Genomic DNA, 72,089 nt, shown 5'->3' with positions numbered 1-72,089 from the left:
TGGGCACCTTGCACCAGTCCAAACAACCCCTTAGAGGTGAAAGGTTAAAGACAACCTTATTTGAAAGCTATCCTAGTGGTAGCTATGGAGAGCAGCCTTCAGGCTACGTCTTGAAGGTATGTAAAGCAGATTGTTTTTTCAGTCTATAATCTCTTGAATGACCAAATGAAAGGAGAACCACACCAAGTATATATATATATAACATATATGTATTTATTCTAAACACACCCTACTAGTCTCTTTATGATGCTAGAGGTCAAAGCACATACGTTACACTTAATATATCACAGTAAATTAGCACAATATACATTGAGCCCTAGGGGTGTACCAACCATATATTAAGAAAGTGGTATAAGAACCACGACTTGACTAGACACAAGGCCAAGAGCCTGTGGAATCGCTGGGGCCACAAGGACCCACCCAAGGTAGTGACACAGGGGACCCACTGGGGATGCGTGCAGTGTGAGAACACAGCCGCGAATAGCTGTTAGCTTCCATGGGGAAAGTCGCGGTTGGAAATTTAAAGATTAGGGACACTTCAGGGAGGACTTTGAGCAAACCCCTTTAGACTTAAAGGGTTCTCGGGCCAACACCCACAGGAGCACCAGAGTAGTCGTGTTACCTCACCCAGGGAAGCCGGGTGCATAGGTGTCATTTGGTGTTGGGAATTGTCGTTGATTTCAAAGTGCTCCTGCTGTCGAAGTGGAAAGTGTCCAGGATGATCAAAGCCTGGATCGCAGATGAGAAGGACCTGAAAGCAAAGGGGGCAGAGTCTGGGTCACTAGCCAGTGAGCAGGGGCACAATAGACGAAAGCCCACCGACGTCATGAGATTTCAGGTTGAAGAGGTGTAGCTTGACTCGGCAGCCACGAGGACCAGGAGGAGTCGTTGACAACCAGGATATGGAATCTAGCTGTGCCACAAAGGATGTCGAGTGCTGCTGTATCGGTGTATCGGTGTATCGGTGCCCGCATTGGACCCAACAAGCCTTGGCAACAGCAACCCATGCTGAAAGAGAAAATAGGCTTTGGTACAGACCAGCAAGGTCTGGGGGACTCACCACGTGGTGGAGAGTCAGGGCAAGTCTGAAGCAACCAGGAAAACTCAAGGAAAGTCAAAGTTGCCTTCTCAGGGACCCACCAGTCAATGGACCAGAGATCGCAAAGGTACCTCAAGCAAAAACACAAAGGGCCGGCTCACGGAACACTCCTGGAGTGTAGTCCCTCAATCTTCGGAAGTAAAGGTGATGGGGTCTAGGCTACAAGTAACCCAATGCACAGGCTCAAGGGACGTCGAGAAGCTGATTCACTTGCAAATGTGCACAGTGTCCAGGGGTTCCAGTTCCACAATACTCACAAGTGCTGCGGGTCTCAGATTTGCTGGGGACTCAGGTCATCCTCTGAGAAGTCTGGAAATCCACCTCCGGGGCTGCAATTACTTTGGAGTCTGTCGGGAGCTTCAGAGATGCAGACCGGTCAGATGCGTATTTGGTGCCTGCCAAGCAGGGGAGTAACCCCTTTACTCCAACGGAGATTCTTCAGTCATCTAGTTGTGTAGTTCCAGGATTTCTGTAGCAGAGTTTCATCCAGGTGTAATCTAAAATCCTGTAGTCAGGGGTTCCTTTCTTATACCCAAGAAAGGGGTTGGACGAACTCTGGGGACCCACCTATGGGACGGTTTGGAAAGAGGGGTGGCTACACTAATTTCCTTTGTCCAGTTTCATACCAGAGCAGGGGCTAGTAGCACCTGCAACGGGTTTGAAGAGGGATATGCACAGGCACACCAAATATGCCCCAGTGCAGACTTCAAAGGCCTCTTGGAGTGCTCCCACCCAGCCCCAATTCACAAAGGCCTGTCTGGGAGGTGGTTACACCTCCCTGTGACAGGAAACCTATTGTCCAGGCATCCTCTGATGGAGGTTCGTCCAGCAGCAGGAGGCCAGACTCGTGTCTGTGGCTGCAGCATCCATTTTGTGATGCCAGGGCTTATTTATAGTGGTACCGGGTATACCGGTGTGTACATGCCTCTCCCTCTAGAAGGGTGGAATCACACCAAACGCGACATGTTTCCATGCAGCCATTCCAAAGTTAGCATTTACCACAAGGTTATAATGCACATAAAAGTATATGGTCTGGCTGCACCAAAGAACAGCCCATAAGAATAGGTTCTGAATGCTGCAGAGGGGCCCTGCTCATGCATGGGCACCCTCTCACACAAAACCCAGCACCCTGCCTTAAGGATTGATAAGGCCTGCCATTGTGGTTTATATGTATAGTGATTTAAGGTAGATATAGGTGACCTATATCTCAGTAAGGGGTGCATGCACCACCCTGCCCAGGCTGTAGTAGCAGTCTTGTGGTGTCATTTTGGAGGACTTCCCGGGGGTGGCACAATACATGCTGCAGCCCCTGATAGGCCTCTTGGGTACCTATGCCCTTGGTACCTAAGGCACCATGTCCTAGGGACTCTTAAGGGTACCCCAGTAACCAAACTGGAGTGTACCTAATATACATGTAATCAATGTAGCTAAGCTGGGGTCCTGGATTGCAGGCCCCCAGCCCGACTCAAGTCAAAAACCAGTAAAACATCAGCAAAAAGTGTGGGTAACCATAAGAAGCAGAAGTTACTCTCTTACACACCCCCCCCCCCAAACGCAGGGACATTAAACTAACCTTGACCAGTTGAGTCTTCATGTTCAAAGTGGAAATATCTGGAGAGTCATCTGCATTGGCATAGTTACTCCCATGTCTATGTTCCAATGTATAGTCCATCCCCTGTAGTGAAATGGATCACCTCAAAAGTTTGGGGTTTTCACCCTTCATTTGTTTTAGCCATAAGATGAGCTTATGGTCAGTCTAAACAGTGAAGTGAGTGCCAAACAACTATGGGCTCAGCTTCTTCAGAGCCCAAACCACAGCAAAGGCCTTCCTCTCAGTAGCTGACCAACATGCTTCTACTAATAAAAGCTACTGGCTGGTCCTGACCTTCATCATTCAATTGTGATAACAAAGCTCCTACCCCCAACTCAGATGCATCTGTTTAGAAAATTCATTATTTGGAGTGGTTAGGGCTTTGCAGAATGGGAGCAGTGCACATGGCCTGCTTCAGGTCATCAAATGCCTTTTGACAGCTAACTGTCCACTGAACTTTCTGAAGTTCTCTTGGAAGCTAAGTCATTCAGGGGTGTCACAATGGATCCATACCCCTTAAAAAGTCTTCTGTAGTACCCAGTCAGGCTCAAGAAAGCTCTGACCTGAATCTGGGTAGTTGGAGCAACCTAGTCCATGATGGTCTGGATTTTGCTCTGCAATGGCTGAACCTGGCCTCCTCCCACAACCTGACTCAGCCCTATCTGGACCTTAGTAGCCTTGATAGTTAGGCCTGCTTTCTGCAGGGCCTCCAAAATATTTTTCAGGTGGACTAGGTGATCCTCCCAGGTGGAGCTAAAGACAGCAATATCATCTAGATATGCTGCACTATAGTCTTACAGACATGTTAGGACTTGATTCACCAACCTTTGAAAAGGGGCAGGTGCATTCCTCAAACCAAAGGGCATCACCACAGACTGGTCGTGCACACTAGGAGTAGAAAATGCTATCTTAGGCTTTGCATCATCAGCTAGTGTGATCTACCAGTAGCCAGCTGTCCAATCAAATGTGCTCAGAAACTTGGCTGAGGCAAAAGTATCTATAGGCTCATCTGCTCTGGGTATTCATTGGGCATCAGTCCTAGTGACTGCATTGAGACCCCTGTAGTCTTCACAAAACCTCATCTCTCTCTTACCACCCTGGGTGTGAGGTTTAGGCACCAAGGCTACTGGACTAGCCCAAGGGTTATCTGAGGGTTCAATAACTTCCAAATCCAACATCTTCTGGACTTCAGTCCTGATACAGTCCGTGACAAGATTAGGTTGCCTGTAAATCTTATTTTTAACAGGCAGTTTGTCCCCAGTGTCCACTTTATGAGTGCACCAGGTAGTCTGACTTGGAGTCAGAGAGAACATATGTCTGAACTGATTGAGCACCTGTCTGCAATCATTTGCTGCTGTGCAGTGAGGCTGCCTGCCAAGACCACACCATTCACTGACACATCCTCGGGGTTCTGTGAGAGCGGGTCAGGGAGTGGATCCTTCTCCTCCTGTCTCTCATCAGTAGCAATGAGAAAGCCCATGTCTGCCCTGTCAACATATGGTTTCAGTCTGTTGACATGGAGCATCCTGTGGGGGCTCCTGGGAGTTCCAAGGTTGACCAAATAGGTAACCTCTCCCTTCTGTTCAACAATTGTTGCCACTCCACTTGTCCTGGAGGGCAGCTGGGGCCACAGGCTCCAACACCCACACCTTCTATCCTGGCTGGGAAACAGTCAGCACAGCCTTTTGGTCATGCCAGACCTTTTGCGATTCCTGGTGAGCCTCAAGATTTTTAGTTGCTTTTTTCATATCCTCTGCCATCCTGGAGCGGAGACGAAGTACATAGTCGACTATGTCCTGTTTAGGGGGTTTGAGAGGTAACTCCCATCCCTCCTTCACCAGACACAATGGACCACTAACAGGATGTCCAAACAAAATTTCAAAAGGACTGTAACCAACCCCCTTTTGGGGAACCTCCCTGTAGGCAAATAAAAAGCAGGGTAAAAGGATGTCCCATCTGCGCCTCAGCTTTTCTGAGAGACCTTTAATCATACCCTTCAAGGCTTTGTTGAATCTTTGAACTAAACCATTGCATTGTGGGTGATAGGGTGTGGTGAATTTGTAATTCATTCCACACTCCTTCCACATTGCAGTCAAGTAACTAGACATGAAGTTGGTACCTCTGTCTGATACTACCTCCTTAGGAAAACTCACCCTTGAGAACACTCCCAAGAGGGCCCTTGCCTCCACAGGAGCTGTGGTGGTCCTAAGTGGAATATCTTCTGGGTACCTAGTGTCAAGGTCCACCACCACCAGAATAAATCTGTGCCCAGAGGCAGTCTGAAGATCCATGGAACCAACTATATCAATCCCCACTCTTTCAAAGGGAACCCCCACCACAGGTAGTGGTATCAGGGGGGCCTTTGTTGCACCACCTGCCTTACCACCGGCTTGACAGGTGACACGGGAGCAGAAAAAACTCCCTGGTGTCTTTTGACATGTGGGTCCAATGAAAGTGAGGGACAATCCTGTCCTAAGTCTTGTTTTGGCCCAGTTGACCTGCTAAGGGAATATCATGGGCTAGGGTTCAAAGGAAGCCCCTAAACTTAAGAGGTATGACCAACCTCCTGGCTGCACCAGGCTTGGGGTCTCTACTCTCTGAGTATAGGAGTCCGTCATCCCAATAGATACTATGGGTACCGCTAAAATTCCCAGCAGCCTCAGCAGCAGCTTGCTGTCTGAGTGGTTCAAGAGAGGGACAGCTCAGCTGCTCCTGGCTCAGATCTGCCCTGGAAGGGCCCTCAACCTGATCAGGCACAAGCTCATCTGGGACAGTTCCTTCTTCAGGACTAAGATCATCTCCCTCAAGAGACTGATGTGTATTCTGAGTCAGGGGGGAGGCACTGCCTTAACCCTACTGATCCTCTTCTTTGAAGGCACCTGGTCCATTCTTCCAGAATCCAGGGCCTGTTCAGCTTTAGACATTTTGGCCTGTGACCTTGTCACAGCAAATACATGTGCAGGTATTCCTAACAGTTCTGCATGGGTTCTGAGCTCCACTTCAGCCCAAGCTGAAGTCTCTAAATCATTGCCAAGCAAGCATTCAACAGGGAGGTCTGCAATTACCACAACCTTTGTGAGGCCAGTTACCCCTCCCCAGGAGAAATTAACAACTGCCAGTGCAGGGTCTGTCCTGACATTGCTAGCATTGGTCACTTCACTTGGTACATTTTGCGAAGTATCATATGCTAAGGAGCCACAAGGTTTTGTGTCACCATTGTGTCACTTGCCCCTGTGTCCCTGGATGCCAAAGTCTCCTTTCCATTAATCAAAGGCTTCTGTCTGTATTTGCCCTGATTACTGGGACTGACAAAGGAGGACATATCTATGTCTCCATCACTGATCAGTACAGCCTGAGTTGGAACTATGACTAGGCCAGAGTCCATCTCAGAACCCAGGGTTTACCCTACGACACCCTTATTCTGAGTACCACCACTTGGAGCTGATCGAGGGGGAAGAGTTGCCTTAGGGGCAATGGTGGCTGGAGTTGAGTCTTTGGACATATTACAATCACTAGTCTAATGGGTTTTCTGCTTACAGATTTTACACCGTGGTTTATTTTGGCCTTTTCCTTTGCTTGATTGGGACTCCCCACCAGATTTTTGGGGACCTTGAGAAGACTTCTGGTCTTTATCCTATTCCCCATCCCTTGTCAGAGTTCTTTGAATCTTGCTTCTTTGGGTCACCACCTTGGTACTGAACCTTCTGCGTCACCCTGGTTCTGAACCATTTATCTGCCTTCTTTCCCAATTCTTGGTGAAAGGTCAGATTAGAGTCCACCAGGTCATGAAACTACTGCCGCACAAGCTTTTCCGTTGAGGGTGTTCTAATGTGGAGCAGGTGCTTTCTTTGCAGTTGGTTGGAAAAAAAGGTACTGTGCACTTCATGTCTGCTGTGCAGTACAGTTTTTATGCTCCAAGTTCCTTTTCTGCTGCTCCTGCCTTTAATCTCTTCTGCCCGGTCCCAGAGGATCACATTATCCAGCCTGCCTCACGCTTGGGGGACACAGCTGGAGCCGATTTCGGCAACGCTACTAGACCTAGCGCAGACTCCCGCAGCACGGGTTCCTTTTCTGTGGCTCCTGCCTTTGATCTCTTCTGACCGGTCCGAGAGGACCACGTTATCCAACCTGCCTCATACTTGAGGAACACAGCTGAAGCCAATTTCGGCAGCGCTACAAGAACCAGCGTAGACTCCGGCAACGCGGGACACTTGCGCAGACGGTGCCCAGACCAAGCCTGGACCAAGGGCAGGCCCGTCTGTGCCAGTCAGAGCCCGGAGGAGGCGGGACTGGGCCCCCCCTAACAACGACTCCTGTATTTGTGTGCTGATATTCAGGTATGGCCCTCTGACTTAACCTTCTTGCCTCCACGTTTTGTGTGCAGTGTAACTGGTAGTTATTATTGTGGCAGAGTGGCTATTTTACGGTACAAAAGGGGGTGGTGATGGACAGAGCATCTGAACCAAACAAACACTCACACCCAGTCAAAAGATCTGGGTTTAATCCATCACCGTTCTTTAGCCCACTCTGCCACCCCAGTTCAGACATGGCCATATGCAAATCAGTCTGACCCTGTGCCTCATGGGAACAGTCCAGCCCGACCTGCCAAGCCATGCCTTCCCTGGACCGGAAACAAGCTTCCTAGGACCGGTTTCTGGCATTTCAGCCGTCCTCAGCCAGGCTTGCTTGAATCCCATGGCAAAGTGAGCAAGGGACTCACGTCATAGCATTCCCTGCCAACTTATGGCGAGCAAAGCGGTACAAAAGGGGGTGGTGATGGAAGGAGCATCTGAACCAATCAAACACTCACACCCAGTCAATAGATCTGGGTTTAATCCATCACCATTCTTTAGCCCACTCTGCCACCCCAGTTCAGACATGGCAATATGCAAATCAGTCTGACCCTGTGCCTCATGGGAACAGTCCAGCCTGAACTGCCAAGCCATGCCTTCCCTGGACCGGAAACAAGCTTCCTAGGACCGGTTTCAGGCATTTCAGCCATCTTCAGCCAGACTTGCTTGAATCCAGTGGCAAAGTGAGCAAGGGACTCAAGTCTGAGCATACCCTGCCAAGTTATGGCGAACAAAGTGGTACAAAAGGGGGTGGTGATGGACAGAGCATCTGAACCAATCAAACACTCACACCCAGTCAAAAGATCTGGGTTTAATCCATCACCATTCTTTAGCCCACACTGCCATCCCAGTTCAGACATGGCCATATGCAAATCAGACTGACCCTGTGCCTCATGGGAACAGTCCAGCCCGAACTACCAAGCCATGCCTTCCCTGGACCGGAAACAAACTTACTAGGACCGGTTTCTGGCATTTCAGCTGTCTTCAGCCAGGCTTGCTTGAATCCAGTGGCAAAGTGAGCAAGGGACTCACGTCTGAGCATACCCTGCCAACTTATGGCAAACAAAGCGGTACAAAAGGGGGTGGTGATGGACGGAGCATCTGAACCAATCAAACACTCACACCCAGTCAAAAGATCTGGGTTTAATCCATCACCGTTCTTTAGCCCACTCTGCCACCCCAGTTCAGACATGGCCATATGCAAATCAGTCTGACCTTGTGCCTCATGGGAACAGTCCAGCCCGAACTGCCAAGCCATGCCTTCCCTGGACCGGAAACAAGCTTCCTAGGACCGGTTTCTGGCATTTCAGCCGTCTTCAGCCAGGCTTGCTTGAATCCAGTGGCAAAGTGAGCATGGGACTCACGTCTGAGCATACCCTGCCAACTTATGGCAAACAAAGCGGTACCAAAGGGGGTGGTGATGGACGGAGCATCTGAACCAATCAAACACTTACACCCAGTCAAAAGATCTGGGTTTAATCCATCACCGTTCTTTAGCCCACTCTGCCACCCCAGTTCAGACATGGCCATATGCATATCAGTCTGACCCTGTGCCTCAGGGTAACAGTCCAGCCCGAACTGCCAAGCCATGCCTTCCCAGGAATGAAAACAAGCTTCCTAGAGTGACTTTCGAGAAAAACATATTCTAGACTGTGAAACATGGAAAGAACAAATATTATTGTATCTACGCTTCATAGACGATATTTTCAGCATATGGAGAGGCACAAAAGACACATTAACAACTCAAATAACTCAATTGAATACTATCGATGAGAGGATTCGGTTTACCTTTGAAATTTAGTAACGAATCCTCAACTTTTTGGATGTAGAGATCACTAAAAAATCGACAGGCTTCAAAACAAATCTTTACAGAAAACCAATGGGCAGAAATAAAACCTTAATGTCTGAAAGTTTTCATCCTCAACCACTAAAACAGCACTTGCCATATTTCCAACTATTAAGGGTCAAAAGGATCATCTTGGACCCCATCAAACAGACAGAACAATCTGAGCACATGATATCACGCTTCAAACTACAAGGATATCCAGAGAATCTTCTGACACAAGCGATCAACTGAACAGGTAACAAAACAAGAGGTGAACTCTTAACAACACAGCCCAAAACTAAGGAAGAGAGGATAACCTGTGTGAGTAAGTATTCCAACATGAGTCAACAATATAAGAAAACAATCAAAAAACATTGGATCTTTGATCTAGAGCCTCTGTTCGCATACACCAGAGCCAAAAACATAGGAGAAAGGATAAGGCATCCAACCAGAAGCATTGACACAAAACAATGCAGCAGTACTACTCCCTGTTGGAACTGTAACAACTGTCACAATATAATTAGAGGAGGCTTTATCACCCACCCAATGAAAGGATACAAAATCCATCTACGAGTTAATGCCACGTGTGACACAACTAATACCATTTATATGCTCAAATGTCCATGTGGGAAAGCGTACATAGGCCAATCCGAACGTAAACTGAAAACCAGGCTAAATGAACACAAAAGCAACATAAGAACGCAAGCCATGAAATCTACAGTAACATTTCACTTCATAGAGGCTCAACATCACATTAGCCAATTAAAAGCTTGTGTGCTAGAAATAGTAGAAAGGACTGAAGGGGTTGACAACAGGAATACCTTACTGAAGAGAGAGAATTATTGGATTTATCATCGGATACTTTAATGCCTAATGGTTTGAACGAAAGGGTAGAATTCCAATGCTATTTGTAATCTGAAGTACCCTGTGATATAGACACATTTACCTCATTACTCACTTCCTGAATAGGAAGCACCTATCGGACTGCCGGCAGCCGTACATGAATTAATGTGGACATTTAAATTAACATAATCCTTGGTTATTGGTTTTGTTTAGTTTCTTATGTTATATTGGTTTAACGTTAGTGCTTTACGAGCGCTTTATCATAAACATCGCTATTTAGTTATAATGGTACTATGGCTGGGAGAATGGGGAAGGATACTGTTATCTTTATTTACCCGACACTAAGCATTTTTTTCTCATCTTTATTGACTAACTAGCAGAGAGTCACACTAACACTCACAGCAGGTATAATTGTCAGCACGTAATGACGCATGTTCACGTTTTAAATTAGCAACTGACACGGGAATCAACATACACAGTCAGCGAAGGAGATAACCTCCCCGCTCTCGGGATTGTGATCGGGAAATTAATCTGCTTTAGGAGCACAGTCTAATGCATGGCCTCCTTTACGTAAATTGTTCACCAGCTATTGAGTGTGAATAGGTGATATCTTTGTTTTTTGGTCAGATGCACATTAACATCACAGGCGGCCATATTCTAACTGACGAATATCACATTTGGAGCACAGAGTTAATTCAGTCCACACAAAGAGAGTACAGTTCAATTTTTTCAGTGAGCATGTACAACACAAGACTAACATTTTCTTTCACCCCATTTAATCATGTGGTGGGGGTTAATATTTGGCGGTTTAGCCCTGCTATATTGTGAATACATCATGTTAGATTTACTCTTCAGATTTTCCCCTGATGAAGGCTCTCGCCGAAATGCATTGGGAGGAAGCAACATTATGAATGCCTGATGTGAATACAATGCATTATGGGAAATGAAGTTTTACTCATATATGAAGAAACAAGTGTGAATAAAACACGTTGAATGAGTTACACAAAAATATTGGAAGAGTGAAGAAGCATTTTTTATCAAAAACGTGGCTGTATACACAGCACCCCGCACCTGTGCCCAGGGACACACCCCAAGTTTTCTTGGGATTGCTACTCAATTGCATATCATTTACACTCCCGAGCAGGGAGTCATTCCCCGGAGCATGGTTCACTGTTTGATAGAGGGAAAAACACAAGCTGTGCACGATCCATATTGAATCTTGACATGTACCATATACACACAGACCACGGACGCTTCACCATTAATGTGCCCCTGCCCGTTGGAGGATAAAACTTCTGCCATTGTTGCTGTCATGACTGCCCTGGACACTGTCTTTGAACGGATTAAGGAATCCATAGATAAAAACGTTGCTCTATTGGACAGTCGTCTAGAGCATCTGAATGATGTATTGACTAACTTGTCTGGACAATTAGAGTCGTATTCCTCCCCTTTTAATTCCCAGGTGCTGAGGGAGGGTCGAATCTCTGGTAATGTTTCTGACGGGAAACAACCTTTACAACGCAACTTTTACAACGCACTACCATTACAACAAAACTTTTACAACGCAACATCCATTACATCACATGCCATTACAACGCAACCATTACAACGAATGACAATACAACGCATACCACTACAACGCATGTCATTACAACGCATACCATTACAACGCATAACATTACAACGCATAGTACCCTTACACTATCCAACACTTACCCTACTGTTGCACCCCCTGGAGTTAGAATAGTAGTTTTTACCCCTACACTATCCATCACTTACCCTACTGTTACACCCCCCTGGAGTTAGAATAGCTATTTTTACCCCTACACTATCCAACACTTACCCTACTGTTGCACCCTCCTGGAGATAGAATAGTAATTTTACCCCTACACTATCCAATACTTACCATACATGCAATGTAATGTTATGCGTTGTAATGGTATGCGTTGTAAAGGTAGTATGCGTTGTAATGGAATGCGTTGTAAAGTTAGTTTTTAAAAATTTGTTGTAATGGCATGCGTTGTAATGGAATGCGTTGTAATGGATGTTGCGTTGTAAAAAATGCGTTGTAAAGGTATGCATTGTAAAAGTATGCGTTGTAACGTCATACATTCGTTTCTGACCTCCAAAACGCAGCCCTGGTTCCACTAGAGAAATTGTTGGCCTTGACATCGGCTTCAGTCGGCCATCTCTGTGCTGGCTTTGAGAGCGGAGCACTGCATCTTGGCGGGAGATTTTAACTTCCACATGGATGAGGGTCTGGACCCGGATGTGATCAAGTTGATGGAGATTACGGCTCCCCTTGGCCTTGCTCCGTATCTTTTTGGGCCAACGCATGTAAGGGGTCATACCTTAGATCAGGTTTTCTCCACGTCCCCCATCGAGGTCATGTCACTTCTGCCGGTGCTTTGGTCGGACCATAGCCTGGCGAAATTTTTTGTACTAGGTACCAGTAAGCCATCTAGTACTGCTCCTAGACAGCGGGAGCGAGCTTCCAGGGCCCTTCATCGGGTGACTCCAGCAATGCTGGCTCAGGCATCCTGTGATCATCCCTGCCCTCGTTCGGGTGACCTGGAGAGGAATGTAGAGGCCTTGCAGGTGTGGCTCACGGATAGGCTGAACGATCTGGCCCCCGTGATGGCTCCCCGAGCAACATCGAAACGGGTTTCTGCCCCCTGGTTCACCGAAGCACTGTCGGCTTCTCGTAGGCAGTGCAAGGTGGCGGAAAGAGCCTGGCGCTCCCAGTATGATCCAGCGGCCAGGCTTGCCTATAGGATCGCGGTTAAGGCCTACCATCGTGACATCCTTCTGGAGAAAAAGGGCTATTACGCTAGAAGGATAGAGGCGGCCTCTAACTCCTGCAAGGAGATTTTTACAATTGTTAGGGAATTCACAACCGCACAAACTAATTCAACTCGGGCCGCTCCACCGGACTCTTGGGTCTCGGCATCGCTGAGTTTTTTCACCACCAAGATCAAACTGATCCAGGACTCTTTTCCCCTGAGGGTATTTGAAGCTCCTCGGAGCTCTGAAGATGGGTCAGGTTCGCGGCCTTTTGTGGGCCCAGTCTTGGCGGCTTTTCCTCCTCTTTTGATTTCTTCATCGTTGGCATTGATGGCTAACCTTAAGTCGGGGTCGCCTCTTGACCCATGTCCGGCCAAATTCCTTGCAAAAATGGCCGATGTTATAAACCCACTGGCGAATCCGTTCCTGAATCTTTCCTTGAGCGGGGGGTGGTTCCGCAGGCTTGGAAACAGGCGATGGTCATTCCCCTTCTCAAGAAGCCTGGTCTTGACCCGGAGGCTTTGGCCAATTATAGGCCAATCTCTCTCCTTCCGGCGCTGGCGAAGGTTCTCGAGAAGCATGTTCATATTGTGCTTTCCAATTTCCTGGAATCTTACAGTCTCCTGCACCCTACTCAATCTGGCTTCCGCCCCAATTTAAGCACCGAGACGGCGCTCTTGGAGGTGTCTGAGGCTATTAAAGAGGTGCGGGATTCGGGAGGCAAAGCCATGCTTGTCATGCTGGACCTGTCGGCGGCCTTTGATACCGTCCCCCATGAGGGTCTCCTCATCAGACTCCATGAGATCGGTCTGAGGGGGACGGTGTTCAGCTGGTTTAGATAATTTTTGGCCGGTCGCCGACAAACGGTCTGGGCCCCACCCAGCTCTGCCGTGATGCCGCCTTTGGGAGTCGGAGTTCCGCAGGGTTCTGTGTTGAGCCCAACGCTTTCAACATCTTTATGACCCCTCTTGCGGCACTGGCGGAGTCCTATGGGGCCCAGATCGTATCCTATGCTGACGATACTCAGCTCCTTTTTACGTGTAGGAAAGGAGAAGAGTTTGATGGAGAGAGTATCCGTGAGTGCCTTGGGGCTGTTTTCGAGTGGTTGCAGCTGAACAGCCTCAAATGCAACTCAGATAAATCTGAGGTACTCTTCTTCGGCTGTCCTCACGATCCAGACTGGCAGGAATGGTGGCCGGTTAACATGTTTCCTCCAGCACATTCGTCTCAGTTGGCTAAGAATCTGGGAATTAAGATGGATAATGGTCTGGCGTTAAGGTCTCAGATTCTTGGTCTTTCGGGAACTTGTTTTGGCCTGCTTAGGATGCTGCGTAAGTTCTTCCCTTTACTATCAGTAGATCACAGGAAGTTGACGGTGCAGGCCTTAATCGGCTCAAGATTGGACTATTCCAACGTCCTGTATCTTGGCCTGCCGGACTACCTTCTGCAACGGCTCCAGGTGGTCCAGAACTCGGCTGCGCAGGCCATTTTTGGCCTTCATAGGCGCGCCAGAGTTTCGGGTCTCCTGCAGTCGCTCCACTGGCTGCCTATCCGGAAACGGATAGTGTTTAAGGCTTTGACCTTGGCCCATAAGGCTCTCCATGCCTCGGGGGCAAAATATCTCCAGAAGAGGCTGATCTTTTACCATCCGACCCGATCTTTGAGGTCTGAATCCCTGTTTCTGGCGGTGGTCCCTCGAGTAAAAAAGGCTCGCATTGGGGGCCGCTCTTTTGGGATGTTGGCACCACAGATGTGGAACACGCTCCCTTTGTTACTTCGCAGCACTTCTAATCTGCTGATTTTTAGGAAGGGCCTTAAAACCTGGCTTTTTGCACAGTAGTTTGCCTCTGCTCCTGTCTCTCCTTGCTTCAATGTGTTGTGTTACTCTGTGATGGTTGTATTAAAAGCGCCGGGACACTCCATGGAGTAGCCGTGTGCTATAAAAGACAAAAATTAACATAACAACATAACATAACATCTGTTATCGAGGACCTGCTGAGTAAAGTACAGGGTGTAGGCTCAAATAACCCACTGCATAACAGCCCAGTGAGCACACTGAATGACGGCAGGTTAGCCAAACCCTTTTCGGTAGACATTTCACAACCAGTCCCAGAGGCAAGTTTTGGCGTCAAGAGCCCTCCTAATTTAAATCATAATAAAGTGCCACCCAATAGTGCCCCAAACAGTACCTAGTGATGCTCAAAAGATGCCTAATTCATGCGCTACTTTTAGGGAAAGCGACTGGGCAAATGGAGAGGAGGTGACCCTAAACCTACCACCAGAAGCTACATCTTATACAATAATACTGGCGAACGTACCACAACTCACTTCTCAGTCAACAGAGTCTTGGGAGACCTTACGTGATAAGGCCCTTTTGTTGGCTCGGATCCAAATTCGGCTTAACTGATGTCCTATTTAGGGAATTTAAAATGGCAAGGAGAGTAGGATGGGTGGGGAAAAGAGATGAGAGGATCCCTGGCGATTGCATTGTCCTCACATTTAGAACACCATACCTAATACAAGAAATTTTGCGCCGACAGGGTCCCAATCATGTGATTACTCATGGTATAAATGTATTTCCTTTGGGTTATTTTTATCCTCCTACAAACAATACCCTTTATGTGAGACAGCAGACCCCGGCCTCCCCAAGAATCATTCCCAACCCAGCTTACCCTCTTTAACAGATTTGAGGTGCTTTCCTCCCTGGAGGAAAATTACTGACTTAGCAATAGTAGAAGTAATGTGGCTCAAAGCTAAACTACGGGAAAATCCCTGCCATGTATAACCCTCATGGCTAATGTCGAGCAAGTCGTCCTTGATGTTAGTGATATTTCTAATCACTATAATACTCAGAATGGAACATTTCAATCTACCATAGACATTACTCATAGGGAACCATCAAATAGCCCCGATGGCCCTTTTGCCGCCCCTTCCCCAGCATCTCAGGCTGGGTCTAGAACTAAAGAACTGGAAATCTTGTTTGGAATGTGGCAGGTCTTAAAGCCAAACTGACTAACCCTGCTTGGCTGGAATTTATCTACAAATTTGATATTATATGTACTCAAGAAACCTGGACTGACACCATACTACATAATAATGGTTATAAAACATTCTTCAGCCCAGCAGTTTCTTCGAGTCAGGGGAGGAAGGGTGGCCTTTTTACTTATGTGTCCAATAGGTTGAATGTACGCAAGATAGATTTTGCAGAGTCCACAATCTTTTATCAGGTGCTTAAATTTAATATGGTCAATGTTCATTATTTAGTTTTAATAAACTTTTATGATAATATACCCACTGTGGATAATGAACTAATTTTAACACACCTGCAGAGAGTTCTGGACAGGATTCAAATGGGCACCAGTAAGAACTACTGCATAATCTGGGGGGAGGGACTTTAATTGTGGACCCTGCCCACACACTGTAGGAGATGTCTGTGGTATAGAATTAGATGACGTTAATGATTCATCCCACTTTCTACATTCTGCTCCTGGTGACCTATTTAACCTGTTAAAATATACTATGGATCTGGGATTTGCCAACAATGTGTGTTCATTCCCAACTCCTTTTATCAGTACTTTTAATGGACATGGCCTGTTCTCAGTTATAGACCACATATTAGTATCAAATAGTTACGCTGACAGAATACACTCTTTTAAAGTACATCCTCTTGCTATTAATGACCACTACCCCATTAGCATTCTTCTAGACCTACCTGCTAAGGTGCTATCTAGTAAAATACTTGCAACCTACCCAGAGGAAGATATTATTATTAATAGGCAAAATGCCTATACAGTCAAATGTATGTAGCCATTCTCTACATGTCAGCTTTCGAAGATAACACCATCCTTAACAACTTCAATCCGTTCAGAGACCAGCTCGGTCTCTGGATGAGATACATTGACGACATCGTGCTGATCTGGAACGGGGATGCGAATCAATTGACTGCTTTCTACTCATGGCTCAATCAGCAATCTCCTCATCTGAAATTCGCGATCCAGTCTGACAACCACACTGTGAATTTCCTAGACATTACCATCTATGAAAAGTCAGGAATTCTGCTTACAACACTTTATCGTAAGGAGGCAGAAAGGAATTCATTGTTGCAATACAACAGTCATCACCCCCAAGCCTTACGTGATAACCTGCCGTTTGGTCAGTTCCTACGTATCCGTAGGAACTGTTCCAACAAAGAACATTATTTCGCTGAATCAGACGACTTGTCTAATCGACTTCAACAACGTGGCTATCCCAGACGACTCGTCAAAAAGGCAAGGAAACGTGCCTGGTTCTATCCCCGAGAGCACCTATTAACTCCAAAAGATAGAGTAGATCAACAACAAGACAGAATTGTATGTGTGACCACTTTCTCCACGAAAAGCAACAAAATAAAGCGCATTGTGAACCAACACTGGGGAGTGGTTTCAGATGATGTCAACCAAAAGAATACACCCTTACACGCCTTCAAGAAAGCAAAAAGTGTAAAAGACTACGTGGTACGTTCTCTCCTACCAACTCCAGAGGACCCAACCATAACCTTCTTATGGAATCTTCCACCGGTCATTGGCCATTTTAGATGTGGACAGTGTAAGGCCTGCAATACCACAATACAAACCAAGGAATTCGAACACAGCCGTCGGAAAGTCCTGCTCAAGTCTCACAGTAACTGCAACACCTCCAATATAATATATGCGATAACATGTCCATGCAATCTGATTTATATTGGACAAACACAACAGAAGGTGAAGGTGCGGATTCTGCAACATATGAGCCGCATCCGATGCGAAGTACAGGGCGCACCACTCGTTGATCACTTTAAAGTAAGTGCACATCCCCCTGATAGCCTCAAGTGGATTGTGCTAGAGAAAGCCTGTTTGGGACCTCGTAGAGGTGACATCTGCAGTATTCTAAATACTAGCAAACTGAAATGGATGCTAATTTTTGATTCAATTCAAAATGGCTTAAATGAGCATGACACTTCTTTTTCCCAATTAGCTACTCTACCCTAACTCAGTCATCTGGACCTTTAAGTGGTTAATAAGTCTGAGGTCTATTTGATTGTACTATATGATGTTAGAATATGGCTTTTACCATCATCAGTCTGGCATACCGTACTAATATAAAAAAATTAAAAAAAAGTTCAAATCTACATACTGGTGAGCTTGTTTCCAATACCCTTATGTTGCAATAGCTTGCCACTGCTTCCTGCGCGTAAATAATGACATCTCGCCTGTCCGTTCTGTTTCACTAGACGCCCCGGCAACAGCCAGTCCTTGGTACACAACGTGATTGCTTAATCTCTCTGTAAGTTATCAATCTCTCTTATATATGATAATTCACGGTTTATTACCTGTATTCCCAACAAAAATTAAGACCAGTTGTAATGACGCCATGTTCCTTCCTCCGTTTTTAGACTTGCGGGCCGCACAGCATCTACACACCATGTAAGTGCTATTTCAGTTAACACTTCATTTAATGGTGTAACTTAATGCCATTCCTTATTCCTTAGTATTTAATACTTTCTCATCTCTAGGATTTGAAGTTTAAACATCTCCTGATGTATCTCATCCTGTCTCCTATCAATCTGACGACGAGCAACAATTCATCTGGTATGCTTTGTCATGAAGAGTGTGCTTTTAAGTAGTATAAACTGTGAATCATTCCAAAATTGAAACTGATTTTAATTAATTATCGATATATGTTAAATAGGTTGCCTGCCCCCATCCCGTCCTGATGAAGACCCCGCAGCAAGGGTTCAACTAAATCCTGCGAAATTTAGAGGGTCGAAACGTCGACAACTGTCTCTTGTTCTTCAGCTTCACCCCATGATTGATACACATTGTTGTTTTTGTGAAGCATGAAATTAATCAAATGATGCACTGAACCTATGGTCCTGTTTGGTTTATATCTAAATTGACATATAATTGCGGCTACGCCATTTGGTTGTATTTTACAGTCACTATTCCCTATTCACATCATCCTCACTTTATCACTTCCCTTTCCCCCTGGGGCACTGTACAGTTCATAATTGTTCATTCAATGGTATGATATTGAATACGCACTTATATTGTGAATAAATACAGTGTAAGCTTATCTTTCATTTATTGTTTCTTCTATTGTTCTCATGTATATGAATTTAATGTCCGCCACTGGGACCCTCTTTCTCTCAGTACTCAACAGTCAAATGGGCAGGCGTCAATCCACTTGAACTATGTAAGCACCTTTTAACCATATGTAAAGATGACTTTATGGTCTGCCTCGACGAAACTGCTAACAAATCTGATGTACTTAGCTGCTTCATAAATATATCCAAGTCCACACAAAATAGACTAAGGGTGAATTGTAAGAAACGGGCTGACAAGAGGAGTGGCTGGGTTTACTCCAAATGTTCAAAAGCTCACACAGCCCTGATAAGTGCCTTACATAAGCCAATAAATGACCGAGTTGCAATAAGAAGGGCCAGATTAGCTAACAAGCTGTCCCTTAAGGAACGTAAGTCAGCCATAAAGTTAGAATTATGGCAAAATTTAAAGCGAGCATCAGATTTGAAAGACATGAAAGCTGTGAATGCCCCTTTTTTGCCCCAGGTAATTCGCCCAGCATTGAAATCACAATAGGGGAGGATAAATGAGCGACCCACTAGTCTCTATAACAACTAGGTGGACACCCATAAACGCCTCAAATCATCTTCCGATTGAGATTGATTTTGATGCCCAGGAGGTGATTTTAGCTATAGATGCAAGTGTGGGTGGTAAGATCCCGGGCCCATATAGTATACCAGTGGGTTTATTTAAATCAAACCCAGCACTTTGGGGACCCTTGTTAGCCTTGGTCTTAAAGGCTTGTTTTACCATGGGATTTACAGCCACTTGGACGGAGTCTACACTCGTACCCATTTACAAGAAAGGTAATCGTGACAAACCGTCCTATTACAGACCAATATCACTACTGGATTCTTTTGCTGAGGTGGCCGGGCGTGTCGTCCCAAATCGCCACAAGCTTTGGGTGGAGGAAAAGGGCATAATTTTTGAATTACAGTACAGATTCTGCCAAGACATGGTAACCGTTGAACAGAGTTTGAATCTGAATCCCGTGCTGAGAAAATATTTACAGGCCAAAAAGGGGAGTTTATTTTTATGTTTTGTTGACTTGAGTTCAGCTTTTGATTGTGTTAACCTTTTCCATGCTCATGACGAGCTGAGCTCGTCATGAGGCACGGTGCTCCGGTAATCATGACGAGCTCAGCTCGTCATGAACAGTGGAACGCTCGCATGCAGGGATAATTCCCCTGTTGTGCTGAGCGTTCCACGGGAGCCGGTGCACCTGTGACGAGCTAAGCTCGTCATGAGCACAGGAGGGCCGTGCCTCATGACGAGCTGAGCTCATCATGAGCATGCGGGCACTATGCGCGCCCCCATTCCCCCAGCACAGCGGGGGAATAACCCCTGCAGCGAAGGGGTTAACCACCAGAAGCTATGGGGCATTCTAGAGACCATGGGGGTCGCTCTACCCATTTTAATTTTTTTAAAACAGTCCTACCAAGACGCAAGGGCCCGGGTGCGCTATGGAAGAGGCGGTGAACTCAGCCATAGCTTCCCTGTTTAGAAGGGGGTGAGGCAGGGGTGCGTGCTGGCACCCCTCCTGTTTACACTTTATATTAACAGTTTGGGAGCAAAACTAAGTAGTGACTGTCAGGATCTACCATTCATAAATAGATGACCAATCGGAGCACTGTTATATGCGGACGATGCTGTCCTATTGGCTCGTACCCCCGTCGGCCTACGGAAGGTCATCTCCAGCTTTCCCGCTTATATGTTAAATCTTGACCTCCATGTAAATATAAATAAAACATTTACAATGATGTTGTAAGCCCAGTATTAAGTGCTGAGATTTCTTTATTGATAATAGGAAACTTGAATTTACTACCCACTGTTCATACTTGGGCATTGTATTTGAAAGAAGGGGTCTATGGGCTAAAGCGATAGAATCTAGAAAATTACTGTTCTGTAAAGCAACTGGTGCATTGATTCACTTTGCCAGAAAGCTAGGGAGGCGCCCAACGCTGATCTATTAACAATCTACAAAGCTAAATGAATATTGATTGCTACGTATGGAGCAGGCATCCGGGGCAATGCTAATGTTGAGTGCCTGCAGCTAGTAGAAAATAGGTTTCTAACATATCTCCTAGTGGTCCCTAATAGTACAACCGTATTTATATGCCACGCTGAGCTGGGTCTGCCCTATCTTCTGGATTTGATTAAATTGCAGCCTATCCTGCTGTGGCATAAGGTCTGGACCGGTACCTATACTAGTTTAAATAGGGGCTTGATCAATGATTGCCTGTCCCTTCATTGGGCAGCCCGCATTCCCTGGTTGACCAACGTTAAAAATTTCCTAGAGGATTTAGGACACCCCGAGTATTTTTCTAACCCTGACCGTTTGAATAACATCACTAGAAATAATTTAAAATCATTATGTCTAGATCACTTGGAGTCTATTAACTTAGCTACAAATATTATGAAACCGTCAGTGAGAGCACACCAACTACTTTTGATTCACTCAGGAATACAATCATTCCTATTAAACACCACAGGAGCCTATGATAGGTTGTTACTGATTCGTTTATGACTTGGTATTTTTCATATCAGGGTTACTTTCCCAAAGCCGAACGACTGGTCTCGCTCTCTTTGCTTATGTCCATGTGATAACATGTCTACTCAGTCGACAATTCATGTTAAGTTTTTCTGTAAATTTTATTCAATGCCTAGGATGAAATGGATTTCACTCATTTCAAAGAGGTACGGCCTGAGACAATGTTGACCCGCCTTTTTAAAGTTGCAATTTTTGAATGATGGACCAGTTACTGACCATATTGCTAAATACCTGAAAGGGGTGGTCAGACACCGCATGACAATGGATGGTCCTCCTCTTTCTTAAACTGTGTGAGCCTTTTTAACTATTTAGTTATTCCACTTTGTTGAAATGTATGTCTTCTTCTATCATATGTATTGTGCTTTTATGGTTTAATATTTTTTAAATGGAATAAAGTGTATTCTGATCTGAGTCCACCAGGTACTGATGCAACAGCTGATTTTGATAATTATTAAGGATCTGCTCCCTCAAAATTAAGTTGTACAATCCTTTGAAATCACACACCTTACTGCCAAGTAACCAGCCCTCCAGAGCCTAAGTAGCGCAATCTACAAAGTCAACCCAGTCTTGACTCTGTGCCTTTTGGGTATCTCTGAACTTTATTCTATACTTTTCAGTGGTTAGGCCAAACCCTTCAATCTGTGCACTCTTCAAGATATGGTCGTTATCAGCATACTCTTCTTTAACAGTGAGGAGCTTGTATCTACCTTTGTCTGTAAAGGACAGCCACAGGTTTGCTGCCCATTGCTCCTGGGGGACCCTATGAACTTTACAGGCCCTTTCCAGTGCAGTAGTCCATTTATGGATGTCATCCCCACTCTGGTAGGAAGGGACAATCTTTCTCAAATTCCTATGGTCCTGAGATCTCTCTCTACCACTATGGAAGTTGCTGCCACTATGGGGCTCTAGCCCCAGCTTCTTTCCAGTACTCTGAAGCTCTAGTGACTCTCTTTCTAAGGCTACCTGCTGTCTCCTAATTCTTAGCTGGGATTCCTCATACTTGAGTTGCCTTCTCTCTACTCCTCGGAGGATTCACTCCTGTGAGAAGAAACAGAGGTCCCTACAGATATGTCAGAATGGTAGGACTCCTGAGAAGGAGACCTTGACCTTCTAGGTATACCTCCAACTCTACCAGGTGGACTAAAGAGAGGGCCATCATTGCCTTCTTCCTCATCTCCAGGAGTTGTTTCTTCTAGGTTAAGGTCATTGTCACCTTCCTGGTCAGCTTCAGAGAGCAGGACCTGGGTATTTTCACCCTTGGGCCTTTCCTCATCTGCTGCCCCACCCACTCTGCCTACCCCTCCAGACCCTGAGGCCTGTCTGAGATCGTCCACCAGCAGTACTTCTATGAGACGTTGGGTGTTTGCACTTTTGCCTGTTTTCAATCGCCTAATAGTACATAATGCTCTCAATTCTAAGAATGGGAGCTTGTCATACTTGAATGACAACAGCCCGCTGACATCTGGCAGGGACCCACTGGTTCCAGGACATGAAGACATCACTAGTGTGGTTTTATGAATGCACCTACCCACTCTAGTGTGGCCTACTAAACTCTCTTGAGTTGTAGAAAGAGTGTGCTAAGCTCTTGACACACAACTCTAAGTTCAGGAGAACTTACTTTTATTTTAAGCATGTATTATGTGTACCTCAGGTACCTTTAGTGGTTTTCAGCTAGTCACTCACTTGAGATTATCTGGTAAAACAATGGCAAGCTTGAATCCCAACTGCTGCACTCCAATGTTAGAAGTTGGCCTGGCATATACTGTCCACTAGTTATAGTGGGCACCTTGCACCAGCCCAAACAACCCCTTAGAGGTGATAGGTTAAAGACAACCTTATTTGAAAGCTATCCTAGTGGTGGCAATGGAGAGAAGCCTTCAGGCTAAGTCTTTTAAGGAATGTAAAGCAGCCTATTTTACCAGTCTATAATCTCTTGAATGACCAAATGAAAGGTGAACCACACCAGGTATATATATATAAATTATATGTATTTATTCTAAACACACCCTACTAGTCTCTTTATGAGGCTACAGGTCGAAGCACATATGTTACACTTAATATATCACAGTAAATTAGCACAATGTACGTTGAGCCGTATAGGCGCACAAAACCATATATCAAGAAAGTGTTTATAAGAACCACGACTTGACTAGACACAAGGCCTAGAGCCTGTAGAATCGCTTGGGCCACAAGGAACCATCCAAGGTAGTGACACACGGGACCCACGGGGGACGCATGCAGTGTGAGTACACAGTCGTGAATTGCCGTTAGCTTTTATGGGGAATGTCGCAGTTGGAAATGTATAGATTAGGGACACTTCAGAGAGGGCTTTGAGCAAACTCCTTTAGACTCAAGGGCTTCTAGGGCCAACACCCATGGGAGCATCAGAGTACTCGTGTTTCCCCACCCAGGGAAGGCGTGTGCATAGGTGTCTTTTGTTGTCAGGAATCGTCGTTGATTTCAATGGCAATGTGCTGCAAAGTGCTGCTGCCGTCAAAGTGGAAAGTGTCCGGGATGATCCAAGCCTGTATCGAAGATGAGAAGGACCTGAAAGCAGATGGGACAGAGTCTGGGTCACTAGCCTGTGACCAGGGGCACGATAGACAAATAACCACGACGTCGGGTGATTTCAGGTTGAAGAGGTGAAGCTTGACTCTGCAGCCATGAGGACCAGTAGGCGTCGATGACAACCAGGATCTGGAATCAAGCTGTCCCATAAAGGATGTCGAGTGCTGCCATGCTTTTGATAGGATTGGACCCAACAAGCCTTGCAACCCATGTAATAAGAGAAAATAGGCTTCGGTGAGGACCAGCAAGGTCCGGGGGACACACCAAGTGGTGGAGTCAGGGAACATCTGGAGCAACCAGGAAAACCCAAGTAAAGTCAAAGTTGCCTTCTCAGGGACCCACCAGTCAATGGACCAGGGATCGCAAAGATACCTCAAGCAAAATCACAAAGGGCCGGTTCACGGAACACTCGTGGAGTGTAGGCCAGAAATCTTCGTTGGAAAAGGTGTTTGGGGTCTGGTCTACAAGTAACCCAAAGTACAGCCTGAAGGGACGTCGAGAAGCTGATGCACTTGCAAATGTGCACGGTGTCCAGGGGTCCCGATTCCACGGTACTCACGAGGGATACAGGTCTCAGCTTTGCTGGGGACTCAGGTCACCCTCGGAGAAGCCTGAAAATCCACCTCCTGGGCTGCAATTACTTCGGAGTCCGTCGGGAGGTTCGGAGATGCAGACCGGTCAGATACATCTTTGGTACCTGCCAAGCAGGGGAGTAACTCCTTTACTCCATGGGAGATTCTTCAGTCATCTAGTTGTGTAGATCGTCGAAGTTCCAGGATATCTGTAGCAGAGTTTCGTCCAGGTATAATCTAAAATCCTGTAGTCAGGGGTTCCTTTCTTATACCCAAGGAAGGGGTTGGACTAACTCTGGGGACCCACCTATGGCTACACCCATTTCCTTTGTCCAGTTTCATGCCAGAGCAGGGTCTAGTAGTCCCTGCAACCGGTTTGAACTGGGCTATGCATAGGGACACCAAATGTGCTCCCAGTGTAGACTTCAAAGCACTCTTGGAGTACTCGCACCCAGCCCCAATACAGTGAGGCCTGTCTGGGAGGTGGTTACACCTCCCTGAGCCAGGAAACCGATTGTCCAGGCCTCCTCTGCCGGAGTTTCATCCAGTAGCAGGAGGTCAGACTCGGGTCTGTGGCTGCAGCATCCATTATGTCATGCCAGGGCTCCTTTAAACTGGTACCGGGTATACAGGTGTGTACGTGTCTCTCCCTCTAGAAGGGTGGAATCATACCCCCGCCACCAGGACTGGCGGGGGATCATGATTCCAAAGTGTTTGACACCAAACACGACATGTGTCTGTGCAGCCATTGCAAAGTTAGCATTTACCACAAGGTTATAATGCACTTAAGAGTATATGATCTGGCTGCATCAAAGAACAGCCCCAGAGCATAGGTCCTGAAGGCTGCAGAGGGGCACTGTTCATGCATGGGCACCCGTCTCACACAAAACCCATCACACTGCCTTCAGGATTGATAAGGCCTGCCATCGGGGTGACTGATATGTTTATATGTGTAGTGATTGAAGGTAGATATAGGTAACCTATATCTCTGTAAGGTGGGCATGCACCACCCTACCCAGGCTGCAGTAGCTGTTCTGTGGTGTCATTTTGGAGGGCTTCCAAGGGGTGGCACAATACAAGCTGCAGCCCATAGTAGGCCTCTGGGTTACCTATGCCCTTGGTACCTAAGGTACCATATACTAGGGACTCATAAGTGTACCCCAGTAACCAAACTGTGGTGTACCTAATGTACATGGAATCAATTTAGAGAGGAAGCAGCTAGGCTGGTGTCCTGGATAGCAGGGCCCCGCCAGACTAAAGTAAAAAAACAGTAAAACATCTGCAAAGAGTGGGGATAACCATACGAAGTAGGTCCTACTCTCCTACACAACCCCCCCCCACAAACGCAGGGACATTAAACTAACCTTGACCAGTTGAGTCTTCATGTTCTAAGTTGAAATATCTGGACAGTCCGTGTGCAAAGGCATGGCTACTCCCAGGTCTATGTTCCACTGTATAGTCCATCCCCTGAAGGGAAATGGACCACCTCAAAAGTTTGGGGTTTTCATCCTTCAGCTGTTTTAGAAATAAGAGGTCAGTCTGAACAGTAAAGTGAGTGCCAAACAAGTATGGCCTCAGCTTCTTCAGAGCCCAAACCACAGAAAAGACCTCCCTCTTATTAGCTGACCAACGTTTCTCTCTAGGGGACAACCGTCTACTAATAAAAGCTACTGGCTGGTCCTAACCTTCATCATTCAATTGTGATAACACATCCTCTACCCCCAACTCAGATGCATCTGTTTGGACAATGAATTCTTTGGAGTAGTTACGACTTTGCAGAATGGAAGCAGTGCACAAGGCTTGTGTTAGGTCATCAAATGCCTTTTGACAGTTAACTGTCCACTGAACTTTCTTCAGTTCTCTTGGAATTTAGTCATTCAGGGTAGTGGGGGTGGGTGGAAGTCGCGTAAGGAGGCATGGAGATTGACCCAATCTCTGTGCCTCTCTGCATAGTTCCGTTACGCGCCGCCCGCCGCCTGCCTCCCGCCCGCCTCCCGCCCGCAGAATTAAATTACATTACAAAGCCTAAAATAACATTTAAAAGAAAACTTCCTTATCGCCGGAGCATCTTTGTCCATTGCACCTTCTTCTGAGAACTGCGCTTGCGCGGGATCCCGCGCATGGGCATTCTCACCAGGAATGCGCATGCACAGGCGCATGCGCAGTTCCCAGAAGAAGTCGCGATGGACAAAGATGCGCCAGCGATAAGGTAAGTTTTCTTTTAAATATTATTTTAGGCTTTGTAATGTAATTTAATACTGTGGGCGGGAGGCGGGCGTCCAACTTCCGTTACGCCCTAGAGTGTGCGGCGATTAGCCTTGTTTCTCCGCCTACATTGCAAAAGGCGGAAGGGGCAAATCTCCGCACATTCCGTGGGCGGAACGGAGATGTCCGCCCACCCCTAGTCTCAATGGATCCATACCCCTTGAAAAATCTTCTGTATTACCCAGTCAGGACCAAGAAAGCTCTGACCTGAATCTGGGTAGTTGGAGCAACCCAGTATATGATGGTCTGGATTTTGCTCTGCAATGGTTGAACCTGGCATCCACCCGCAAGGTGGCCCAAGTACACAACCTGACCCTGCCCTATCTGGCACTTAGTAGCCTTGCTAGTTAGGCCTTCTTTCTGAAGGACCTCCAAAATATTTCTCAGGTGGACCAGGTGGAGCTAAAGACAGCAATATTATCTAGATATGCTGCACTATAGTCTTCCAGGCCTGTTAGGACTTGATTCACCAACCTTTGAAAAGTGGCTGGTGCATTCTTCATACCAAAGGGCATCACCACAAATTGGTAGTGCCACTAGGGGTAGAAAATGCAGTCTTAGGCTTTGCATCATCAGCTAGTCTGATCTGCCAGTAGCCAGCTGTCAGATCAAATGTCTTCAGAAACGTGGCTGAGGCAAAGTATCTATAAGCTCATCTGCTCTGGGTATTGGATGGGCATCCGTCCTAGTGACTGCATTAAGACCCCTGTCGTCTACAGAAAACCTCATCCCTCTCTTACCACCCTGGGTGTGAGGTTTAGGCACCAAGTCTACTGGACTAACCCAAGGGCTATCTGAGGGTTCAATAACTCCCAAATCCAACATCTACTGGACTTCAGTCCTGATGCAGTTCCTGACATGATCAGGTTGCCTGTAAATCTTATTTGTAACAGGCAGACTGCTCCAGTGACCACTTTATGAGTGCACCAGGTAGTCTGAGTTGGAGTCAGAGAGAACATATGTCTGGACTGATTGCGCACCTGTCTGCAATCAGCTTGCTGCTGGGTAGTGAGGCTGCCTGCCAAGGCCACACCATTCACTGACCCATCATCAGGGTTCTGGGAATGTGTGTCTATTATCTGCTCAGGAGCCACAAGGTCTTGTGTCACCATTGTGACACTTGTCCCTGTGTCCCTGAATGCCAAAGTCTCTTTACCAGTAAACAAAGGCTGCTGTCTGTATTTGCCAAGATTACTGGGACTGATAAAGGAGGACATATCTATGTCTGCATCACAGATCAGTACAACCTGAGTTGGAACTCTGACTAGGCCAGAGTTTATTTCAGAACCCATGGTTTACCCTACGACACCCTTATGGAGCTGAACTAGGGAGAACGGTTGCCTTAGGGGCAATGTTGGCTGGAGTTGAGTCTTTGGTCTTGTTACAATCACTAGTCCAATGGGTTTTCTGCTTATAGATTTTACACCATTGTTTCATTTGGCCTTTTCCTTTGCTTCATTGGGACTCCCCACCAGATGCAGATTTTTGGGGTTCTTGAGAAGACTACTTGGGCCTTATTTATGAAGGTCTTGCGCCACCGGTGCGTCACTTTTAAAATGGGAAAAAGTGACGTACCAGTGGCGCAAGGCCTTGATAAATGAGACCCCTGGTCTCTCCCCTTTTCCCCTCCCTTGTCAGAGTTCTTTGAATTTTGCTTCTTTGGGTCACCACCTTGGTACTGAACCTTCTGCTTCACCCTGGTTCTTACCCATTTCTCTGCCTTCTTCCCAATTCTTGGGGATAGGTCAGATCAGAGACCACCAGGTACTGATGCAACAGCTGATTTTGACAAGTATTAAGGAACTGCTCCCTCATAAATAAGTTGTACAATCCTTTGAAATTACACACCTTATTGCCAAGTAACCAGCCCTCCACAGCCTTAGTAGCGCAATCTACAAAGTCAACCCAGTCTTGAGTCTGTGCCTTTTGGGTATCTCTGAACTTTATTCTATACTGTTTAGTGGTTAGGCCAAACCCTTCAATCAGTGCACTCTTCAACATATTGTAATCATCAGCATACTCTTCTCTAACAGTGAGGAGCTTGTCTCTACCTTTGTCTGCAAAGGAGAGCCACATGATTGCTGCCCACTGTTCCTAGGGGACCCTCTGAACTTTACAGGCCCTATCCAGTGCAGTAATCCATTTGTGGATGTCATCCCCACTCTGGTAGGCAGAGACAATCTTGATTAAATTCCTATGGTCCTGAGATCTCTCTTAACCACTATGGAAGTCGCTGCCACCATGGGGCTCTAGTCTAAGCTTCTTTCTAGTTCTCTGAAGCTCTTGGGACTCTCTTTCTAAGGCTACCTGCTGTCTTGTGATTCTCAGCTGGGCTTCCTCATACTTGAGTTTCCTGTCTCTCTTCTCCCTTGAGGATTCCCTCCTGTGAGAGGAAATAGAGGTCCCTACAGATATGTCAGAATGGCACGACTCCTGAGAAGGAGACCTTGATCTTCTAGGCATACCTCCAACTCTACCAGGTGGAGTAAAGAGAGGGCCATCATTACCCTCTTCCTCATCACCAGGAGGAGTTGTTTCTTCCAGGTTAAGGTCATTGTCACCTTCATGGTCAGCTTCAGAGGGCAGGACCTGGGTATTTTTACCCCTGGGCCTTTCCTCATCTGCTGCCCACCCACTCTGCCTACCCTTCCAGACCCTGAGGCCTGTCTGAGATCATCCATCAGTAGTACCTCTATGAGGCGTTGGGTGTTTGCACTTTTGCCTGTCTTCAATCTCCTATTAGTACATAATGCTCTCAATTCTTAGAATGGGAGCTTTTCATATTTGGATGCCAACAGCCCGCTGACATCTGGCAGGGACCAACTGGTTCCTGGCCTTGAAGAAATCACTAGTGTGGTGTGGTGTATGCACCTACCTACTCTGATGTTGCCTACTAAACTATCATGAGTTGTAGAAAGAGTGTGCTAAGCTCTTGACACACAACTCTAAGTTCAGTAGAACTTACTGTATTTTAAACTTGTATTTTATATACCTCAGTTACCTTTAGTGGTTTTCAGCTAGTCACTCACATGAGATTATCTGGCAAAACAATAGCAAGCTTGAATCACAACTGCTGCACTCGAGTTTGAAAAGTTGACCTGGCATATGCTGTCCACTAGTTATAGTGGGCACCTTGCACCAGTCCAAACAACCCCTTAGAGGTGATAGGTTAAAGACAACCTTATTAGAAAGCTAACCTAGTGGTAGCTATGGAGAGCAGCTTCAGGCTAAGTCTTGAAGGAATGTAAAGCAGCTAATTTTACCAGTCTATAATCTCTTGAATGGCCAAATGAAGGGAGAACCACACCAGGTATATATATAAATTATATGTATTTATTCTAAACACACCCTACTAGTCTATTTATGAGGCTAGAGGTCAAAGCACATAAGTTACACTTAATATATCACAGTAAATTAGCACAATATACGTTGAGCCCTATGGGCGTACCAAACCATGTATTAAGAAAGTGTTTATAAGAACCATAACTTGACTAGATAAAAGGCCTACAGCCTGTAGAATCGCTGGGGCCACAAGGAACCACCCAAGGTAGTGACACAGGGGACCCACAGGGGACGCGTGCAGTGTGAGAACACAGAAGCGAATCTCCGTTAGCTTCTCTGGAGAAAGTCGCGGTTGGAAATTTAAAGATTAGGGACACTTCGGAGAGGACTTTGAGCAAACCCCTTTAGACTTAAGGGGTTCTAGGGCCAACACCATATTGGAGTACCCTCCTACTAATGAAAGTTACAGGTTGGTCTAGGTCCTCCTCATTCAGCTGTGAGAGCACAGCCTCCACACCATGCTCTGAAGCATCTGTCTGCACAATGTATTCCCATGGGAAGTTGAGCACGAGAATCAAGGACGCCGTGCACATGGCAAATCCCAGGGCACCAAAGGCTTTCTGGCAGTCTTCAGTCCAGTTCACCTTCCTGGGCTGGTTCCTGGAAGTCAGCTCTGTCAAGGGGGCAACAATGGTGTCATACCCCTTGACAAATCTCCTGTAATACCCGGTGAGTCCTCAGCAGGCCCTCGCCTCTGTCTGAGTCTTGGGGGGTTCCCAACCCAGAATGGTATCAATCTTGGGATGTAGGGGTGACACCTGGCTGCTCCCCACCTGGTGTCCCAAGTATACAACAGAACCCTGCTCGATCTGGCACTTACTTACCGTGATCGTGAGGGCTGCACTCTGCAGAGCTTTCAACACTTACCAGAGGTGGTGCAGGTGTTCCCCCCAAGTTCCACTGAACACTGAAATGTCATCCAGGTAGGCAGCACTGAAATCCTTCAGGCCAGCCAACACCTGGTTGATCAACCTCTGAAAGGTGACAGGGGCATTCTTCAACCCAAAGGGCATCACCCGGAATTGGTAGTGCCTCTCTGGCGTTGAGAACGCTGACCTCTCTTTTGCCCCATCAGTTAAGGTGATCTGCTAGTACCCAGACATTAAATCCAAGGTACTGAGGTACCGGGCAGCCTCCAACCAATCTATGAGCTCGTCAGCTCTGCGGATGGGGTGTGCATCAGTCCTCGTAACTGAATTGAACCCTCAGTAGTCCACATGGAACCGGAGTTCTGGCGTGGCACCAGGTGCGGCAGCCTTCAGGAGCAAGACCACTGGGTTGGCACAAGGGTTGTTTGAGGGCTCAATCACCATTAGCGCTAACAACTTGTAGACCTCTTCCTTGATGCAGGCCTTGACCCTGTCAGTCACTCTGTAAATGTTATGTTTCACTGGAGGGCTGTCCCCGAGTCCACATCATGGACACACCACAGAGCAACACCGGGGGTCAGAGAGAACAGATCATCAAACTGTCCCATCAGTTGGTGGCAGTAACTCTGCTGTTCAGGAGTCAAGGTGATAGAGAGGTTCACACTGTCCACTGATCCATTGTTCTCTTTTGCTGACAGGAGGTTAGGAAGAGGCTCAGTCTCCTCCTCCATTCAAGCATCTGTTGCGAGGAGCATGCCCACTTCGGACCTCTCCAAGTGGGACTTTAGGCAGTTCAAATGCAGGACCGCAAAAGGGTTCCTAGAAGACCGCAAGTCGACCAAGTAGGTGACGTTACTCTTGCACTCCACCACCACAAATGGTCTGGTCCACTTATCCTGGAGCACACAAGGATCCACTGGGGGAATGACCCACATTTTGTGTCCAGGCTGAAACTTGATCAGAGTGGCATTCTGATCATACCAATGTTTAATCTCCTCCTGGCTGGCTTCCAGATTCACCTGAGCGAGTTATCTGAAGTGCTTAGTCTGATTCCTGAAGACCAGCATGCAGCTATATACATTCTGGGGAGGTTTACTGGGAGCTTTCTCCCAGCCTTCTTTCACCATACTCAGAGGTCCTCTCATAGGATGCACATACAAGAGTTCAAAGGGACTAAACCCTGAGGACTTTTGTGGTGCCTCCTTGTAAGCAAACAACAGGCATGGCAAGAGGACATCCCACTTTTGCCTATTGGGCTCGCCAAGACCCATAATAATGCCCTTAATGGTCCAGTTGAATCTCTCAACCAGCCCATTACCTTGGGGGTGGAAAGGAGTGGTGAACTTGTAGATTACACTGCACTCCTGCCACATGGACTTCATATACTTGAATATGAAGTTGGTACCACGGTATGAAACTACATCTCTGGGGAACCCTACGTGGCAGAAAATCCCCATCAACACATGACCCACCATAGGGGCCATCACATTCCGGAGAGAGATGGCTTTGGGGTACTCAGTGGCATGGTCCACCAAAACCAGGATGAACCTGTTGCACATGGCTGTCTTGGGATCCAGAGGCACCACAATGTCAATACCCACCTTCTCAAAAGGGAGGTTGACCACAAGGAAAGATTAGAGAGTAGCCTTGCACTATCTCCCACTCTTGTCACTTGACTGGCAAGTCTGGAAAGACCTACAATGAGTTTCTGAGTGCTTGCGCATTCGGGACCAGTAAAAGTGGGTGACAAGCCCCTCAAAGGTATTGTCGTGCCCCAAATGCCCTGCCAAAGATACATCATGAGCCAGACCCAATTGGTAGGCTCTGAAGCGCTGGGGTTCCACCAGCACATGGGCTGACCCAGGCACAGCAACCTTAGGCTCCCTATACAGGAGACCATTCTCTCAGTATATCCAATGTGATCCAGACTGATCACCTGCTGCCTGGTTTGCAGCCTGCTACAAATCAAACCAATAAGAGAAGGGCACATCTGCTGCTCCTGGTAGGACTCCTCCCTGGAGGGGCCTCCTTCCTGCTACCAATGGGTCAGTTCAGGCAGGTCCCCCAGTTCAGCCACATGGTCCCCTGTAGGCTCCAGGGCACCCACCTCAAAGTTTGCTCCCTCCTGGACCATGGGAATTTGGGAGCCGGTTCTCGTGCACCCTGCCTCTTGTCTTTCTGACAGGCACCTGACCAACTTTTTCAGGTTCCAGATCCTCGTGAATGCCCTGCCATTGACCGAGTAGTCACACATGCCCAATCAGGCAGACCCAACATCTCTAAATGAGACCTCCGCTCCACCTTCACCCAAGGGGAGCTTTCCAAATCATTACTTAGCAGACAGTCAACAGGCATGGTAGGCCTCATAGCTACTTTCAAGGTACATGAGACCCCCCCACTCAAAGGGAACCTGTGCCACTTTGCAGAGGCACTCTAAAATGTCAACAGCAACTACATGGTAGAAGGCGTTGGGGGCTACCTGTTCTTCAGACACGAGCCAACAACTGACAGCTGTCACACTGGCTCCTGTGTCTCTCAGAGCTTCCACACTATGACCATTGATGGTCACCCACTGCCAGTACTTCTCAGTGCTATCAGGCTGATGAGCTCTTGGGGCCATCTCACTATCTCCTAAAGAGACCAAGGACATTTCTGTGGGACCCCACTCCTCTGGAGCACCCAACTACTCCCCCAAGGCTACACTAGCCATTTTCCGAGGCGGTGCACCAGTGGGTGCTGTGGTAACCTTTTTGGGACATATAGGATCCCCTTGGAAGTGGCCCACTTGACCACAACCAAAACATGTCTTAGAACCCCCATGAATAGGCTTACCTGTCGGGACCCATGGCTTCTTCAAAGCTGTGAACCCTTACCTTGCTTCCCTTGGGGATTACGCTGGGGCCCTTTTGGAAACTCCTTCTGTTTGCCCTTATCCCTCCCACTCTTCTGCTGGGGACCCTGCCCACCTTTTGCAGAGACTCCCACACGACCCCTGTGGACCCTGCTACTGATAAAGCGGTCACCCTCAGCAGCAAGCTTCCTGGGGTCAGTCAGCTTACTGTCAATCAAGTGCTGGTGTAGTTCTGAAAAACAATGATTTGACAAGTGCTCTTATGCAACCAAATCATAGAGACCCTGCAAATTATTCACCTTGCTACCCTTCACCCAACCATCCAATGCTCTGCAATAGTAGGACACATACTCCACCCAAGTACTTAACTCCAGCTTCTTTCAGTTTCTAAATTGCTGCCTGTATAGCTCTGGGGTAAAACCATACCTGGCTACTGAGGCTTCCTTTATGGGGGCATAGGACATTTGATCCTCAGTGGGCAAGTTTAGCAAGGTTTCTCTTCCTTCACTAAGAAAGTGGTCCCACAGCCTGCTCCCCAATCTCTCCCAGGGACTCTGTGTATCACAATTCTCAATTATATTTCCACAGGAACACCATGGACATGAAGAAGGATCCGCCATATCCCCAAATCACTGATTGCACCCAACAATGAGTCAAAGTGACAATGGTAACCTGGGGAAGAAGGGAAAGAAAATAAGGAGAGACAAGGGTCCTGGTCAACCTGAGGCTTCAACAAAACCAGGTCAATGCGGGGCTATTTCTGCTGTAGACAAAGAGAGAAAACTGAGAGTAGGTAATTATGTAGAAATGTGTACTGTAATCCCTAATCCTCTAAAAGTGTTATCTCATACCATAGGTTTCCATTCTTCCAATTATACAAAAAACTGCAATTGACAGGCATGTGTCTGAGTCTGGAGGAGGAAACAAAGGCTACTTGGTAAAAGGATAGTCAATAAGGCATGAAATGAAACAGTAAAGACACTTATGTTAACAAGCCCACATTGTTACATTATCTGCGTAGTTCATGTGAATCCAAATGAAAGTGTCACTAATAATAATAAAAACATAATGGGGGTGAGTGCTTGCAATGTTCAACACTCCGTCCATCATCCCCTTTGGTTTAACAAAAAAATAATGCCAACTTATCTTCAGGAGTAAATAACTAATCTTCTCTGTATTTTCATTTATAACAGGTAGCCAGCCAAACAGGAAGAGCGGAGAACCACAGCGTCAGAATTGCTGAATCACATAAGTATTCTTGGGGCACTAAGTATAATAAATATTACTGTATATGCAGTCATGCAGCTTTCTTGTTTTCTTCTTTTATATTGTAGGTACAACGGAGTCCAGGACATATAGGGAACCCAAAATGAAGGAGGACCGTGGAATAGAAACACTAGACATCCAGCGAGTTCCGGGAGAAAGGAGGACACTGTTACAAACTGGACGTGGTGAGGAGACTCAACAAATCAAAGGCACTGGATCCCACGAGACATGATTAAGGAGACCCGACACTCCAAAAATGCTCCAGGCACTGGATTCCAGAAGATGCAATCGAGGGGGACCGAAGATCCGACAAGGAAGCGGAATGTAAGTGTACAACTCTGTAGCAAGAACGCGAAGCGTCATTACTCGGAAACTGCCGCTCTTTGACGCATTGGATCGGCCGCCGCACATGCGTGCTCCCGTGCGGCGGCCATTTTTGCAGTCCGCAACAGTCCCCGAGATCAGCAACCGTACCACAACTTTCTCTGGATTACCTTTGTCACAAATGAAATGTTCCATACAATAGTCGGGGTTAAAAGCCAACGTCATTGTCTTCCAATCAATAAATGGACTATGTTGACATATCCAGGGCAACCCTAATATAGCTGGAAACTGAGGGGATTATATGAGATCAAATTCAATAAGTTCACGATGTTTCTCTCCAATGGTCAATGTTAAAGTGATAGTCGCCTGAGTAACTGGACCAGTCTACAGGTTGCTACCATCTATAGTTGTAACTTCCTCCCAAGAGGATTTAGATACACAAGTAATCTTTTGTTTTTTGCCCACTGTAAATCCATGAAGTTACCCAAAGCACCAGAATCCACCATGAGCTGCACGTCAACAACCTGATGTCCCCATATCAAACAGCAGGAGAGAAAGAAGTGACGTGGTAGAGAAGCTGCTACTTCCATTTGTGAGACAATTAAACCTGAACTACCCAAAGTCCTTGTCTCCTGGGTCTCTGGATTCACTAGTTTTCCGAGCGCCATGTCTGTTTTGGCTTTGTGGGACAATCTCTAAGAAAATGGCCCTGCTTCCCACACTACAAGCACAATTTCTTGTCTCGCCTTCTCTGCTTCTCCTCTTCCCTGAGGGGTCCTCTTATACTCCCTATCTGCATTGGTTCAGGTTCTTCAACAGTTTTTTCGGGGTCAGTCTTCTTTTCCCTATAGGAATAAACTTGCCCGTCTGCGCTACCCCTTTCTCTTTTTCTCTCACAGATTCTATCATCCAATTAGACCACCAGATTAATAATGGAAGTACAAGATTCAGGAGGGTCAACCACTTGTGCTAACATATCTTTTAAATCTTCTCTCAAACCCCTGTAGAACAAGACGCTACACTTCTCTTCTGGCCACCCAGCCTCAGCTATCAATCTTTTGAAATTGGAAATTTATCAGGTCAAATCTTTAGTTCCTTGCTTTAAATTTAAAAGTTGTGTTTACCGACTGTGTAAATCTATGTCTTTTGAATAACTTCCTGAGTTCTCTTTTGAAGGCATTATAGTCTTGTAGCAGGGGATCATTCCGTTCTATTAGAGGGATGGTCCAATTAGCAGTGGATCCCCCTAAATAGGATATAACAAATGCACCTGTACTTGGTCTGTTGGAAAGCAAGCAGCCTTACACATAAAGTGAAGCTGGCACTGCCTGATGAAGGCTGCAAATTTAGTAGGATTTCCCCAAAAATGTTTGGGGGGGGCAAGGGAGTGGACAGTAGTCCAGACACATGAATGACTGGAACACTAATACCAGGGTTCTGAGTTCCTACCCTTGAGTCAGACCTCATACCCCTCTGCATTGCATCCAACCGTGCTGACAAGGCTTTGATTTCCTTCTGACGATTACCCAACACGTGGGCTAAATCTGCTAAGGACACCTGACCCATCTCCATGGTGCTCAGGTGAAAAAGAAAACTTTTCTTTTTGGGCTTCGCGTTCTGCCAGAATTCTCAATTATATTTCGTCAGGAACGCCATGGACATGAAGAAAGATCTGCGACCTTCCCAAATCACTGATTGCACCCAACAATGAGTCAAAGTGACAATGGTAACCCGAGGAAGAAGGGAAGCAAAACAAGGAGAGGCAAGGGTCCTCGTCAACCTGAGGCTTCAACAAAGCCAGGCCAATACGGGGCTATTTCTGCTGTAGACAAAGAGAGATTACAGAGAATTGGTAAGTATGTAGAAAGGTGTAATGTAATCCCTAATCCTCTAAAAGTGTTATCTCATACCATAGGTTTCCATTCTTCCAATTAATCAAAAAACTGCAATTGACAGGCATGTGTCTGAGTCTGGAGGAGGAAACAAAGGCTACTTAGTAAAAGGATAGTCAATAAGGCATGAAATGAAACAGTAAAGACACTTATGTTAACAAGCCCACCTTGTTACATTATCTGCGTAGTTCATGTGAATCCAAATGAAAGTGTCACTAATAATAATAAATACATAATGGGGGTGAGTGCTTGCAATGTTCAACACTCCATCCATCATCCCCTTTGGTTTAACAAATAAATAATGCCACCTTATCTTCAGGTGTAAATAACTAATCTTCCATGTATTTTCCTTTATAACAGGTAGCCAGCCAAACAGGAAGAGCGGAGAACCAGAGTGTCAGAATTGCTGAATCACATAAGTATTCTTGGGGCACTAAGTATAATAAATATTACTGTATATGCAGTCATGCAGCTTTCTTGTTTTATTCTTTTATATTGTAGGTACAACGGAGTCCAGGACATATAGGGAACCCAAAATGAAGGAGGACCGTGGAATAGAAACACTAGACATCCAGCGAGGTCCGGGAGAAAGGAGGACACTGTTAAAAACTGGACATGGACGAGGAGACTCAACAAATCAAAGGCACTTTATCCCACGAGACATGATTGAGGAGACCCGACACTCCGAAAATGCTCCAGGCACTGGATTCCAGAAGATGCAATCGAGGGGAACCGAAGATCCGACAAGGAAGCGGAATGTAAGTGTACAACTCTGTAGCAAGAACGCGAAGCGTCATCGCTCGGAAACTGCCGCTCTTTGACGCGTTGGATCAGCCACCACACATGCGTGCTCCCGTGCGGCGGCCATTTTTGCAGTCCGCAACAGTCCCCGAGATCAGCAACCGTGACACTATGGGACCTCATTGCTACCTCTTAGGCCTTGAACAACTGACCAGTGTCCGCATGTATAGTGAAATCCTTGATGACCTCCTTGGGGTTTATACCTTCCCTTCTCCAGGCACTGACCAACTTCTTGTTTTCTATGTCACCTTCCTTCCCCAGCCGGAGTTACGGAAGCTACCTCTCAAGCACCCTATATCTCTCTCTTCCAGCTCACCTGGAGACAGACCCTTTTGAGAAACATTGCTGCCATCCACGGAAGGTACCCTCCCTCCTGGCAGATTCAATGTCCCCTCCTGTTGCTCATCTACATTCTCTGCCTCCACCAGATGCTCCTCATCCTGCCCACTGGCATTTCTGGATTCCAACCAGGCCCTCAATACCTTTTGGTATTCATCCTACCTGGTGAGGTTTTTCACAGAGACTTTAAGAGCCACATGCATCAAAGTCAGAATTTGTGAATCCTATATAGCGGATTTTAAGAAATCGCTATTTAGGACTCGCAAAGCCCAATGCATGTAGGAATTACCCAAAAATGGTGATTCCTACATATTCCTTAATTACGACTGACACATTGCGAATCACAATTGAGGAATTTCTATCCATTCATTCCTAAGGGCCTAGAGGTCCATAGGAATGAATAAGAATTGCATGAGCAGTTTGCGAGTACCAAATTGGTACTCGCAAATTGCGCATGCAATTCCAAGGGTGCCAAAAGGATACCTTGTTGCACCTTTGAAATTGCCATGTTACCACATGTTGCGACATACATGCCCCAAGGGCATGAGTGCGTGTGTAACATGAAACTTTGAAAAATGTTTTTGCAAATTACCATCAAGTTCAAATTGATGGTAATTTGCGATTCCTAATTGCGAATTCGCAATTTGAAATTGCATCATGCATTGCATTTAGGGAATCGCAGTTAGCGATTCCCTAAATGCATTCGCAATTTAAGTAATTGCAAAGTGTGCGATTGCTTAAATTGCGATTTTACATTGGGTTGATGCATCCCAAATGCAAAAATACCGGTCGCAAAGGGGCAGATTTTGCAAATCTGCCCGTTTGCGATTGGTATTTTGGTTAATCAATGTGCCACTAAATTTCTTGCAGATGGCTTTCAGTTGAGACACAGTGTAGGTTTCCACCCTTTCTTCCTCAAATTCGATGTTAATGGATGCAATGGATGCTGGCTTGGTCATGATGACAAAATTGGCAGTTATTTACTGAGCAGAAAAAAAACAATACAAGGGAAAGGTTCAGTAAAAGTATGTGGTCAAATAATGATCTGCACTATGCTAGTAGTGTACACCAATGACTGTATGTAAATCACAGATGCAAGTCCAGGATCCCCACCGCTGACCACCAATGTTCGAAATGGGAGTCTCTAGTTGGCAGAGGTAGGTACATTTGTCCAAATAGGGACCATTCCTTCTAGTCACGGTAAGGGGGATACCCCATGCTCACCCCCTTGGTAGCTTGGCACGAGCAGACAGGCTTTTCTCCGAGCAGTGTGTAAAGCATTTGTGAACACATACAGTAATACAGTAAAAACATTACAAATGGACACCACATTATTTTAGATAAATTGTAAATATTTATCTAAACCAACAAGACCAAATACTATAAAAATCCAACATACAATACACTTAAAAAATAGTATTGGCCCGTTAGGGTATCAGAGAGCTTTACAGGGATAACATGTTATGTACAGGTTAGGCACAGGCAGAACACAAGGATGGGGATTAGGGAGTTGACTACATTAGGACGAACGCCAGAGTTATATACAATAATCAGTACAGTACCATAATCAGCAGAGCGACATGTCAGCGATAAAAAGAGAAAACCAGCAATTATATAAGAGTGGAGATATGATAGCAGAAAGCACGGAGAACCAGCAGAACATTTGAAGGAGTGAAGAATTGGTACATGGAAAGGGCCAAGGAGTAGAGGAATTTATGCACAGAAACAAAAGCCATGACAGAAGGTGGTATGCACGACAAAGGAGAGTTATTGGAGGAATTTACTCATTAGAAAGCTTTTAGCTACCTTTTTGAAGATTGATAGAGAAGGTATTTTTCTGATGAAGAATGGTAGCGAGTTCCAGATTCTTGGTGCAGCCCCAGCGAACACTCAGTTATATGCTTTTTCCTTGCGGAAGCGGGGTGGCTGGAGCACACGGCCTCTGGCGTACCGGGAGTTTCTGAATCCCCTAGATACCACGATTTTCTGGGTGAGATATACCAGAGAGTTTGCGTACAAGGCTTTATGTGTGATACAGGCCAACTTGAGCTGGATTCTGGCTGCAAGAGAAAGCAAGTTCAAGGTCTTAAGATGAGGTGAAATGTGGTTAATTATTTTTGAGCCAGATAAGAATCTAGCTGCTGCGTTGAGGGAAGCTTTTAGAGGGGCAGTGGATGTCTTTGGTAGGCCAGATAGGGTAAAATAACTGCATTCAATTCTGGAGATAACTAACGCCTGAACTGTGTTTTTTAGGTCTGCAGTTTTAAGGAAGGGTTTTAGTTTTCACAATTACCTCAAGTGGAACCTGGCAGTTTTGGCCATCGGGTTGATGTGTTCATGCATATTCAGGTTGCTGTCCAAGGTTATGCAGAGAGATTTATCAAAATCCAATATGGTTGGTGTGCAATTAAGTGCTGTGATCGAGTTAATCCATTCCAGGATGTCATTGGAATTTTTAAAGGGGGGGCGATAAGAAGGAACTCAGTTTTTTAGGCATTTAGTTTGAGCTGGTTGTTGGCGAGTCATTGAACAGTCAGTTTCAGGGCGTCATTCAGACAGGTAATCTCCTCTAGAGAAGAGATTTTAATGTAGCTCTGAGTATCATCAGCATACAAGTGGAAGGAGATGTTGGCCGTGCGAAGAATTTCAGCTAATGGTTCAAGGTAGCTATTGAAGAGGGTAGGGGGACATAGGAGAGCCTTGAGGGACACTGATTGTTTTCGGGGACGAAGCAGATAGGTTGCTGTTGACTAAGAATCTCTGGGTGCGATTCTGGAGGAAGGAACCAAACCATTTGATGACGGTACCTCCTAGACCCATCCTGTGTTACAGGCATTCAAGAAGTTTCTTGTGGCTGACTATGTTGAATGCCGAGGAAAGATCCAGAAGGATCAAGCGACAGGTTTTGCCTTGTTCAAGGGCTTGGAGAGCATCATCTGCAATGTGACGAATAGTAGTTTCAATGCTATGCACAGGCCTGAACCCAGATTGGAATTGATCCAGCAAGTTGAAATTAGCGATATTTTGGCTTAGTTGTAGCTGCACACATTTCTCCAGCACTTTCGCAAGAAGAGGAATATTGGAAATTGGTCTGAAAATGTCTAGAATTGCCTGATTCAGAGTGGGTTTTGTTAAGATGGGAATGATTTGCCTAGTTTTCAGGGAGTCAGGTATGGACCCTTAACGAAGGTAAGCGTTGATAATGTTGTCCAAATGGGAACGATGAATAGGGTGGTCGCTGCCAGGCAGTTCGAGGGGAGAGGGTCGTGGAAGTGGGTATTTGCTTTTAAGGAGGATAGAAGTTTTTAGATGGAATGGTCATCATATGGTTCGAAGTTGGACCAGTGAGCTTGATTTGTGGGTGTCGCCTGGGGAGAAGAGAGGCGAGATGGGTCGCGGTAAGAGGAGGAGGGAAGTTTGAGATTCATTACCTAGAGAGTTAATTTTGGTTGTAAAGGAGGAGAACTCATCACAGGTTATTAGGGATTTTGTTGTTTCTTTGGATGACTTAGCTAGTTTGGTAGAATGAAGTTTGACTATTTCAAAGAGCTTGCGGGGCCTCTTCTTGGCATTATCCAGTTCTGATCTGAAGAACTCTTTTTTTGGATATGAGGATGTTCTTGTTGTAAGTATGTAGAAAAGTGAAGGCTTAAGGAGTGGCAAGGGTGTGCCCTTGCCAAGTCGACATGGCAGTCCCAGACTGCACTCAGGCTCTGCAATGGCAGGCCAGAGTTACATTTTACAGGCTGCTTCTGTGGGTGGCACATTCAGTGCTGCAGCCAACGAGCAACATTTGATTACAGGCCCTGGGAACACATAGTGCACTGTACTAGGGTCTGACTAGTTAACCAGATATGCTGATCATGGAATCACTATTCCATAACACCAATTTACAATGGGAGCACTTGCACTTTGCCACTGCACAGCAGTGGCAAAATGCCCAAAGCATCTAGACCAGCACAACGAAGTCCAACACACAGCAAAAACACAGGAGGCAAAGACAGAAAATGCAGGGGAGACCAACACCAATGGTGCCAGGTCTAACAACACCACATTCATTCAATCCATACCACAAAAATCCACATCATGCCACAAAATTCAACTTCACATCACATATTCAAACTCCACTACATGCCACTCTACAACATAAAATACCATGTCATAATTACACTCTATGACATGCAATCCAATTCCACATAATTCCTGTACACTCAATACCACATAATTACTATCCACTAAGTTTAACTGCACACCATGCCACATAATTCCATTACACTAATCCACTCCACACCACACAATTCCACCACACACAAGTTCAGAACTAACAAAACCAATTCAAACCACATATTTCCACTCAGCACCCACACCACATAAATCCACTCCACCATCTAAAACACATAGGAAAACACACATTGTTGTTAGAAATGGGGGTCTCTAGTTGGCAGAGGTAGGTACATTTGTCCAAATAGGGACCTTTGCTTCAAGTTAGGGTAAAGGGGATAAACACTTTAGATAAGCCCTGCTCACCCCCTTGTTAGCTTGGGTCAGCAGACAGGCTTATCCCAAAGGCAATGTGTACAGTATTTGTACCAATACTCACAGTAACACAGTGATAACACCACAAACGGACACCACCCTGGTTTAGAAAATAAAGTATCTTTAGCTAAACGTAACAAGCCTAAAATGTCAAAAATCCAACATACAAGTATTTCGAAAAAATGACTTTCAAAAGGTTTTAGCAACTGAGTCCATATAAAGGTATGGATGAGTGATTTCCTGAAAATTACCTGTTGTCGTAACAAAGTTCACCAAGCCAAACAGCTGCAGCGATGAGGAGCGTCAAAAAACATAGAGATGCGTCATTCCTGAGACCTTCGTGGATGCGATGTGATAGTTCAGCTGAACACAGGGGAGTGATGTGTCGTGTCCGGTCTGGAGGGGGAAGCGATACTTCGGTTCTGAGACTACTCCAAACTGCGGGTGATGTATCAGGGAAATCTTGGGGCACAGGGATGATGCGTGGAAATCGGGGATGCGACGGCAAACGATGCGGCGGTGGCAAGCGGAGCTGCGTCAACATTTTCAGCCGTGATCTCTCGATGCGTCTATTCTTGCAGTGGCGACAGGTGCTGCGTCAGTTTCAGCAGCGGCGGTGGGGGGGAAATTCTTCTGGCATCACAACCTCAACATCATCTCCTACGCCGATGACACCCAGCTGATCCTCTCCCTCACCAACGACCCCGCCGCCGCCAGAGCCAACCTACACGAAGGGATGACAGACGTAGCCAAGTGGATGATGAACAGCCGCCTGAAACTGCACTTGGACAAGACGGAAGTCCTCATCCTGGGATCCTCACTTTCTGCCTGGGACGACTCCTGGTGGCTCCCCGCCCTGGGCAGTGCTCCTAAACCAACAGACCACGCACGCAACCTGGGCTTCATCCTGGACTCCTCCCTCTCCATGACCAGACAAATCAACACCGTCTCCTCGTCATGCTTTAACATCCTGCGCATGCTACGTAAGATCTTCTGGTGGATCCCCACCGAGACCAGGAAGACGGTCACCCAGGCCCTCGTCACCAGCCGTCTGGACTACGGCAACTCCCTCTACGCCGGTACCACCGCCAAACTCCAGAAGAGACTCCAGCGGATCCAGAACGCCTCAGCACGACTCATCCTGGACATCCCCCGTCGCAGCCACATCTCCGGACACCTGAGAGACCTGCACTGGCTCCCGGTCAACAAGAGAATCACCTTCCGTCTCCTCACCCACGCACACAAAGCCCTACACAACCAAGGCCCAGGATACCTCAACAGCCGCCTCAACTTCTACGCTCCCACACGCCAGCTTAGATCGACCGGCCACGCCCTCGCCACCGCCCCCCGCTTCCGAAGAGCCACCAGAGGGGGAAGGTCCTTCTCCTACCTGGCCGCCAAGACCTGGAACTCCCTCCCAACCCACCTCCGCCTGACCCAGGACCATCTCGCCTTCAGGAAGCAGCTCAAGACCTGGCTGTTCGAGCAGTAGCGGACCCCCCCTCCCCTAGCGCCTTGAGACCCTCTGGGTGAGTAGTGCGCTATATAAAAGCTTTGATTGATTTATTGATTGATTGATTGATTGATTGTGTTGCATTGGAAAACTGTCACCAGAAGAGTGATGCGACCATTTTCTTGTTGTTGAGTTTCTTTCCAGCTCCAAGCAGCAGAAACAACCTCCAAAGGCCCCACACAGTCACAGGCACTCCTGGCAGGTCAGGGCTCCCAGCAAGGAAGTTCAGGGGAGCTGGGAAGTTAAGTCTTTGTTTTCCTGAGACGTCAAAACAGGAGGCAAGCCCTACTCAAGCCCTTGGAAACTTTCCTCAAGCAGGGGACACAGCACACAGCAAAGTCCTTCTCCTTTCTTTGCCAGAAACAGCAACTGCAGGCCAACCCCAGATACACAACAAGGGCAGTACTTCTCCTCAGTTTCTCCGGCTCTTCTCCTCAGCAAAGGTTCCTCTTGATTACAGAAGTAATCTAAAGTTCAGGGGTTTTGGGTCCAATACCTATACCCCAAAATGTATGTGTTCTCTTTGTTCAAGGGGCTCTGAGCCCAGTTCAAACCAGTAGTTCTGAGGGGCACTCTGCAAGTGCACAAGAACATCCATTGTCAGTTTGAGCCTTGTCTCTAGACACACCACAGGGGGGCGGAGCCAGCATTGTGGAAGGCAGGCACAACCCTAGTCAGGTACAGGTGCTACTCCTAACACCACTCCAAATGCAGATCAGGTCTATTCAACCTAGTGCTGACTCATCTCCAGCCCCTGTCACTTTAAAGCCAGACAGTCAATCCACAAACAGGCAGAGGCGGACAGAATGGTTCAACAAGAAAATAGCCACTTTCTAAAAGTGCTATTTTCAAACTCAGAATGTAAAAATCACCTTTCCTAAAAGATGTATCTTTATATTCTGACATCCAGCACACTAAACTGTATTTTCCTGTCTGCTCCCAATGGTAAGTTATAATTATAAGATGTTATAAATCAGCTCCCAAGCTTTCCTATTGGGACAGATAGCCTTACAATAGTGAAAAATGAAATTGGCAGTATTTCACTATCAGGACATACCATACACATCAAGGCTTGTCCCAACTTTCACATACACCGCACCCTGTCCACCGGGGTACCATGGCCCTACCTTAGGGGTGACTCACATGTAAGAAAAGGGAAGGTTAGGGCTTGGCAAGTGGGTGCACTTGCCAAGTCGACATGGCAGTTAACAACTACGCACAGACACTGCAGTGGCAAGTTTGAGTTACCGATTCAGGACTACTTGTGTGGGTGGCACAATCAGTGCTGCAGGCCCACCAGTAGTATTTGATTTACCAGCCCTGGCACACTCAGTGCACTCTACTCAGGACTGACCAGTAAATCAAATATGCCAATCAGGGAGAACCAATCCTAATAACAATTTACATAGGGAGCACCTGCACTTTGACACTGAACAGCAGTGGCAAAGTGCCCAAAGCATCTAAGCCAGCAAAAACGAAATGCAGCACAGCATCAAAAATACAGGGGGTAGAGGCAAAAAGTCAGGGAAAACCACACAAAAGATCCCAAGTATAACAATTGTCATTTACAGCGCCAATAGTTCTAACTCTCACAAATGCGAGACCTATTGTATTGGAAATGCTTGTTTTAAATGCTGTTCATTTCACTAAATTTCTTGCATACATTCTCATCTTGTAACAACAAAGTGTTTATTTCCCCTACATCTTTCTCCATTTGCATAGTATTTGGGATTTCAAAATCTGTTTTTAATATTTTGTGGCCAGAAATACCACTCTCTTTTGTCTCGTGACCACCTGTCTTTATATTTTTGGATGTGAAGATAAAGTCAATCCTTGACTTTCCCCTTCGGTCGTCTGCAACGCAGGTGAACTTTTGTTTTGAATCAGCTTGTGCCCCTGTGTCAGATAATTGAAGATCATTGCAAATATTATGTAAACATTTTGCTGATTTATCCAGTTTGTACACATTGCTCTTGCCATTTTTGTCACTGGATTTCTGAAGCAATTGAAATCTCTTGCTAACCGAACGGGAGTTGCACCTGCAATAAAAAATGGTAGCAAAACAGATCTTTCCTGTCATTTTTGTCATTAGACGCATACAAATTGAAAACTTTGAAGGTAACATTGCAATAGGTGATTGTGACCAAGATAGCTCTGCCTGACTGAATGATTTTTGTGTCTATAATTTAAATGTCTTTATTTTTATCAGAAGGCCTACTCCAGCATTCTTGTTTCCTTCCTCAGACCATTTGTAGGGTCTTTCTTCCAAATATTTAGATACAAAGGAGAAGTCTGGTCTGATGAATAGGGAATTGCACATTCTCACAAGCATACAGTATCTCCTTTTTGTACTTCACAGAGCTCACACACTGCAGCTCTTTTCTCCTGAGTGCCCATACCAAGGGCATTCCATGAAAGAATGTTAAACTTAATAGTGGTTAGAATAAATCTATGCTGGAAAAAAACTTAATGTTAAACATTTACATTGTCCAAATTCAATGGGAACCATGTGCTTTCACAGATCTATTGACCGTCATTAGACTGTGTCACTTATGCATTTATTTATTCTTCTCCCACTAAATATGGGGATTGCCGAAAGATGCCTTTTTGGGAGTTTCCTCCTATTTCCTGAGAGAATAGATTGAAGCCAAAATCCTCAGAATCAGACTGCTCTCCCATTATGCTTTATCTGGCCCTTCTATGGATTGAGATTTTTCCTTGCTTTCTTCATGGGCAAGTTTGGCCGGTCCTTCTTTGAGGGCTGCCATTTTCCTTTTTGATTTGTTCTTTTTTGTTACGACCTACATGTGGTCATTGGTGGGTGCTAGTTCCTCCTCTGATGAGGACAACTCTTCCCTTTCCCTTTTTTTCATGTGCCCTATCTTTTGCTTCTTTTAATATATTGAAAATATATATTGGAATTACTGTGAAGTCCGAGTCCATCTCCCTTTCCTCTGCTTGCTAATCAATGTCAGACAAATCTTTTGTTGCTTTTTCATCACTTTCCTTTATCTTCACATATTGGGCCTCAACTGCTTACTGGGTGCTTTCCTTGCCTGAGACTTTGTCTTCTGCAGTTTGTTCTGCTGGTGTAAGGACTATCTGTGTAAGTCACCCATCAGTGGTGAGTGTTTTCTCTAGGGGACAAGAGCCAGCTTTTCTTTAAAGCTATACGTGCCAGGGCTGCTTCATATGTTTTATTAGAGCCTGGATAGGCAGATTTTACTGCTGCAGTTGCAGTGTAGGAGTTCTGTATTTTTGGGAGTGTTCTGTAAAGGTGATCTTCGGCTCCACAGAGGATACATGACTTGGGGGCAATACATTCCATGTGTTTATGGTTCATATCTCCACAGAACCTACAACTTTTGTACGCAAAAGCACTTTTCAGGTGCCTAAACTGCAGACAATTCTTGCAAAAAAAGAGACTGACTTGGGTAGTACAGGTAACACTGGCGTAACGAAAAGTGAGGGGGCCTCCCTGCACGGTACTTAGAGGGGCCCCCTCCGGGATCAATCAGGAGCTCTCCGGCCACAGTGCTGTGCTGTGGGGGCCCCTTGGAGCTAGAGGCCCCCCCGCACCGCGGGGGCTGCGTGGGCCTGTGTTACGCCCCTGACAGGTAACTCTTATTTGGGCCCAACGCAAAGGCTTGTGAGAGGTGCATTATGTACCGTGCACGGTTTAGCTTTAGAACAACAAAAAACATTATTTTCCCGTTCCATATTCCAAACGTATTTCTTTGTCGTGTACCCCATCTCACTTTTACACAATACCTGCCTAAAAAGCATTCAATCTCCCATGTAGATACATGGGCATTATAGATGTGCACAACGACTGGAATCTCTTTTTCTACTGCCTTTGCAGTAATTTTACCCTTTTAAGGTTTTCGTGACCATGCACAATTGATAAGCTTTGCAAACAAATGTAATATCTTAACTTAGTAAAAACAACTTTACTTCAAAGAAACCTCTCTCTTTGTTCAGTTGAACACATTTTAAATGTGTTGCTGCACCTTTAAAAACGTTTCCAAGTACTTCTTCCACGACATATTCTAGATCTTTCACCACTCTGTATTCTTCCTCAATTTCATTTTTATGGCAAGCTCCCCATACTGGAGCACTCGCCTTTTTGCCATTTCCCTAGCAGTGACAGGGTTGTCTTAGTGCTAAGGAAGCATTTCCCTTATCAATTCTAGGCCCTATGTATGCTCAGCCGGAGAATTGAAAGAACAAGTACACCAAAAGTACACATGTCCACAAACAAGCACAGAAAGGAAAGGTAACCCCCATGGCCATCCGCAGACATTTTTCCAGGGGGGCGGGGGGGGGGGGGCTAACCTGGAAAATGAAGGGGCATGGCTAATGTTAATCAATAAGGGCGGGGCTAAAATGACAGAGAATCAGGATCGGGTAATGCTCAGGCCAAGCTGAGAAAAAAAAAGTGGTGAATTCTGCATTTGAAAGTGGACAACAATTAGAGCACACTTATGAACCCTAATATTACCCCCCTGGCCGCTTATAACTCATACATTCCCTGATCCCTGAAATTAGACCCCTGGTACCCCAAAACCCATAACCCATACCCGCCCTGACCTCTAAGATTGTCCCCCTGGCACCCCAAAACCCATACCTGCCCTGAACCCTAAAATGTCCCCCCTTGCGACCCAAAACCCATTCCCACCCTGAACCCTAAAAGTACACCCCTGGTACTCCAAAACCCATACCTACCCTGAACCCTGAAATTACCCCTGCCCCCCAAAAACTCATACCCGCCCTGTACCCTAACACTACCCCTGGCACCCCAAAACCCATATCCACCCTGAATTCTGACATTTCGCGTGGCACCCCAAAACCCATACCCACCCTGAACCCTAAAATTACCCCTGGCACCCCAGAACTCATACCCACCTTGAACCCTAAAATTATCACTGCCACCACAAAACCCATACCAACCCTGAACCCTAAAATTACCCCACTGGCATCCCAAAAGCTGAACACTACGGAGCAGATTTACAAGCCCCTTGCACCACTTTTGCGTCACTTTTAACATGGTGAAAGTGACGCAAAAGTGGCCCAAGGGGCTTGTAAATCTGCCCCTCCAAGCTTACCATACATTTGCATATTCGGAGGGGACTGTCCTCCTTGACGTTTCCATGCATGTAAGTCTAAAACACCATAACCTAGATATGCAGCCAGTAGGTAATGCTGGTGATGCTGTAGAATGCAATAAAGTTACTGGAACTTACCTAAAAACTGCTGCCTGCTCTTCTGATACTATTCAGTGGAGTTAGGCTGATCAGCAGCACTGTTGTCTTGGTATCCAGCCGCTCCATAATGTCTCACTTTCTAGATAGGTGTGGGTCAAATGTCTCCGATATTCTCCTTGCCAGGGCCTCCTCTGCTTCTTCGTTGGTGCCCTTGGATGCAAAAAGAGACAGATCCATGGCCCTGTTTACCATTTATCTGGTGAGCAGCGCCGTGTATGTGTATTCCATACAAGTGCTCAGACAGCAAGGTGAAAGGGATGGCTTTGCAGGTGACACTTTTCCTTTGTAAAGTAATTCCTGCTGGCGTCATAGCCCAGGGTGTGCTGTCTGTGCACTAGTGAAATTCCTATACAAAAGAAAAGCGTCACCTGCTCTGGCCATCCCTTTCCCCCTGCTGTGCACATCTTCCCACTCCCACCCAATGATGAGGCAACTAGAAGTGGTGATTTGTCATTATGAGGGGTGTGAATGTTATAAGAATGTGTGTGCCTGTCTGAGAAGGCTTCCCGGCACAGCACACACACAGCCGCACCCGAGTACTTCAAACAGGTCTTTAAAAGACCATTTACTTGGTAATGAGGCTTTGTTGTGTTTTCACCCCTACTTAGAGACCCTGCATCTCCACTCTGCACATGGCTTTGGCTGGATGAATTAGCCCCCCCTCTCGAAATTTGAGGGAGACGAGTTGAAGTGAGGTTTAAAAGAGGGGTGAACGAGGGATTGAAGACGCAGAGTGGTGACCATGATAGGGCAGACAATTAATGCAGTTTCCTTTTCAAATGGGTTTATTGTACAAAATCTAATTTGACAGACTCAGAGACAGCAAATGCTGCTGCCTTTCCATGGCGCCTGCAAGGTTTTTTTTGGAAGTTGGGTCGATGAGCTGATCGGGTTCTTTTCTTCCTTCATGTGGTGGTGATGAGTGGGTTGCAGGGTGCCTGCACTTGTCGCCTCTGTCATTGGTAACCCCTGCTTCCATCTGAACGCCGAGGATCACCGCCTCGCCCCCCCAACCACCGGCACCTGGAGTGGTCGCCGTGATGTCTACGGTGACCAACTGGCATGGGTGCAAATTCAGGACAGTGAGTGTAAAAATTCAGGACAAAGGGTCCAAATTCAGGACAAAAATTAAGGACAGGAGGTCAAAATTCAGGACAAAGGGTAAGGTTTACAGACATATCAGAGAAGGTTGCACAATAGTATATAAGTAAGCAAATACTTCACCACTAAAGTACAAGTGAAAATAAGTTTAGATTAGGTTGAGACAAGTGTGCACTTCTTGGCTTGTCAGTATAGTGCAGCTTTAAGCAAATGTGCAGGTATTTTTGTGGTAACAAAACCGCCCCCACCTTTCCAGCTTCCAAGTAAACATCTGATACCCGGTCCGGCCAGTCTGGCCTTGATACCACCCTCCAATGGCGCCCCTCATCTTCACATAGACCCTCTCTCATGTGTTTTTACTTTCTTCTACAGTGCTACTCATCCCAAGTATGTGGGGCAGAGTTTTGGAGTGCGTTACAACACACACATATTATATAGAGACGATCACTCATATAAATGGGAAAGTCAATGTATAGGAAATGTTGCTTAAGATAATGGGGCTTACAATGTGCAATCATACTTTCATCCATCATTCAGTTTTCACCATTCATTCTGTCCTTCCTACTGTGTGTCCAACAATGTTCATATTCATCCATTTACAAACCTATCCATCACGTTTCCTTCCATTCATCATTTCACTTATCTATCCCTCAATCCACCCTTTTACTTATCCATCATCCATCCTTCCACCCTTTCACCTTATCCATCCATACACTCATCCATCCACTCTTCCACCCATTCATCCATTACCTCATCCATTGAGCCATTCACCCGTTCAGTCATCCATTTACCCATCCTGCTTCCTCTTTCAATTCCCCTTTCTCTTAGTCATCCATCCTTCCATCCACCCACCCATCCATTTACTCATCCACTCATGAATCCATCCATTGAACCTATTATTCATCCATCATTTCACTCATCCATCCACCCTTTCACTCCTTCACTCATCTACCCATCCTTTTGTCCATCTACCCGCCCTTTCACCCACTCATCCAGCCTTACATCCACCCTTCCACTCATCCGTCCATCCATTCACCCTTTCACTTATCAATTCATCAATCCATCCATCATTTCACTCATCCATCCACCCATTCACTCGCCCGTCATCCACCTTTCACTCATCCATCGATCGATCGATCGATCCATCCATCCATCCATCCATCCATCCATCCATCCATCCATTATTTCACTCATCTATTCAGCCATCCATCCACCCATCCCTTCACTTACTTACTCACTCACCTTTTCACATTAATTATGAGACCTATCAAGAACTCCACCCTCGCTGTAGTTTCTAAAGCAAGGGGTGGATGGAGCAGGGTTCACTATGCCCCTGCACATAGGCAATCTGAAAAAGTGGAAGGCATGAGTCATGCATGATGCACAGTGCCTTGACGTAGGGCGACTGTGCCATGGTGTTGTTCCCTGAGCTTTAAGTGGGATGAAAAAACTAGGGTATCTCTCCAAAAGGGTGTTTGATGTAATAAAATGTGTGGCTAAAAACACATAAGCTAAAAATCTGTGCTTATTATAATGTGCCACCCAACTGGTGTTTTTGTTGCTTCTGTCATTGCTTCCAGATATATAATACAACAAGTAACGTTACACTTAGAACAAGTAACGTTACACCTACAACAAGCAAGCACTATTGGCTTTGTCTATGGTTGTAAGTTGCATAAAATAAAAAAGCAGCAACCATGGCTGCTATATTACTATAACTATAATCCTTTCCTTTCAACTTCTTTCACCGCCTTCCTTTGGCTAACTGGATTCTCACCTAGCAGCAGCATGGGCGTTTTTGCACTTCCATGTGACAGAATGCCCTGCCCTGGACTGAGACTGTAGGAGGTCACCACATGCTGTGCCAGCCCAGACTGACCCATTGTCATTCTGTATGTGACAATCAACCCCACACAGAATGATAATGGGCGGGGTGGGGCTGCTCTTGTGCTCTCAGAAGTGCGAGGCGGTCCCTTCGGGGAGATGATAACTTTTGCAGGGGAACAGCTCTGTTCCCTGCAATGCCTAAAATCAAGGCGTCTGTAAAAGGGATCATCTTTACGGATGGTTGGATGATGTCCTGCCTGAGGATGAACCCCGGCGTCAGGCCTCCCTCCGGGATGCATTTGTGCACATGGGCGTGTGCAGGGGGGCCAAGGAGAGGCGCTCGGGGGGGGGGAAGGGGGAGAAGTGCCCCTCCTTGCCCACCTCTGCGGATGCCCATGGTAAACCCTTCCCTGCCGCTCGTGATTGTGAGCAGAGGCGGGCTGAGGCAACGTCGAGGAGCGTCGAAAACGATGGGGGGATTAAGACTCTCTCGTGGTAAAAAAAAAGGCTCAGGGTTTGGTGGGAACAGAGGGATGAGATGCAAAGATCCCACTGTGGTGCTCTGGACCCACACAGTGCTTCACTCGATTTAAAGTGAAAACTACAACAGAAAGTATTTTAAGAAGGGAGTTCCCACCCTGTGTTTAACCAGAGTAGCGAGGGGAAATGGGGATGCAGACTCACCTTGGCGACGATAGACGCAGTGCCGGCCTGTCCCTCTGTTGGCAGAACCAGGAACTGCAGACAGGAGAATCTGGATGGACACTCTGGCAGCAGTCCCTCTCAGCGACCCCGCAAATCTTCTCCCTAGTTGTCTACAGTTCGATCTCCCCTTGTGCGATGTACTGAGGCACCTCTCTGGATTAGGTGCCCAGGAAGGGACGATGTCCTTGACATTTATGTGTACATCAGGACTTCGGGGAGACTTGCGCTGCAACCGCATTTTGGGGTGCCAGTGTCTCACTCAAGGTGCTTTGCGCAGCGGTCCTCCCTTCCTGGCAACCTATAGGGGCCATTTACTCTGTAAGTCCAGCCCCGAGTTGGTACGCAGGAAGGACTTCGGGGCCTGATGTGTGGGTAAGACCATTCCTGGGTCTGGGTCAGGGTATCCGCAACATCATCGGCTCTCCTCTCTCCTTCTTACCGGTCATTTATTGAAAGGCCGCAAAAGAAAAGGTTTCCAAGTCCTGTGTTCCTGCAGCTAAGGGCAGGAACTATAGTGTCTGATGCAGCCCATATCCCTAGTTACCTTTCCCTTCAGTGCAGCCTTGGTCCGGTTAAGCAAGAGAACAAAAGGCCTAGCCTTGACGTCTAGTTGCTCAGGGTCTGAACTGGACGTTCAGCCTCCTCATCCCCGCCAGGGTGATGCAGGCCCAGTGCCTAGAAGGATCGGTGTTAGCCTGACCTAATGGAAGATTTCAGTGGAGGGTAAACCTACACTTGATCTTAGCCAAAAGGCCTAGAAGTGAACCAGGACATGTTGTGCCCTAGTTATGGGCTATTTAGCCAAGTGCAGCTTGGTTCCAGCAAGGTAGTGTGCATGGGACCCACATCTGGCCATACCCATACAGGGGCGCAACTAGACCCGAACTTTGGGGGGGGAAGGGCTAAGACTCCCAGCCAGGTAGGGTCACGCACAGTGCAACAGACTTTTTACGTGCCCCTCACCCATGTCCTCCTTCTCCATGATTTCCCCTATTACCACTGGCCACCAAAGCACCTCATCTCTCTATAGTCCCTTTCTGACAAACATTTCATTTTTTAGGTCGAGCCTTGACAGTGCATGCGCTGTCTGTAAGACCTGCTGTAATTAATAAAACCACTCTATTCCCGATTCCCGACTCCCACTTACCATTGGTTTATTCCTGTGTCGCTCGTCTTTGCTGAATCCTGTCTTTTTTGGGCCGCCTGTCACTTCCTATGAAGGCTCAGGAGCACCGATAAAGTACATAGTAATTACGCATGCCTTCCTTATCACCTGTGTGTGAGAACTTTTTTATCTTTATTGATGCCGTTGCTGCTTCTGCTCATTTTGTTTCCCCTTCGGCTTCGCATAATGACCATTTCACTGTGTCAGCTGCGTAGTCAGAGAGCCTTACTTAACACCTGACTCTCCAGACGACGATGACTGACGACATTGAAAAGTGGTAATTCAAACTTTCTCGAACTGATTTAATTTAAACTGCAAATAATAGAAGGTGAAGCCTACTCTAGTCTGCGTGGTGCTGAGCGGGGCCATACCCTCGGCCTCACCCAGTCTTGAAGATAAGCTGCATTGCATTGGGGTCTGGAAATGGTGACCGGGTGGTTCATTACAGCCTTATAACAACAAAAACAGAAATTAAGACTTCTTTTACTCCATATTTTGAGACTACCTACTGAAAATAGTCTTTATCAATGCGGCCTAGTAAATGAAGGTTTAAAACATACCCCTTTCAACATGGCCTCTTTGTCTACCATAACGCAGAGGCTATTCCTTTCTGTACTTGCTTGTAATCCGTATTCAGTGTCAGTGTAATACTGTTTCTCTCCACTGGTGTGTGTTCAGTGCCACTGTTGAATTATATTTCCTGGACGGCTCCTGAGTCACATGAGCTTTCTAGATTGTTTGGGTGTTACTTTCTTTTCTAATGACTGTCCAAGCTTCTATTGCTGTGTGTGTTTGTTCTCCTCGCCTTCAGCTGTGCAGGTGCTCAGGATATGCCACCAGTAAGTGTGTGTATGGGATTGTTCAGAGCCCCCCAAGTCCAAGATTATATCCACTTTTTGACCTTCACGTAAGTAGAACTCTTTGATCTAGACAGTGCTTAATTTGTAAAATATGAAGTGCAGGTGCTCAAATGTTTGGCAGAGGCCACACCTACTTTTCTCTGGCTCCGCCCACTTCATCCACTGGCTCCACCCACTTACTATATTAGCCCCACCCACATTTTCAACTGGCTCTGCTAAAAGTCAGAGGTAATATATATCTGGCTGATCCGAATTTCAGCAAGGGAGCCTTCCTCATAGTAAGGTTTTGATAGGAGGGTCTCTTGCCCTGTGAACATTTTGAAAAAGATTAACTCAAAAGTGCATTTAAAGCACAATTTTGGAATAAATTAGCTAAAATCACTAATGCAATGCAAATCGCTTAAACTGAAAGGACACTTTCTCTCAATTCTAGTGTGTCCCTCTCCCTCCCTAGTTGATGTATGATTGACTACACCTTGCAATATAACAGCGTTAGAGACGCGCCTGTGGATGGCCTCCAGCTTCATCTCCCGTCACCTGGGCTCCCACCTTCTCTCCTGGACCTCTTGACATTTTGCTCTGTCCTGGCCGACACTTTCCTGCTGTTTTCGGACAGTTTTCTCTGGACTCTAGCCCTTCTCCCATTCCCTCGTCCTTTAACCCTTTTCCCCGTGGATGATCCTCAAATGTTTCCTCCCTTTTCTGCTTCCCCTTCTCTCCATAGCCATATACCCTTGCATCCCTCCCACCCTCCCTTTGTGCTGTGACTACTGCATCCACACTTATGGAACTCTGCTCTTTGACTTATTGTAATAACTCTAATCAATGGTATTTGCTTTAGACCTTGCACCATATACCATTCCTGAGTATATCCATGTGTATCCCCTCCCTAAGTAGATAGAGATATCACTAGTATATGCCTAGAGTTTATCTCCTCTTTGTGTGACTTTATCTCTTGTACATTTGCATTTTTTTCTGTTTGTAAAACTTTGTACCTTTTTTATAACGCATGTATTCCTAAGTCCGTATGTTTTCAACTGGTTCTTATGTAAGTCAAAAATGTGCCGCTTGTAACCTTCAGTCCTTATGTTTGAAACTACTGGGTCCTATGTAAAGCGCTCTGACACCTTCGGGTAAAGTTCGCGCTATATAAAATTGCACAAATAAATAAATAAATTGTTCCTGCCTTCAGTGTGTACTTGCTTTGTGTGTCTCTCTCACCCAGGACTGCTCTCACACTGCTCACGCCCTATCCATTGCTTCAGAAAACCCCAGCCCTGCTTTGCAAATGTTAATGTGTAAGTAAGTCAGAAGAACATTTGCGCACGCTGCCTGCAGTGCTTGCAAGTTGCCTGGCACAGCCCCAACCCCCACAGATTTTATGAGCGTGCCCGCCCGACCTGCCCTGAAAACGAAACCGAATCCTGCCCTGGGCCTGCATCCTGCACTGATTCCAGGCAGCCCGCAACTGCGCAACAAATGGCCAGTGCACACTGCTGGCAGCAACAACAAAGTACCAGTAGCCAGGGCATCAGAAACAACATTTAGCAGTGTGACCGGACGTCCATGAACAAAAAAAGTAAATCTGTAGGCCTCGCCTGCGCAGATTTATTAGTTAATTCATTATATATGTGTGACTGATGTCTCATGTCTGACTCTGCCGGCCTACGCCGCCTGCCTATCATTCCCAGGCCAATCTTCATGATAACCAACGACCGACCAACCAATCAACAATTAATTGATTTTTAAAACGTAATCCTGTCCCCCGCCGGGCCCAGCCAGGCCCTGCCCAGTGCCAGCCCTGCCTGAGTGCTGCCTCGCCTCACCTGCCTGCGGAAGCGCTGCTCGCCTCATCATGAGGATTATTTATTTATTTCGGCCGGCGCTGGCCTACCCCCTGGCCCCATCTTGTCCAGGCGCTGCTCGTAGACGGTAGCAGTGGTAGGTAGAGTCGGTAGACCAATGCCAATGATCAGGATGATTTTAAAAACCTGACTGGCCACCGGCACCACCACCAGTAAATTAATTAATCACCCAGGACTGTAATCACCGCTACTAGTGTAAGGGCGCCAGGCCCTGCCTCGCGAATCGCTCCTCGCCCTCCTCACCAACGACCGACCAACCAATCATCAACAATTAATTGATTTTTAAAACGTAATCCTGTGCCCCACCGGGCCGCAGTGGTAGGTAGAGTCGGGGTAGACCAATGCCAATCAGGATGATTTTAAAAACCTGACTGGCCACCACCACCAGTAAATTAATTAATCACCCAGGAGGACTGTAATCACCACTATACTAGTGTAAGGGCGCCAGGCCCTGCCTCGCTAGTCGCGCGGCTCGCGCCTCGCCCTCCTCACCTGCTGAGCGCTCGGAATCGGATGGATGCGCTCCCAACTCCGAGTCCAGCAACTTTGGGCGGCGAAGGAATACCAGAGCAGCAGATACTCGCCGAGGGCCAGGGAGAGGGGTGCGGGTATGCTGGGGCGCGGTGGGCAGAGAAAATGCGCGTGCAACATGCAATCTGCGCATGCGTCGCTTCCTCGGGCGCGCACAGCCCCAACCCCCGCAGCAAAGCCCTGCCCAGTGCCCTGCCCTGGCCCCTGCAACTGCAACACTCAACAGTGTCCCGCCCACTGGGGCCCTGATCCGCGCCGCTGCCTGGAAGAGACAGGACTGGGAAGAGAGAGAGTATTGTAAACTGGGAGCAGCTCAGCAGCAGGCAGGCACGTGACGTCAGCAGTAAGTACACAAGTGAATGATGCATGATGATCATCGAAGACTAAGTAAATGAATCACAACAGCAGCGCACGCTCTCTGTGTGTGCCAGAGTCACTCACCGAGTCACCAGTCAGTGCGCAGTGACACGCACGAGTCACGACTTTAAAAAAATGTAATTCTGAGGCAGGAGGACAGGTGCACTTAATGCCCCGTGATAGACCCGGCCCCCATAATTAAGTGCCGGTGCTGAGCACCGGCAGGCTCCGGCTCAAATTAAGCCCTGGATCTAGATTGCCTTCGTAGCCTCTTAGAGTTTCTTTCCTTCTCAAAGAAACATATATTTCTTCTGGCTTTGTTGAGATAATGAAAGCGCCTGAAGTTGGGTCCAGAATAAATAAGAATGTATAGAAACATCCTCATAATTTTGATACTTCTGTTTTGTAGTAATTTCCGATTAGTTTAGAAGGCTCTAAAATATGTTTGAAGTCTGTGACTCTTTGATTTACAGTTTTAAATATATGTATACATGCTAACAAATACAGGATTTTGGTGATTTCCCTGTTTTTTCTGGGGTTGACATAAAAATTCTGGTTATGTTCGCAAACTATTGTTACCCGGCAACCTGAATAATAAAGCACTGCAAATATGCAAAAACTAGGCCTATACCCCTTCATCTAGGCCTGGTAAGCACCATGTTCCCCTCCTCCTTTGTTTTTTAACTCGTGATTATTGAGTTTTTTCCAAAAATGTGCCAGCGACAGTGATCATGCCGTTCCCATGCAGACATAAGCCAAACATAGTGAGTGCAGCCATTAAGAAGCCCGTTTCAGGTGTAGCAAAGGAGAGGCAGTGCACAGTTAATTACGTTTATAACGCAACCACAAAAAATGTACCCTTTGGATTGCACAAGCCGAGAGGCATGCTTACTAAATTAAGAGTCCTGGCGTGGGGCAGCAGGCAGCATTTCTTAACCTCTTTTCCTTCAACTCTTTAACTTTTCTAACAATCAGTAACTTCTTTGAGGGAATGCTATTGAAGGAACAGGGTTATTGAACCTCTCATTTGCAAAATAATCATTAAAAAGTTAACTGTGTGCTATTAATTGAGTTTGAATTTAACGATGCGCATGCGCAAATGACAATGCATTTAGAGAAAACCTGGGGTAGGCTGCAAGCCTGCAAATGACTAATGTGGAAATTAACAACTTAAGGGCTGCAAGTTAATGATCATACTGATGCTTATTGAAATCCTGTGCAAACCATTAATATTGCTAAGCAGAACACTTTTAGAGAATAAACTCATGTAAAAGATATGATATCCACATGGTATTGGACTTTTCCTAGAAAATGGCTTTTTCTGTGCTGGAGAGAAAGGCCTCAGAAAATCTAGCTTGAAATATTAAAACCATGATGTGAGGAAGGGAGAGTGCTTAATCAATTTTCCGTGTGTCTTCAGTTGTGACAAAGGTTACGGAGGAAACAATGAGCCTCTGAAAGCGAGTTCCTCTCGAAGCGGACATGTGGACAGAAAAAGTTACAATAAACCTGAATGAACTGTGAACATGCTGCGGAAGAGAAAGATACACGACCAAGACACCCGTTGTTTTAGTCAATTAGAATCTTTAGTTAGGTGGGATGGATAGAATAGAGGCTGGATTAGTGTGAATTTGGGGTATAATTATACCTAGTAAGTAGGTGGAGTTAGGCGGCGTTTTCTTAACTTTGAGAGAGGAGAGAAATGTCTCGCTGTTTTCCTATTCTTGTGAGCTGGCTGATGATCTGCTTTGCCTGACTCTTAAACTTTGCATTTTAAGTTATTCTTTGACGTGCCCTGCTTATTCTTATGGCAAGAGGGTAGCATTTATAATCTAAGACTTGAATTACAGGTAAATATAATCAGTCTTTGATTTGCATAAATATTTTGCAAATGATTTCTCTTCTTTTGTCTCTCTACCGATCCACTCTCTTATTGTGCTGTTCATGAGATGTATACTGATTTGATTGAAAACGAATGTTCTTAGTGTGAAATACTCTGATTTGTGTTGTACTTGTACTTAATGAGCATTACATTATTTTTAGATAAAGATTATTCTTATTAACAGAAAGGTGTCTGTTGTTATTATGGTATGGTTTTGAATCACAGCATAAATTCTGATTAATATTTACCAAATCCCTGCCTTCTTAAAAAAGATCCATCATTTAGAGGTGATGCACAAACAAGTAAGTTGGTCTAGGCTCATGCTATGTGTAGAAACAAAAATTATTTGGGTTCAGGTTATGAATGAATATTTCTAAGTTCCGGAAACGCTGTACCAGTATCATTAGTGCACTCAAGGGCTGTTAGTTAGTTTTACAAAGGGTGTGTTTTAAGTGCTCCGAACAAAACATCTTTCTCCCTCTTTTCACAGTTCCCCTCGTCATGCTTCTCATAAATTGTGCTTTAACAAAATATGGCAGTGTCATTGTTGGGATTGCGGAAGCTCCCCCCAATCTTAATGACCTAGCTACATATCTTTAACAATTAAGCAAATCATTGTTTGTAGTTCTATGTCTGCATAGGAAAAGCAAGCACAGTTTATAATATCGTCAGAAACATTTTAAAGGAATTGCTGATAAACATAACTGCATATGCTGGCATTTTGTTCCTAATTGCCCTACAGAGTGTTGAGGTACATCAATTTTCTACACACCACACAAATCATTGCCACACAATTCCGCACTACACAACATAATTACACTCCACCTAATGCCACTCTGCACCACTTAACCACACTACACATAATTACACCCTACTCAATACAACATAAATAAACCCCAAATAAATGCCCTCATTGCCACATACCAGCAATCAACATGATTGTACTCCCCACCAAAACTCATAATTCCAATAAGCATAATTGTACACTAAACCACACATTTCAAATATACAACACAATTGCACAACAGCCCACATACCTCCAATACACACCACATCATACGACAACTAACAATTCCAATACAATCCACATAATTCCACTCCACGCCACATACATCACTACACTCCAAACCAAAATGCATGAGTAAAACATTTAATCATTTACAATGACAATAAATCTAACTCCTAGACCTATTGCATTGCAAATGCTTGATTATAGGGCTCCTGGTAGTTTACTCACACTCATTTCTGTGATCTGCATGGCACACGTTCTTTGTAGCAGGCACATTAACTGTCTGCACTGTGTGGGTGACCGGATTGCCCATGTGAGTGCACGGTGAGTGATGCAACAGTGTAAGAGTAGGGTGAGAGGAGTGACAGCAGGGTGATCGAGGTGACCATGTGAATTTGAGTGTGGATGTAAGTGCAGAGTGGGACGAATTAATGTATGGTTAGTGATGGGCTTGTTTGAGTGAGACTGCAGGGCGAGCAGTGAGAGGACAGGTGAGTAGTGTGAGTGCATTGTGATCACTGTGAGTGTGGGGTGAACGGTGTGAGTGCATGGTGATTAGTGTGAGTGTATTGTGATCGCTGTGAGTACAGGGTGGGTGTGAAGGTGAAGGGAGAGAATGAGGAGTGAGTTGTCTGAATGCAGGGTGCATTTCTAGACACTTGAAGTAACTCAGCATGTTATTGAGGACTGGCGTAGGGTTTCAGATATAAGTTACACTATTGCTATTATAGCATTATTCAGGGTCAGGGCCGGACTCGCCGTAGCGGGCATTGGGCATTTTCTCAGTGGGCAGGAAAGGCTGGGGGTGGTTATTGGCCTTCAATATCGGCCCACTGTAAAAAAAACTGCTGTAATGCTTTCCAGGTACTCCCCACCCTCCCCCAGCGGCTGGTCCTACTCAATTGCCAAGGCTGGTTTGCGTTCCCAGTCCGGCCCTGTTCAGGGATCGAGGTGGGAGGAAATAGCTATTGTGCTTATCCTGCAACAAATTTCCAGCTCATTATATTGATGTCCCAGGCTGTACAAAAATAGACATTCACTTAAAGCCTATTTTCAGCACATACTTGGAGCAGCAAATATAAACAGAAGGCATTTTTAATTGTGTTCTAGCGCTGCCTGAATGATCCATGACTGATAGTTAAAAGAAACAAAGACAGAAAAGTCACATTGCAAATGAAGTCATACTATTTTGTGTTTACCCCTATCATTGTCAAGAGGAGGACTTTGCAGGCTCTTTAAACAACAAATGGCTACTATTTTTCTTTTGGGAACACTACTTTATATTCCTTCTCAGGAAATGCACTCTCACACTATGGCAGTAAAAGTTAAATACAAATATATGGAATAGGTAGAGTGGAGTCCCAGAGGGGACTGGAACAAGAAAAAGAACTTAGCCTCGGTGAGCAGTTCACCTGTGAAAAACTTGGGTGTGCCCAGAGATAAGACTCCAAACACTGCCCACTCGAGCCCACAGCAGCTCGAGCTGCATCAGCGTGGGCTGGGACACACGACGGGCGAGGGGGTTGAAGCCCTTTCAGCCCTGGCTAGGGGTGTTGCACGTCTGTACCCATCACATTTAGGGCTACACAATAGGTACATAAAACAGTGATAGATGGAATGCTTGAATTAATCGCAGCCACTGGACTGCATCCCAATACCTCGTTATGACACACCATGTCGCCTCAGTTTGGACCCAGCTATATGCGAATCAGTCTTGACCCAACTCTAATAGGAACAGCCCTGAATCAGAACCCAAGCAACCCAGGACTGATCCTAGGTTGTGTGTGTTGGGTTTAGGGAAGCCCTATCATCGAACCAGTTAGAAAGCATGCGCTTGATTAGAGGAGGATGTGAAAGATGTTCCATCATCAAAATCCAAACATTTAAATTACTCTCTACGAGCTGAGATTAGCTTAAGGCTTTAAAGGAGAAAATCCACTATTTTTCTAAAGATGAGCCTTTAAACTGCCCTTATGTCACTACTTGATTATTTAAAACAATTGGAAGGAGCACGATCAACAAACTGTGAAAGGTATGCCCTTTCGAGAAGGAAGTAAGAGTCAGAATCAACATCCTCAAATATTGAATAACCATCATTTTAGACAGCGGCGGAAATGCACGTCTGGTTCTTAATGGGACTTCCGAGAAGGTACGTTATAGAATGCCAATTCAGAATACATATTAGAATGAGAACTACATTTGAAAGTCTATTATTCCTTAAACAACACAAAGAATTGGTCACCGGAGCAAAATGAGATGGGACTGCGTGATCTACATGAAATAGTACAACCTGTCGGTGACAATTTCAAGGAAAACTCTGCTCAATCTATCTGTGCAGAATAGAACATGTTTACAAATAAGAGACAGGAATTGCACACAATGTGACACCAGAGAGCGAGCGTGTTTTTAATGATCTCGTGTGATTCAATCAGCGGCCAAGAACCCCTGTCAAGCCTACTGTCTCTGAAAATGAGGTCAGCAGTAACACAGTCAAGATATGCGACGAGGGAGAATTGCAGAAGGTGCTCTTCTTTTCACATCACATCAAAAAACGCAGTTCCGCACAATCGAATGAAAATCATTGCTATTAAAATGTGTTCTGGTGCTGACGTTTTTACAAGATTTGTGCTCACATTTTGCCCGAGAACAAGCAGCTACTTTTGCCAAGGGCAGATAAATGGTTATGTTCTTAGCTGAGGCATGAGGGATTTCTGCCAGCATGCACAACAGTGCATTGATCAATGCCTGCAATCGGTGGGCAGGATAAATAGGAAATCACACAGGGAAACCAAATGGGATGCGCCGGATTTTCGATGGAGAGACAGTGTGCTGTTGCTCTAATTACCAGGGCGGGGAACGAACGGTTTCCTGAAAGGGCTAGAGGCGTGGGTATTGAACTAGAACATTGTCAGATTGGAGGCTGTTCATGTTTTAGAAATAATGTAACAGAGGCTGAAACGAGGGTCTGAGAAAGAAGGAGACTCAGGGGCGTAGCTACTAATCGTGCAGCAGGTGCAGCGGCGCCGGGGCTCAGAGGCCTTGGGCCCCTGTGCCCTGTTTATTGTTGTATTTTACTAGCTGTCCAGCAGTATAGGGGTCCACTATCTCGGGTTTGAACCCAGGAACTTTATTTCGGCTGCATATCATAAAACTAAAGAAGTACAATTGCATGACATTATCTCTTTCCTTGCTGGGTAAGGACAACTTGACTAGAAGAGAATGAGTTGCAAAGTCCCTTGCACTATTCTCAATACCTTTTATCCGGTGGCAGACAAAAGTTACTGGAGTAAATCGCGGAATATGCCATGCATGTCACTTCATGTCATTTTCAGAGAGCTTGATTATATTTTAAATGTGCATAGTGAAATTTGGTGTTTATGTTGATAAATTAGAAACGAAGGGAGACGAAAAAATATCATAAGGAGGAGCTAGGAGCGGGATGAAGTGATCTTGAGTTGGAGATGTTCAAGAATGAAAGATGATGGGGAGCCTAGAGGGCAGGCAGAATGGGGGTGACAAAGACAGGGACAATGAGGAGAAAATTGAGCAGTGCTAGCATTGAAGAGTATAATGAAGAGGATAGCGAAAGATGGAGAACGATAAAAGATGCTAATGGAAAAGGAAAAAGAAATATGGAGAAGAAATGTTTATCAAATATGATATGGTCCTCTATCTAAAAAATAAATTTCTCCATTCTGTATTTTGCATATGAACGACCCCTGGGAACCCAACTCCCAGGGCTGATGACAAAGAAGGGCACGCTGTACCTTCCAGGAGTCAAATTAGGCCCTGGGGGCCCCATCACAAGGACCCAGTATTTAAATAAAGCGAGAGAGTTGCAGGGCCCCCTCCTGTAGCCTTAGGCACTGGTGCTCCCCACCACCAGGATCGAAATGTAAATAAAAGGGGAGTGGGCCGTCCAGCCCCCCTCCCCGAGCCTATAATGGCCCAGGGTTCCCCTCGCCTGGGGTAGGGAAATAAAAGAAAGCGATAAGGGGGGCACATGCCCCCTTCCTGAACCCTAATTAGGCCATTTGACCCCATCCCCTGGGGAGGAAACATAAATAAAAAGAAAAGAAAAAGGGGGCCTGGGGCATCCCTCCCCTGGAACCAGCTCAGTTACTGTGTCCTGGGAATCCCCCCCAATGGATGCAAAAGTGTCTCTACCTGCACTACCATGGGCAGGGAAAAATCTGTTTGCTCCTGCATGGTGGGAGCATTTTTAAATCTCTCACCAAATTGGAGTTAATCTGCACTCAGCTCCCAGCTATCGGGAGTCATAAACATGCTCTTGATGGTTGGGAGCAGATTTCTGTTCTGTTTTCTTGCCCGCTCCCCTGTGGGTAGGGAAACAGATTACCTAATGCTACTGCCCAGAGACAGCAAGCAGAAAACAGATGCTCCCTCTGTGAGAGCAATGCTTGCTCTTGCACTATGCGGAGCGCTGGTTGGTGCGCCAAGGGCCATAGAGCTCCCTCGAACCAACAAAGTGGTACTTAGGGATTGCCACAGGTGGGCACTGGTGCACCCACCTGTATTTAAGGCAGGCCCATTTGTATGGGGTCCCCAGTGCATAGAAGGCTTGAGGAGGGGGGTCACAAAGCCCCCCTCATCTTTTTAATAAGATAAGGCCCAGGGAATGGGGTCCCCAGGGGCTATGAAGGCTCCCGGAAGGGGCCCCTTTTTATGCAATTTGGCCCCAGGGGATTGTGTTCCAGCGACCTGATAAAGCTTGGGAGCGGGGGCCACATGCCCTCATCCCATTCGAATTCGGTCCCAGGGGATGGGGTTACTGTGGTCTGAAGGTCAAGCATACACTGCATTGCCAATGGCTGTGCATGAAGTGAGTTGGCAACTTGCAGCAGGGGAATGCTACCTTTAGGTGGGTTGACCACGGGGCCTGGCAACAGGCCAGGACCCTTCGGCCATGCAGAGGAGCGTTGACTGCCTTTGGGGGGGAGGAGGTTGCCAGAGTGACTGGCCTGTGGCCTGGCCCTGGGCTCAATCTCTCAGCCCACATGGCCTTCTGCTGTGTGCAGCATGAGGTCGGGGGCTGTGGGGGGTTGGCCACAAGGCCTGGCCGCTGGCCGTGCACAGCGTGGGGTTGGCTGCCTCATGTGGGTTGGAATATGGACCTATCAATAAAGTTCACACACAAAACAAACTCTAACTCCCCCCTTCTACATGTAGGATTTTTTGGGGGGAGTTTTATATAGTGCAAACTTATGTTATATATCATCAATTCTATGTTAAATTTCACCTTTTCTAACAACACTCATCACAATTATAAAGACATTATGTATGACAACACTCTGCATGCAGATTGGCAAATTAAAGTTCTTCGGTGTGTAAACATTTTTAATAGAATTATGATGTGAGTTGAGAATCATAATATTGTTTGGTCATGCTATAAGATATAATTTAGAATTGTAACCCCACCTTTGCTATTTGTAATGTTTGTCTAGTTCAAATTAAGCTTTTATTGTTATAATGAATAACCTATTCCGAATTATAACTAAGCTTTAGCCTATGTTTTTGTAATTGAATTACAATGTCTGTTTTAATATCTACAGCATGGATTTACCTATTATAAGGTATTCATACATATTTTAGTAATATCTTGAAATGTGAATTTGCAATAAATGTATTAATCCTTTCTGCTTTTAACACAATGTCTCTTGCTAAGTCACTCACCTGCACTCCGGTTTGTTCCTTTCTCGATGCTGCCTTTTCCAAACTCACTCTGAAATCTACCAGAATGGCAAGGAAAGAACATGCTTACCACTCTGATAGTTCCCCAGGGAAAGGGGGAAATGGGGACGAGAGACAAGAAAAGAAACACTGGACTCTTGAAGACTGACTTGTTGATAGGGTCTCACCGAATGTCTCTCAGGGAAATGAAGGGTGACTGGGCTTAAGGTTTCCACTCCTGAATACTCAGGTGCAATCATCTATTAGGTAAGAACAAAAATCAACACCTTGATACAACAACACTACGAGACTTGAATCACCTCCTATGACCTCGTCTTACAACTTACCTTGTTCATCTGAATGCCCCGGGTCACTTCTTTGTTTAAGCATCTGTTATTTGCTTCTTAATGTTGCATACCATCATTAAATATAAGAAAATACAATAATATAACATATATGCAATAAACTTTTCTTTGTTCAATATGTTATTCAGTTCTTTCTTAGTTAAGTTCACATACTTGAACTGACCTTGAAAATAGCCCAAAAGGATTCGTTAAACTAAAAAAGAAGAAATAATAAAAGAAACAACAAGCACTCATATACTGTGTTTGCTCCACAATAATCATAAGGGTTACTGTCTCTGTTTCAATATCTGCTCAATAAACTTTTACATGAACCGTGAGTCTTTTCTTATCGGACTGTATGCTCTAAACATATAAGCTTTATTGAGTTTTTAGTTCTTTTGTAATCTTCAAATCAGACCAAAAGTTATTCACACAAGATTCAAATATAGACTCTCCTTTTCCAACCTTGCGTCGTAAATCAATCATAACCAAATGTCTAAAATGTCTTTGAATACTTTTACGGAGAGTTCTATAAATTCCTTTTAAAAAATGAAGTTCAAAAGTCTTTCTCGACTTTAACGAAAGTAAGAGCTCTTACTGTTATGTCTGTAGCTTCAAAAAACGTTTTACCATTCTTTTAGAGGCGTTGCCTAGCAACCCTTAGTTGAATCTCTTTTCTTTTCTCTTTTGCAGGAAACAGGGAGGAGCGCTTACAGGAAACAGGAAGGAGCACTTGCAAAGATATCTGGAGCTGGAACACCTCTGAAGACTCGGTCGAAGACGGGAAGGAAGCAGGTGAAGCGCAGAGGAGGCACTTGAGCCAGGCCGATGAGGTCCAGAGTCAGGTAAGTGCTGGCATCACGAAGCGAAGCATCGGAGCCAAGGCAGGTGGGTTTAAATTAAACCTGGGCAAAGCAGGCAACACTACGCCCACTCCTTGGGCGTAGCGAAGTTGCTCGCCACTCGCCTCCCTCCCGCCCTCACTAAATGCTTAAATTAGCTTAAAAATGAATTATAAAACCACTTACCTTGTCCGCTGCGTCCCCGGGGCTCCCTCTCGTTATTGCGCCGTCGGCGCCGCCGGCGCCGCCGTCGTGGATACTCATGCGCATGTGCGGCCGCCTGCGCATGCGCATTTCTCGCGAGAAATGCGCATGCGCGGGCGGCCGCCTGCGCATGCGCATTAGTATCCAAGACGGCGGCGCCGGCGGTGCGATGACGAGAGGCAGCCCCGGGGACGCAGCGGACAAGGTAAGTGGTTTTATATAATTCATTTTTAAGCTAATTTAAGCATTTAGAGAGGGCGGGAGGGAGGCGGGTGGCGCGTAGTGGGGCTACGCGAAGTGCGTGGGTGGGCGTAGTTTTTTGCCCACATCGCGAGGCTTCGCGAAGCCCCACTACGCCCACTACGCCCACCCTTAGTTTAAATAGTGCTATAGAGTGCTTGAGTTCTCATTAGCATCACACGTGTGAATGTGTTGGCAGTTTACATGTATAGAGAATGCATGCAGTTTACACGTGTAGGGAATGCGTGCAACAGCAGGTGATTACTCAGTTCCCTAAAGTTCTAGAAAGCCTTGTTTTTTCAGGGATGAGTTCACTTAAATAACAAGCATTGGCTATGACAAGGATTGTTACCAGATTGCACATAAACTCAGCAAATCTAGATACTAATTATAAAGGTATGGCAACAACTTACTGACTACAGATGAAGCAGAATTAAAGCATTGTATCCACGCATCACAGAACGTGATATTAATTATTTGCAAACATGTTCAATTGGTTCTATTGCAGCTGAATTTAGTCTCCTTGTAACAGCTCCCCCTACCAAAGGCCTTTCTTACAGGGCGGGATTTTTCTGAATGCAAGGCATGGAAGGATCTGACCAACCTCGAGGCATGTACATTTGTTTCTGATTCCCAAGCTCTTTCTGAAACATCAAAACCTTTCCAGTCATTTAGATAATGCAATCGACCATGTATGCGTTTTGCATCTATAATACGATTCACTTCTTTTTCTATATGATCTCCTACAACAACAGTTGGAGGTGGGTTGTCTTTTCATGTGGAAGGATCATGCGGTTTGAGCAAAGATACATGAAAAACTGGGTAAATGATATATTCCTTGGGTAAGGTTAGTCTCATTGAAACCAGATTCAAAATCTTATTTATGGGAAAAGGGCCTATAAACCTAGGTTTTAGTTTTTGGGAGCTTCAATCTGAATATTTCTGGTTGATAACCAGATGAGATCTTCTACTTTTTAGGATGGTTCTGGTGTTATGTGTTTATCGACCGATAATTTGACTTTTTGTTTATTTTTGGCTAAACTAAGCTTTGCTTGTTCTTGAATTTCTTGAAATATTGTTAACCTTTCAGTCACTGAAGGCATTGTGCTTATTAAATCTGGAAGAATGGCGGGAATAGATCATGTGTGCAAGCCAGTTATAAAAAAAAAGGAGAACAACCTAAGGCTGCATGATAGCTATTATTGTATGAAAATTCTGCTAATGGTAGGACCTCATCGCGGTAAACAGACATAATATCGATTACAAAATATCGAATGGACATAATATTGAGTTCAAAATATAGACTGGACAAAATATCGACTGGACAGAATATAGACATCAAAAATATTGTTTTTAAGGTAAGTAATGTAATATTGAATGTTAAAAATATAGAAAGTTAAAATATCGAAGTATATAATGTAGGTAATTAAAATTATCGAATTTTTAATAGTATCAAATTATTTATAGTGTTTTTTATGTTATTATATGTGTGAAAATTGTGTATTTATGTTATAATTAATTTTAAATAATGAAATTTGTTATTTTAATTTTTGCGTAATTAAACTCTGTAGCGGGTTGTGGGTTTATAGGGGAATAGGGTGGGAAGTAATTTAATTATAATTAATTAAATATGTAAATTTATTTATTGGTATTAATTTTTAATTACTTGTTAATTAATTTGTATTTGGCATTTATTTAAATTTTAATTGGCAATTTATTTTAATTAATTGAATAATTGCTATTTATGTTAATTTTACTAATTTATTTTCTGTAGCGGGTTGTGGGTTTATAGGGGAATTGGGTGGGAAGTAATTTAATTATAATTAATTAAATATGTAAAAATATTTATTGGTATTTTTTTAGAATTAATTGTTAATTAAATTTTTATGGGTAATTAATTAAATTTTAATTGGCAATTAATTTTAATTAATTGAATAATTGCTTATTATGTTAATTTTACAAATTTATTTTCTGTAGTGGGTTGTGGGTTTATAGGGGAATAGGGTGGGAAGTAATTTATTTATAATTAATTAAATAATTCAATGTATTTAATTGTATTTAATTTGAAATAATTGATAAATAAGTTTTAATTGTTAATTAATTTTTAATTTGTAATTAATTTGGATTAATAGGTAAAAATTAGTAATAATTAATTTTAATTTGTAATTTTCATTGATTAATTGTTAAATTATATTAAATTGGTAATTACTTTAAAATAATTTGTTATAAATATTAATTTATATTTTTTAAAATAATATATGAAGTATTTACTTTCCCTACTGTTGCACTCTCTGGAGTGGGAATAGTAATTTTTACCCCTACGCTATCCAACGCTTTCCCTATTGTTGCACTCTTTGGAGTGGGAATAGTAATTTTAACTCCTACGCTATCCAATGCTTTCCCTACTGTTGCACTCTTTGGAGTGGGAATAGTAATTTTAACCCCTACGCTATCCAACGTTTTCCCTACTGTTGCACTCTTTGGAGTGGGAATAGTAATTTTTACCCCTACGCTATCCAACGCTTTCCCTACTGTTCCACTCACTGGAGTGGGAATAGTAATTTTAACCCCTACGCTATCCAACGCTTTCCCTACTGTTGCACTCTTTGGAGTTGGAATAGTAATTTTTACCCCTACGCTATCCAACGCTTTCCCTACTGTTCCACTCACTGGAGTGGGAATAGTAATTTTAACCCCTACGCTATCCAACGCTTTCCCTACTGTTGCACTCTTTGGAGTGGGAATAGTAATTTTTACCCCTACGCTATCGAACGCTTTCCCTACTGTTGCACTCACTGGAGTGGGAATAGTAATTTTTACCCCTACGCTATCCAACGATTTCCCTACTGCTGCACCCACTGGAGTGGGAATAGTAATTTTTACCTCTACGCTATCCAACGCTTTCCCTACGGTTGCACTCACTGGAGTGGGAATAGTAATTTTTAGCCCTAGGGTATCCAACGCGTTCCCTACTGTTGCACTCTCTGGAGTAGGAATAGTAATTTTTACCCCTACGCTAACCAACGATTTCCCTACTGTTGCACCCACTGGAGTGGGAATAGTAATTTTTACCTCTACGCTATCCAACACTTTCCCTACTGTTGCACCCACTGGAGTGGGAATAGTAATTTTTACCTCTACGCTATCCAACGCTTTCCCTACTGTTGCAGTCTTTGGAGTGGGAATAGTAATTTTAACCCCTACGCAATCCAATGCTTTCCCTACTGTTGCACTCTTTGGAGTGGGAATAGTAATTTTTTACCCCTACGCTATCCAACGCTTTCTCTACTGTTGCACTCTTTGGAGTGGGAATAGTAATTTTTACCCCTACGCTATCCAACGCTTTCTCTACTGTTGCACTCACTGGAGTGGGAATAGTAATTTTTATCCCTACGCTATCCAACGCTTTCCCTACTGTTGCACTCACTGGAGTGGGAATAGTAATTTTTACCTCTACGCTATCCAACGTTTTCCCTACTGTTGCACCCACTGGAGTGGGAATATTAATTTTTACCTCTATTCTATCCAACGCTTTCCCTACTGTTGCACCCACTCGAGTGGGAATAGTAATTTTTACCCCTACGCTATCCAACGCTTTCCCTACTGTTGCATTCACTGGAGTGGGAATAGTAATTTTTACCCCTACGCTATTCAACGCTTTCCCTACTGTTGCACTCTTTGGAGTGGGAATAGTAATTTTTACCCCTACGCTATCCAACGCTTTCCCTACTGTTGCACTCACTGGAGTGGGAATAGTAATTTTTACCCCTACGCTATCCAACACTTTCCCTACTGTTGCACTCTCTGGAGTTGGAATAGTAATATTTACCTCTACGCTATCCAACGCTTTCCCTACTGTTGCACCCACTGGAGTGGGAATAGTAATTTTTACCCCTACGCTATCCAACGCTTTCCCTACTG

The sequence above is a fragment of the Lissotriton helveticus genome, chromosome 6, assembly GCF_964261635.1.
Source record: "Lissotriton helveticus chromosome 6, aLisHel1.1, whole genome shotgun sequence".
NCBI classification, from domain to species: domain Eukaryota; kingdom Metazoa; phylum Chordata; class Amphibia; order Caudata; family Salamandridae; genus Lissotriton; species Lissotriton helveticus.
Note: the sequence above shows the minus strand (reverse complement) of the source record.